This window comes from Cryptomeria japonica, chromosome 2 (assembly GCF_030272615.1).
Source record: "Cryptomeria japonica chromosome 2, Sugi_1.0, whole genome shotgun sequence".
NCBI lineage: Eukaryota > Viridiplantae > Streptophyta > Pinopsida > Cupressales > Cupressaceae > Cryptomeria > Cryptomeria japonica.
Genome location: NC_081406.1, coordinates 10,463,070 through 10,535,158, shown reverse-complemented (window position 1 = coordinate 10,535,158; position 72,089 = coordinate 10,463,070). Strand labels below are relative to the sequence as shown.

At 36.1% G+C, this 72,089-nt stretch overlaps 1 protein-coding gene across 1 annotated transcript; it reads left to right on the top strand.

Annotated features, from left to right (window-relative positions):
• Window positions 1-37,306: 37,306 nt before the first annotated feature.
• Window positions 37,307-42,126, top strand: LOC131053551 (linoleate 9S-lipoxygenase A-like). The gene is made up of 9 exons (XM_057988173.2): window positions 37,307-37,554; window positions 37,644-37,804; window positions 37,941-38,181; window positions 38,396-38,752; window positions 38,882-38,967; window positions 40,337-40,444; window positions 40,505-40,809; window positions 40,894-41,157; window positions 41,240-42,126. Exons 2-9 carry the CDS (start codon window positions 37,751-37,753, stop codon window positions 42,003-42,005), a joined length of 2,181 nt encoding a protein of 726 aa, XP_057844156.2. The 5' UTR covers window positions 37,307-37,554; window positions 37,644-37,750; the 3' UTR covers window positions 42,006-42,126.
• The last annotated feature ends 29,963 nt before the right edge of the window (window positions 42,127-72,089 follow it).

Sequence of the window (72,089 nt, the reverse complement as noted above, 5' to 3'; positions counted from 1 at the left end):
TGTGGCGAGATTCTATGAGGGAACAATATGCAGTTGGCTTGTCCTATAAGGAGATCAAGGATATCAAGATATCCAAAGCTTCTGTCACTGCATTGTTTGTGAATCCCTGCACTAGTCAACCCGTAGACCCCCAAAAAACAAATCTTTCTAGGATTGTTGGTGGTGCTTTTTGATAAAACACCCAACAATAATCTTGATGTCCCCTTCTACTTCATCAAAAAATTGTATGATAAGTTTGTTTTAGGAAAACATGTGAACTACTTTGACATCCAACCTTTCCAAGGTGTGGGTTTAGGTATGCCCCAAAATAGATTTGGGGTAGTCAGAGTAGTCTAGGGCCCATATGTCCCCCCTACTCTTGTTGATCTCCCACCTCCAGTGTAGCATCCAGATATTATCTGTGAGGCGGCATCACAAACCATATTAGCTATTCACTCTTTGAGTAGCCTTTTAGTTTATCAGGCTGGGGTAGTAGCTCAGCCTACTTTTGATGGTAGCGGTGCATCCAGTGGCACTGACACGTCCTCCTTAGCTCCACACATTTGTGTGCCCCATAGTTGTGTCATGTGTAGGCATGTATGCTTGGGTCCAGTTGAATAGCCTATTGATCCTCTTGTGCACACCGTAGATTATGAGGTGCATGAGATGCACGATGCACCAAATGTCATGACATAGACTAGAGGATACCCTAGAGAGTCCTCGCATGCAGAGGCAAGGAGGCACCTTCATCATACATTGATGATGTAGTGGTAAGATTTGTATTTTCACAATTTATTCTATATTTTAAATTAATATTTATAATCTAGATAATATTAAATATTGATTTTTATTTACATGGTCTATTTAACAGTTGATGATAGAGGACGAGTTGACACAGATCCAAGAGGGCACCTTGATGGCCATTTCATTTGGCCTTGATAGCTTTACGATACATATATTATGGTACCTATTCATTTGTATTTTATTGTACATACATGCTCATCATTTATATTGGTATTAATTAGATTATGTAGTAACTTGTATGTATATCTTATTTTACTCTTGTAGGGAACAAGTAGCACGAGTGCATGGTGTGTGATTCAGGATCTGGTAGTGTATTTGGAGACAAGGGAAAGGTAATTGAATGCAAATATGATTAAATGAATAGTTTAAATAACTTATAATAATTATACACATCTAGAAATAGATTGATAGATTCATATACTTGTTGTGTATATGTACAGAGAATTGTTGGCTTCACATCCTTGTTGGCTACACCCACTATACCTGAAGAAGAAGAAGAAGAAGAAGAAGAAGAAGAAGAGATTCCTCGATTAAATGTGTTTTTATTTTATTTTGTTTTTAGTAGATATAATTTGTTATTATCAGTGACAATTATATGATAACTTGTATCAATGTCATGTTTGTGAACATATGTAGGTTGTGTATGAAAATATTGAAAACATACCTCCTCTACCGAAGACATACATCAATAGTCCTACAAAACCAAAGAGGAATCGTGGAGATGAGGTAAACAAGAATAGTTTAATTATAGTTCATTTTTATGTTAACTTTTTGAATGTGAGTTATATAATATAACTAATCTTAATCGTGGTTTGTTTTTTCTTGTGCAGGATCCTTCAGAGGCAAGCAATGTGGTGAAGAGGATCAGTTTTGATGATCCATCAGTAGCTTAGGATGTTATAGATAGTTTTGGGATGCTTACATGTCTAGTTGGCATGTATATTTTGTATATGGACATACATTCATGTATATAGACATACATTTTGTTTGAGTTGGCATTTATGCCATATTTGTGTATGGACATACACTTGTAATCATTGGACATTTTCATATACAGAAGTTGATATTTGATCATATAAATTGTTTCTCATGTGTGCATGTTGTTATCATGGAAAACTTTAATATTTAATCCAATAATTAACAATGGTTAATAATGGTTATTTAATGAACAATACAATTAATTTAATGACCAATACAATACAATTCATTTAATGAACAATATAATACAAGTCATTTAATGAAAAATACAATTAATTATTACCTTATGCATGCTCCTATTTTTCTACCCCACTTGGTTGAATGCTTGAGGTCATACCCTACCGGCGTCATCCCTTGAGCACCCTAAGTGCTAAAAATCATCAAACTTTGATGGGCCTTAACTTAGAATCTGTGGCACCTACGAATGATCCATTTGAACCTACGAGACCATGAGAGGGGTCCCTACAAAACCCTATCTCAGTTTTTCAATTTTCCCTACATTTTTATTAGGGTAGCATTTTTTCAATTGGTGAAAAAATAGTCAATCTCATTCAATCGAATGTTGTCGTCTGGCTAATTTATTGTTCTGCTCATCATGATAACGAGCCATCAGTTCTAACATGTCCAGTTAGGCACTATTACATTATCCATGCTCCTATTCCCCCCCCCCCACTCGGTCGAACACTCGGGGTCATACCCTACCAGCATTGTCCCTTGAGCACCCTAAGTGCTAAAAAATTTCAAAATTTGATGAGCCCTAACTCAAAATCCGTGGCACCTGTGAATGATCCATTTGGACCTACGGGGCCATGAGAGGGATCCCTACAAAATCCTATCTCATTTTTTCAGTTTTCTGTGTGGTTTTATTAAGGAAACAATTTTTCAGTTGGCAAAAAAATCATCAGTCTCATTCAATTGAATGTTGTCGCATGGCCAATTTCTCATTCTTCTTGTCATGATAATGAATTGTCAGTTCTGACATGTCCAGCTAGGCATTATTACCCTATGCATACTCCTATTTCCCCCGCCCACCACTCCGTCAAACGCTCGGGGTCATACGCTACCAGCTTTGTCCCTTTAGCACCCTAAGTGCTAAAAAGTGTCAAACTTTGACAGGCCCTAACTCAAAATCTGTGGCACCCATGAATAATCCTTTTGAACCTACAGGCCACGAGAGGAGTGCCTAAAAAATCCTATCTCAGTTTTTCAATTTTCCCTATGGTTTTATTAGGGAATCATTTTTTCAGTTGGCAAAAAATTCGTCACTCATTCAATCGAATGTTGTCACGTGGCCAATTTCTCATTCTGATCGTCATGATAATGAACCATTGGTTCCAACATATCCATTTAAGAATTATTACCCTATGCATTCTCCTTCCCTCCCCCACTCCGTCGAACACTCGAGGTCATACCCTAACGGCATCATCCCTTGAGCACCCTAAGTGCTAAAAATTGTCAAACTTTGGTAGGCCCTAACTCAGAATCTATGGCACCTGTGAATGATCTATTTGAACCTATGGGGCCATAAGATGGGTACCTACAAAATTATATCTCATTTTTTCAATTTTCCCTATAGTTTTATTAGGGCGACATTTTTTCAATTGGCAAAAAATTCGTCAATCTCATTCAATCGAATGTTGTCGCGTGGCCAATTTCTCGTTCTACTCATCGTGATAATGATTTGTCAGTTCTAACATGTCTAGTTAGGAATTATTACCCTATGCATGCTCCTATTCTCCCCCACTCGGTCGAACACTTAGGTTCATACCCTATCGGTGTCGTCCCTTTAGCACCTTAAGTGCTAAAAATTGTCAAACTTTGACGGGCCCTAACTTGGAATCTGTGCCACCTACAAACAATCCAGTTGAACATACGGGGTCATGAGAGGGATCCATACAAAATCCTATCTCCATTTTTCAATTTTCCCTATGGTTTTATTAGGGCAACATTTATTCAGTTCGCGAAAAATTCATCAGTCTCATTCAATTGAATGTTGTCGCATGGCCAATTTCTCATTCTGCTTGTCTTGATAATGAACTGTCAGTTCCGACATGTCCAGTTATGAATTATTACCCTATAAATGCTCCTATTTCCCCCTCCCCCCAATCGGTCGAACACTCGGGGTCATACCTTATTGGCATCGTCCCTTGAGCACCCTAAGTGCTAAAATTTGTCAAACTTTGACGAGCCCTAACTCAGAATCCGTGGCACCTATGAATGATCTGTTTGAACCTAGGAGGCCATGAGAGGGGTCCTTATAAAATCCTATCTTGATTTTCAAGTTTCCCTATGGTTTTATTAGGGCAGCATTTTTTCAGTTGACAAAAAATTCGTTAGTCTCATTCAATCGAATGTTGTCATGTGGCCAATTTCTCGTTCTACTCATCATGATAACAAACTGTCAGTTCCAACATGTCTAATTAGGAATTATTACTCTATGAATTCTCCTATTCCATCCCCCCTCTTGAATTGGTTGAACGCTCGGGGTCGTACCCTACTGGCGTCATCCCTTGAGCACCCCAAGTGCTAAAATTGTCAAACTTTGATGGGCCCTTACTCAGAATCTGTGGTACCTGCAAATGATCCGTTTGAACGTACAGGTTCATGAGAGGGATCCCTACAAAATCCTATCTTGGTTTTTCATGTTTCCCTACGGTTTTATTACGACAACATTTTTTCAATTGGCAAAAACTTCGTCAGTCTCATTCAATCGAATGTTGTCGCGTGGCCAATTTCTTGTTCTGCTCATCATGATAACGAATTGTCACCTCTAACATGTCAATTTAGGCATTATTACTCTATTCATTCTCTTATCCCCCCCCCCACTCAGTCGAAGGCTCGAGGTCATACCCTACTGGTGTTGTCCCTTGAGCACCCTAAGTGCTAAAAATTGTCAAACTTTGACGGGCCCTAACTCAAAATCCATGGCACTTGTGAACGATCATTTCAACCTACAGGGCCACGAGAGGGGTCCCTACAAAATCTTATCTCAGTTTTTCAATTTTCCCTACGGTTTTATTAGGGAAGCATTTTTTCAATTGACAAAAAATTCGTCAGTCTCATTCAATCAAATGTTGTCACATGGCCAATTTCTTGGTTTTCTCATCATGATAATGAACTGTTAGTTTTGACATGTCCATTTAGACATTATTACCTTATTCATGCTCTTATTTCTCACCCCCCCCACTCAGTCGAACGCTAGGGGTCATACCCTACCAACATCGTCCCTGGAGCACCCTAAGTGCTAAAAATTGTCTAACTTTGACGGGCCCTAACTCAAAATATTTGGCACCTATGAACAGTCTGATTGAACCTACGATTCCACAAGAGGGTTCCCTACAAAAGCCTATCTCGGTTTTTCAATTTTCCCTACGGTTTTATTAGTGTAGCATTTTTTCAGTTGGCAAAAATTTTGTCAGTCTCATTCAATTGAATGTTGTCGTGTGGCCAATTTCTCATTCTCCTTGTCATGATAATGAACTACCAGTTCTGACATGTCCAATTAGGCATTATTATCCTATGCATGCTCCTATTCCCCCCCCCCAACTCGGTCGAACGCTTGGGGTCATACCCTACCGGTGTCATCCCTTGAGCACCCTAAGTGCTAAAAATTGTCAAACTTTGATGGGCCCTAACTTGGATTCTATGGCACCTGCAAACAACCTGTTTGAACCTATGGGGCCATGAGAGGGGTCCCTACAAAATCCTATCTCAATTTTTCAAGTTTTCCTACGGTTTTATTAGGGCAACATTTTTTCAGTTGGCAAACAATTTGTCAGTCTCATTTAATCGAATGTTGTCACGTGGCCAATTTCTCGTTCTGCTCATCGTGATAATGAACCGTTAGTTCCAACATGTCCATTTAGGCATTATTACCCCATGCATGCTCCTATTCCTCCCCCCCCCACTCAGTTGAGCACTCAGGGTCATACCCTACCAGCATCGTCCCTTGAGCACCCTAAGTTCTAAAAATTGTCAAACTTTGGCATGCCCTAACTCGGAATCTGTGGCACCCGTGAACAATCCATTTGAACCTATAGAGCCATAAGAGGGGTCCCTACAAAAGCCTATTTTGGTTTTTTAAGTTTCCCTACTGTTTTATTAGGGCAACATTTTTTCAGTTGGCAAAAAATTCGTTAGTCTCATTCAATCGAATGTTGTCGTGTGGCCAATTTCTCATTCTGCTCGTTGTGATAATGAACCATCGGTTCTGACATGTCTAGTTAGGAATTATTACCCTATGCATGCTCCTATTTTTCACCCTCCATTTGGTCGAACGCTTGGGGTCATACCCTGCCGACATCATCCCTTGAGCACCCTAAGTGCTAAAAATTGTCAAACTTTGACAGACCCTAACTCAAAATCTATGGCACCTGCAAATGATCTGTTTGAACCTATGGGGCCACAAGAGGGGTCCCTACAAAATCCTATCTCAGTTTTTCAATTTTCCCTACGGTTTTAATAGGGTAACATTTTTTCAGTTGGCAAAAAATTCATCAGTCTCATTCAATGAAAAAATACAGATAAACAAGCATTACACTATAGACACATAATGATCATCAATATTTCTATGTATTGTATACACATAATTACCATTACACTTGCATGTGACATCCATGAAGAAATATGCAAACATGATTTTTCATCATTATCAATACAACTACACCAATGTACTCATGTACAGATACATTATATATCATCAATATAACTAAACCAATTTGCTCATGGACATTGTATATAATCATAAAAAAGTTACATCAATTCGCATCCATATACAAATACAACATCCCACTTCATCTGCATCAAACATCCTCATGTCCTAAGAGAAAAGCTTATGTACAACAATGCCTGCATATAAATGAAGACCAAAATAAGCAACATTTTTATGCGAAATGAATGTGCTACAAGAAATAAATTATAAAACTTAATACAAATTATTTTGTCAAATTATAAATAGATAATTTGAAACATTTTTAAGACATATAAGATTGTATAATTACAAAACTTACCAGTTTCTCTACAAAGTCTACAAGCATAACTTTGAAGAAAGATGCATGTTGATTAAAGCCCTTCTCACTGCATTTCTCTGCATGGTTGAACACGATGGTAGATATTGTCATTTCTAAATGGAAATACATTCACTTCACTTAGTGTTTATGCACAAAATTTAATCTCATTAATGCACAAAGGAATATGTACCATCACCAAGAGTAAACTAGTCAACGGCGAATGATCTAGCATGAACCTGTATTTTTAAGAATTGTTAGTCTACACATAAAATATATACATGAACATAAAGACTTTATGATGATCACTTCAACGGAAATGCATGATAATAAATGAAAAGGTGGGATTATATACCATAAAAGTACGTCCCTTCGAATTATATCAAGAGAACCCACTATATTGACTTAAAAATCATAATGCAATAGTGTTGTATATCATCAAAAAGACTTGCATGACCATAAAGTTTTTGCAATAATTATATCATCAAAAATTGTCAAATAGTGTTGTCTAATAAAAAAAATTGTAAAGCTCATCAAATGCATGATAATAAGTCATGTTGTAAAAATATGTCCCTTCGAATTTTATTGAGTGTACCCGCTATGCGCATGCAAAAATGTTGTTGCCAAAAAAGAATGTTCATCAATAGACCTGCATTTTGAACACATCCTTAATATACATGTAACAAAATTGAATATTAAGGTTTAATGATCATTGTTTGAAATGAAATGCATGATAAAAAAAACAAGGCACCATTAAAGACCTACTACTCAAGTATTCCTGAAGGGTCATCTCCTTGCTTAAGAGTATCTAGTATTGCTTCACGATCAACAGTAGTCACTGTCCATAGGTCTTTGGTCTTCGGTTTTGCTTGATGCTTCAACAACTTGACATTCGTAGCTATAATAAGGTGTGAATACATAAGAATGGTTTTGTGTCTCTCATAGTCTTCAAATGTAGGTATGTCATTCTTTCTAATCATGTATGATCACAACCAAGTTCCCACAACAACAACTAAACCTATAGGAGATGTGAACCCATCATCATCTATCACTAGTTGCGTTAGCTTCTGTTTTCCGTGTACACATCATGCCAACCACTATTTTGATCTCTCTTCATCCCCTTGCGGTGCAACAACTGCAAAAACATGTCCTGGTTGTACAAGATCTAATAGACGGTCATACTCAAGTGAACTTTCCATGTCATCATTTGACAAGGATATTGTTTGAGATAAAGGAATTAGATATTGGGGAATGTTGGTGTAAATAATTATTCATCATGGATATTATTACACCTTACTTAAGTTTACTTAGGAACTGCATTTCATAGTAGTTTGGGTATGAGACACTTGGGTGTTTGTGCCACATTGGGATAGTGTGTGTAGGAGAATTTCCACCTTTTATGGTGTGATCTTGTTTTTACACTCCACATTTAGTGGGTGATCCACCTCATGTGGAATATTATATTGTTTCTCCTACCAACCCACACCTATTTCCTAGCTACCCGTGTTTCTTATTGAGCCAATGTCATGTTTGTTTGCTCACATATCCATATAGCCTTGCCTATATAAGCAGGCTCATATTCATTGTATGTAACAATGATTGATGATCCAGTTGATCAGTATTTTCATCTTGATAGAATACAGTTTATTCCTATAATCTTTTTTTGTTTTCTCTCATTTGTGCTTTCCATTGCCTCTTGATCTTGGAAAAATCTCACATGGTATCAAAGCTGGTCCATGTCTCACATGGTATCGGATCCCTTAGAGTGTCATTGGTTTGCTAATTGAGATAAACTTGATGCTATTTGGGGTTGTGTATTTTGGAGTTTTCTATTGCAGGTTATTATTGAAGCTTGATGGGTCAAATCTGAGGTTACCATTGGATTGAGGAGGACCAAGAAATTCAGTTTTGCCTTTTGTTTCATCCAAATTGGACTTCGAAGGCCAAATCTAGAGTCATTTAAAGTTTGACGCTGTAGCGGAAATTTTCCACAAATTATAATTTTGCAGGCAATTTTCAAATAGCGATATCTCACTCATACGAACTTGTTTTTGCGAACAATTTTTTTTGTTTTGGGGTAGAATTTCATGATCTGTACAGTGGTGCAAAATTTTTCTGATTTTCAGATACAAGTTCTTAAGACATCATGAAATCCTAGTTTTTACAACTTTGGAGGCTTCATTTGGGTTCATATGGACTCCTTTTCAAGTGTCATTTTATTTGGAAATGCATATTTTTTCATCTACTTTTATAATCTACCATCTGTTTGTAGTGATTTTAAGTAGAAATTGTACTTTCAATATTTGACCATTTTTGGCATATTTGGTACTTGCATTTTGCTTGGATCTCAATTCAGATCACTAGCAGTATTTGTTGAAGTCTCTTAGATCTCATTTTTAGAAGTTGTAAATTGAAATCAGAAGTCCACTTTGCCTTGTTTTGCAAGTGGCCCATTGTATAGGCACTAAGTATAAAGTGCCAAAATCACCTTTTTGGGGGGTGTCTTGTGTGATTGTGCCTCTCTCTATCTTGTGTTTTTTCATTTTGGTGCTATGGGTTCTCCTAAATTTCCACTTTTAACTCCTCATAATTATGCATCATGGAAAATTAAGGCATGGAGTAAACTAATGGAAAAAGGACTCATTCATTATGTAAATGAAACTATTACAACACCACCTAATCCTAAGGTTGATCCTAATGCTCAAATTGAATGGATTACTAAGAATGCTATGGCACTTGGAACTCTTAGAAAGTATGTATCAGATGACCTCATTTTTCACATTGATAAGTGTACAACAATTAAAGAGGCTTGGGATATTTTTAAGAAATTGTATGGTCAAGTTGATGAGATTAAGGGCTACAAGCTTGATAGTGAACTCACAACTTTATATGCCAAGGATTTTGATACAATCTAAGATTATGTCACAAAAGAAACTAAGCTAAGAGCAAAGTTAAAGGATTGTGGAATTGACAATAAGGATGCTCAATTGGTTTATAACTTGTTGGACAAACTTCTTTCAGAGTATGCAGCCTTTGTATCTAGCTTTCACACCCATAGGTTAGCTCAAAGTTCCTCATACACTTCTCCCTCATTTGATTCATTCACGGAGATGTTGATACTTGAGCAATCTAAGTTGACCACGATGGGGATTCTCAAATCTTCAAAGTCACAAGCTTTGGTGGCCAACAAAGGGAATCAAAGTAATCAAGGAAAAGGCAAGAATCAAAAGCAGCCTAAGTCTAAACCACAACAAGATGGAGCACAATCTTCCTCTCTGCAACAAGGTGATTCACCATTCTCACCTAAGAGGAAATCATACAAGGACAATCTTTTTTGTGGATATTGCAAGAAGTCAGGACATGATGAACATCATTGTTATAAGGAGGATATTGATGAGTTGAAGAATCTTCTTGAGAAGAATAGAATCAACCTACCTTCTAGAACGTCTACATCGGCTTCTTCTTCCAAGGATAAAGGAAATGATCACTCTTTTGGGATAGATAAAGGAAAGGGACAAGCTCTTTGTACTACTACAAGTCATGATTCAGGGAGATGGCTTCTACATTCAGGGGCTTCTCATCATATGGCATCTTCACAGTCTATGTTTTCTACATTTGAGCCTTGCCACATACCGCAGATTTTGATGGGCAATCTTACATACATGTATGTGATTGGGAAAGGATCTATTTCCATTGGGGATAAATCCTTCAATGGTGTGTTGTGTGTATTCCACTTGACAAATAATCTTCTTTCCATTTATCAAATCACACATGGGGCAACTAAGAAAACTGTGGAGTTCACACCTGATTTAGTTATCATTAAAGACTTGGAGACTGGAGCTATCATTAAGACTGGGGTGGTTGATCATGCATCTCGGTTGTACTCTTTTTCAGATTTTTGTCCTATTGATAAGGTTGGTTCTTCCTATGTTGATGATTCAGATTTTGAGGAGAACTTTGGGCATTTGAACTTGGGGATTCTCACATGTGACCCCATCCTTGAGCCTTGCATTTCATCTCATTCTATTGATATCACACCACCTATTACACCTAATGATGCATCTAGTTCAATAGTTTTGCCTCCTTATGATTCAGTGTAGTAGGATATTTCATGTCTTCTAGCTTCAGTTGATTGGGATGCCTAATTTACAGACATTACAGGTTTGTTTGTGGACTCCTACATTATAGGTTTGGGAGACACCATTCATGACATTCATCTTCTCTTTGATGAAGATGATCCTTCTTTTATTGTTGGGAAGGATCAGTTTGACCCTCTTGTGCATTCTCTACATGATCAATCTTTAGAGGTTGACATGATTGTGGATACTTTTGTACAACACTTGGAGGAGGTCTCTTTATCTTTTGAGCAGACATATGAGTATTTGGATATTGTTCTACATTCATCTCCACTAGATCTTAGAGTTCCTTTTTCAGCAGTGTGGCGCAGTTTACCACCTTTGGAGGGGGTACTTTTCAGCATTGACATGGGGACATTTGAGCAGTTTTCAGAGATTCCTTTCATCATGAGTTTTTTTCATACATCTTCCCTTCATGGTTGGGGAGACTTCATGGATACACCTTTGGTTTTCTTTCTTCCTAAGGGGAGGAATGTTGTTCAACGTTCATGGAGCAGTTTCTTCATTCATCTTCGAGCTTCTATCATTGGTGCAGATTCCAAATTCAGGGGGGGCTTCCTATTCTTTCTTTTTCTTCTCTCATATAGGGGGGACTTTTTCCTCACATGTGGTTTTGTCCTTCACATACTTCTATGAGAGTTCTTTGTATCTAGTTTTCATCTCTCTTTTGGGAGAGGGATTTTTCCCATTGGGTTTTTCTCTCTTTCCCCACTTTGTGAGAGATTTCATTGCATTGGTTTCATGCATTTGCATTTGTACATGGGTACCTAACATGCCCTTGTAGCCGGGACCCATCTTGCATTGCTTAGTTACATTGTAGACTTAAGTGTATTCCCCTAAGTTACACTTAAGGAGGGGTGTTGGTGTAAATAATTATTCATCATGGATATTATTAAACCTTACTTAAGTTTACTTAGGAAATGCATTTCATAGTGGTTTGGGTATGAGACACTTGGGTGTTTGTGCCAAATTGGGATAGTATGTTGTGATCTTGTTGTTACACTCCACATTTAGTGGGTGATCCACCTCATGTGGAATATTATATTGTTTCTCCTACCTACCCACACCTATTTCCTAGCTACCCGTGTTTCTTATTGAGCCACATGTCATGTTTGTGTGCTCACATATCCATATAGCCTTGCCTAGATAAGCAGGCTCATATTCATTGTATGTAGCAATGATTGATGATCCAGTTGATCAATATTTTCATCTTGATAGAATACAGTTTATTCCTATCATCTATTTTTGTTTTCTCTCATTTGTGCTTTCCATTGCCTCTTCATCTTGGCAAAATCTCACATGGTATTAGAGCTGGTCCATGTCTCATAGGGAACCCACTCACTTGACTTGCACTGATCCCAATTCACATCGAACACAATTCTGACAAAAACAAGCCAATGCTCATGTCCAAATGGTCCATGTACTTGCATCTGAGATAAGAAATGAATGCATCTTTGAAGAATCTTTAATTGTTTGATAATCCAATCTGTATCTCAATGTAGCCTCCTCAACCAACCAAAACAATCTGGTTACTGTTGAATCAAGAGTACCTCCATGTGACAATGCTGAACTACACCAATCAATAATAGAATGTGCATCAGAGAAATTTGCACTTGAAATCCTCAATTGGTCCTTAACTAGAGCTCTCTTCAAACATGCACCTGCTCCATCATGCTCTCCCTTCCCATGCCCTACCTCAAAAAAACACCAAATATGAGGTATATACCTCTCTACATGCATTCTACTCAACCAATAAAACATACGAGCATTCTTGAATTGACCCGTACAGTTATATGACCATATTATATGTCGATCAATTGCAATATCTTTCTCATACAAGAACTTAAAAAAAATCTCGAAAGAATGTTGCACATACTCAGAGGAGTGTGATCTATCATCACTCATATAAAAATGATACTCTCTGATTATCTTCTTGTCCTCTTCTATACTATTAGGAGCATGTCTATATGTAATGTGAACAATAATAGCAATCTGGATTGAATTGTAGTACTGAAACTGTACCTCATTCTATGGTTGCAATGTATAGTTCTCTACAAAAACAACCACCAATACAATAGTGCCAATTGGGAAAGAGTTCTTACATATTTTGAACTGTTGATCCAATCACTGAGACCTATGGGTGTGCCTTGCATACTTGTAGAAAATATTTTCCTTAAAATCCAAAATAAAATCAGCAACACTGACTTCTCTTGAGACTAATTTGCATCTAGAACCTTCAACTCCACTCTTCAAAGTATATTTCACTGTCTCATATCTTTTTTCTCAACATAATTCTTTCCAAACTTCTGTTCACTACCCTCATGAAAACATGAAATACACTTTGACAAATCACCACATTGTGAGCACTTCTCATTCAAACAATCATTTCTATAGAAATAACAACCATCATCTCTAGGGCATAAAAATAGATCTTGCAAGTCTCTTGATGATCTCAGAAATAGCATTGCACCACACCCCTGCAACATCTCATTAGTATGCATCGTAGAATGAATGTGGCATAAAAGTTCATGGTACTCGCAACAAAAAGTATTACAAATCTTAAGAGGTACACAATAAAATGGCTTCAAAGATTCAAAGGCCCTTTGTGATATTTGCAAAGTTGGATGTACTTCACAAAAAAATTGTACAACATTATTTGGCTTGATTCCAAGAAATGTTTGGGATGCGGTGTGCAGTCTTGGTTACCAATTCTTAATTTCAAAATGTCCTTTACATTGGGCGATACTCTATAATTAGAGTGCCAAAATTGTTGAATCTCCTCCTTCACATTGTCAGTCAACTTTCTATCAACACGTGGAAGCCTCCCACCAAAAGCCCTTGTATCATGTTGAAGTCAATCATCAAGTCTTTGTCTTTGTGCAAGTGCTCTATCCAAAGTTTTACAGTTTATGTTCAAATCAACACAAGTTTGTCTCATTTGACGAGCCTTCCTCAATTGATGGCTTACTAAGGAGGTTGTAATCACTCTTTGAGCAACTCTCTTATCTATTTCCTTGGTATTCTTTCCAATAGAATTGAAAGCATCAAATAGATTTTTGGCAATAATAGAATTTCTCTCCATCTTCTTGTTCATACGAATCTTCAATTTGTTTAGCAATGGTCTCATCTTTATCATCTTTAGCAATTGAACAAAACTTTGGCATTGCTCGATCAATGTCTTATTGCTAAAAAATTTCTCAAAAAGTTGTGTAGCCCACAATTGAATGGTTCTTGTTGACCTCTTTCTTTCAAGATTCGCAATAATGTTCTCATCAATTTCAAGTAACCATTTTGGGGTTCTTGAAGGTGTTGGATTTAGAATTTGTCTTTCATCCATGAGAGGGTCTTCATTTCTGAAGTAATTAGGTGTTACATATTGTTCACTTGGTTGAGCAATTCCACCTTCAATGTCAAAGTTTTCCACATTTTCACTTCCAATGTCAAAATTTTCCACATGCTCACCTCCTATGTCAAGATTTTCTTCATCTTCACCTCCAATGTCAAAAAAAATCATATTTACACCAAAATTATGGACACCTTCATTGTCAACTCCCAAATTTCCACTCTCCATTCTCGCATCATGTTGAGCATTTTCATTATCACTTTCAACATTTTCAACATATTCAAAATTTTCACTTTCAAAATATACATTTATACTTTCAATAACTTGGTCAACATTTTCAAGTTCAATTTCCTCTTCACTTGAAGTAACATTAGCAATATTTAACATACCTTATCTTCTCCTCCTATGACCTTCTCTATCTCCCTCTCTCTCTATACACTTCAATTTGGTCATTTGAAAGATTTCCTTTGCATTTAGACTTCTAACAACTACTACTCCCCATTTACCTCCACCGAGATGCTCCTAAATGATTGACAATGTAATATTTGACTTTAATAATCGCTCAAAAGCACAAATTTGTCTTAACCTGTCTGAAAATTGATGATTGTCGACAAAAAATAGAATGTGAAGAATGTGGGCCATTGGAATCCACAAAATGGCCCACAAGGCTCTTTTGCATTTACAAAAATTGGATATTAGATTATATCGAATATCCAATTTTAATGTATAAATTTGTGGTCCCAAAAATTATTCCCATTGCTGCCTTTTTTTTACTGTTGCCACATTAATGGCAGTGGCAGAAATCGGATATCCGATAAAATCCAATATCCGATTTCAATAATCATATTTTAGAGAGAGAGAGAGAGAGAGAGAGAGAGAGAGAGAGAGAGAGAGATATTGGGAGAGGAGAGAGAGAGAGAGAGAGAGAGAGAGGGGCGGAGGGGGGGAGGGAGAGGGAGAGGGAGAGGGGAGAGCGAGAGAGAATAGGGGAGAGAGGGGGGAAGGGGGGAGAGGGAGAGAGGGGAGAGAGGGGAGAGAGAGAGAGAGAGATTAGGGGAGAGGGGGGAGGGGGTAGGAGAGAGAAATATTAGGGGAGAGGGGAGAGAGAGAGATTAGAATCGTATAGAGAGATATTGTGTCGTAAGGGGTCATATGGTGTCTTAAAGGGGTCATATGACACAATATGGCCCCTTACAACACAATATGACCCATAACGACACAATTTGGTGTCTTAAGGGGTTATATGGTGTCCTAAGGGGTCATGGGACACCATATGACCACTAAGGACAACATAGGACCCATAACGACTCAATATGGTGTCATAAGGGGTCATATGTTGTCCTTAGGGGTCATATGGTGTCCCGTGACCCTTAGGACACATATAACCCCTAACAACACCATATGGTGTCATAAGGGGTCATATGACCCATAACGACACCGTATAGAGTAGTAAAGGGTCATATTGTGTCCTAAGGGGTCATATGGTGTCTTAAAGGGGTGATATAACACAATATGGCCCCTTAAGATATAATATGACCCATAACAACATAATTTGGTGTCTTAAGGGGTTATACAATGTCCTAAGCTGTCATAGGACACAATATTACCACTTAGGACACTATAGGATCCATAACAACCCAATATGGTGTCATAAGGGGTCATATGTTGTCCTTAGGGGTCATATGGTGTCACATGACCCCTTAAGACATTATATGACCCCTAACGAGACCATATGGTGTCATAAGGGGTCATATGACCAATAACGACACCATATAAAGTCGTAAAGGGTGATATTGTGTCTTAAGGGGTCATATAGTGTCTTAAAGGGGTCATATGACACAATATGACCTCTTAGGACACAATATGACCCATAACGACATACATTGGTATCTTAAGGGGTTATATGGTGTCCTAAGGGATCCTAGGACACCATATGACCCCTAAGGACAATACAAGAACCATAACGATCCAATATGGTGTCATAAGGGGTCATATGTTGTCCTTAGGGGTCATATGGTGTCCCACGACTCCTTAGGAAACCATATGACCCCTAACGAAACCATATGATGTCATAAGAGGTCATATGACCCATAGCGACATCGTATAGTCGTAAAGGGTCATATTGTCTCCTAAGGGGTCATATGACATAATATGGCCCCTTAGGATACAATCTAACCCATAACGACACAATTTCATGTCTTAAGGGGTTATATGGTGTCCTAAGCAGTCATAGGATACAATATGACCCCTTAGGACACCATAGGACCCATAACGACCAAATATGGTGTCATAAGGGGTCATATGTTGTTCTTAGGGGTCATATGGTGTCCCATGACACCTTAGGACACCATATGACCCCTAATGACACCATATGGTGTCATAAGGGGTCATATGACCTATAACGACACAGTATAGAGTTGTAAAGGATCATATTATGTCTTAAGGGGTCATATGGTGTCTTAAAGGGGTCATATGACACAATATGGCCCCTTAAGAAATAATATGACCCATAACGACACAATTTGGTGTCTTAAGGGGTCATATGGTGTTCTAAAGGGTCGTAAGACACAATATGATCCCTTAGGACACCATAGGACTCATAACGACCTAATATGGTGTCATAAGGGGTCATATGTTTTCCTTAGGGGTCTTATGGTGTCCTATGATGCCTTAGGACACCATATGGTGTCATAAGGGGTCATATGACCCATAACAAAACAATATAGAGTCGTAAAGGGTCATATTGTGTCCTAAGGTGTCATATGGTGTCCCTTAGGAAACAATTTGGTGTCGTAAGGGGTTATATGGTGTCCTAGGGTGTCATGGGACACCATATGACCCCTAAGGACAACATAGGACCCATAATGACCCAATATGGTATCATAAGGGGTCATATGTTGTCCTTAGGGTTCATATGGTGTCCCATGACCCTTTAGGACACCATATGACCCCTAATGACACCATATGGGACTCATAAGGGGCCATATGACCCATAAGAACACCGTATACAGTCGTAAAAGGACATATTGTGTTGTAAGGGGTCATATGGTATCTTAAAGGGATCATATGACACAATATGGCCCCTTAGGACACAATATGACACATAATGACATAGTTTGGTGTCTTAAACGGTTATATGGTGTCCTAAGGGGTTGTAAGACACAATATGATCCTTTAGGACACCATAGGACCCATAATGACCTAATATGGTGTCATAAGGGGTCATATGTTGTCCTTAGGGGTCATATGGTGTCCCATGACCCCTTAGGACACCATATGACCCTTAACAACACCATATGATGTTATAAGAGGTCATATGACTCCTAACGACACCATATAGAGTCATAAAGGGCCATATTGTGTCTTAAGGGGTCATATGGTGTCTTAAAGGGGTCATACGACACAATACGACCCATAATGACACAATTTGGTATTTTAATGGGTTATATGGTGTCCTAAGGGGTCGTAGGACACAATATGACCCCTTAGAAAACCATAGGACCCATAACGACACCATATGGTGTCATATGACCCATAACGACACCATATGGTGTCATATGACCCATAACGACACCATATAGAGTCGTAAAGGGTCATATTGTGTCCTAAGGGTTCATATGGTGTCTTAAAGGGGTCATATGACATAATAGGACCCATAATGACATAATTTTGTGTCATAAGGGGTCATATGGTGTCCTAAGGGGTCATAGGATAGAATATGACCCCTTAGGACACCATAGGACTCATAACAACTCAATATGATGTCATAAGGGGCCATATGTTGTCCTTAGGGATCATATGGTATCCCATGACCCCTTAGGACACTATATGACCTCTACCAACACCATATGGTGTCATAATGTGGCAAGATGAACCATTATTACAATATAAAAAGCAATACCAATATTGCTTACAAAAATTTGACACCTAAGGAGTCATATGGTGTCCTAATGGGTCATAGGACACAATATGACCCTTTTCCCCTCCCTCTCTCTATCTCTCTCTCTCTCTCCCTTCCCCCTCCCCCCTCTCCCTCTCTCTCTCTCTCCCTCCCTCTCCCCTAATCTCTCTATATCCCCCCCCCTCTCTCTCTCTCTCCCATATCTCTCCCCCTTACCTCCTCTCCCTCCCTCTCCCCTAATCTCTCCCCCTCCTCTCTCTCCCCCTCCCTCCCTCTCCCCTAATCTCTCTCTCTCTCTCTCTCTCTCTCTCTCTCTCTCTCTCTCTCTCTCTCTCTCTCTCTCTCCCCTAATCTCTCTCTCTCTCTCTCTCTCTCTCTCTCTCTCTCTCTCTCTCTCTCTCCTAATCTCTCTCTCTCTCTCTCCCTCCCCTAATCTCTCTCTCTCCCCCCAACTCCCCCCTCTCCCTCTCCCTAATATCATATACTAATTTATTTATAAATTAATATATTTTATATTAATATATTATAAATTAATATATTGTATATTAATATATTATATATTAATATATTAATAAACAATAGATTAATTGTGTGAAAATTTAGTTATTGAATTTACTTATTAAAATCCGATACTCGATATGATCGGATATCCAATTGTATCGGATATCTGATTCTATCAGATATCCGATTTTTGTTGTACAAATTTCAAATTTGAAATTTTGGCTCAAGAATGCTTTGGGATTTTGCTTGGAAGTTACAAGCCTAGAAAGTCAACTGAAAAAACATGTTTTTCAATATTCCTTGATTTTCCAGACTTTACACTGGTGGCTGATGGTTTTTTTAATAGCCAAAATTGATAAAATGAAAAGGGTTTTTTAAGGATGTTCTCAACATTCTAGCAATATAAGGCTTGTCTTATTTCAACTTTAATAAATAATTATTATTTATTTTCTAATTGAATTCTGACAAAAGTCCTGATTGATAGACTGATTGAAAAACACTCATAACTTTGAAATGGTATAACATTTTTTGAATCCAAACCATGCGTCACATCATATGCTTCATCTACTATAGGGAATTTTTTTTTAAAAAAAAATCATAAGGTTTTGACCAAGTTAAGGTGGTCAGATGTAGGAGTTTCTGAATTTCTAAAAATTTGTAGTAAAAAAATCATAAATAATTATTTACTTTATAAAAAATTATAAAAAAATATGTGTCACATCTGGACATGAGTCTAATACTTATATTATAAATATTATAAAAAAATATTATGATTTGATTGTGATTAGGGTGTCATACATACACCTACTTCTTATCTTTTTCCTGAAATTTTAGTACCACAATATTGAAATTTGAAATTAGAAATTTTCATCAAATAGGATTTAAAAAAAACAAAAAAAACTAGTAGCTTATAAAATACATTCAATTTTCTATTGATTCTCTTCTTACATATTTTAAAAATAATGTTCACAAGTTATTCAAATTTTCATGTCAAGTTGCATAACTCTGATTTTATGAAATTTCATTGTCACTTAAGGGCCTGTTTTGGCACACCATGATCCTTCACATACCCCCTAAAATCAAACCCAAATGGTGGAGGGAAAATGATTACTGTGAATATCACCAAAATAAGGGTCACACAACTAATAACTGCATGAAACTCAAACATGAGATATAAGACCTTATCAAAAATGGCAAAATTGTTGTTGGGAATCATGCAACTAACTCTGATCACAAAGCTTTCAAAGATCCCTTGCCTACTTATGAGCAAGGAGATTCCTCTAAATCCAAGGGAGGTGCCAATATAAATTACACCTATACCAACGATGATAATGTCATCAACATGCTTGAACCTTCTCAATCAAAGCATTGCAATGTAATCATAGTCAAAGAAGAGAAAAGCAAACTAAGAGTTGCAAACATTGTGACCTGTGCTCAAGGAAAAGTTACTCTCAAAGGAGTTGGTTCCTCATATTTTGATCAAATGTCATCATCAAATCCATTGACATCATCAAACAAACAACTAGCTACAATCACTGCTAAGCCTTCCCCATCTAAACATCTGGATTCACCATCTTCTTCCGATTACAACATTGTTGAACAAATAAAACAAACTACTTCTTAAATATGTATCCTTGAACTTCTTAAGATCTCTCATGCTCATAGAGAGATCTTGGATAAATATTTTCTCTCTACCAACATCCCTAAAGACTTAGAACTGGATCAGTTTCAATCTATGGTGGGTCACCTAACCTTCCCTCACTACTTGTCCTTCTTTGAAGAAGATGATAATTCCTTGACTCATCCACATAATCAGTCATTACACATTGAAGTCGTGATCCATAAACACCGAGTCGAATGTGTGTTGATAAATGGAGGCACTGGGCTGAACATTTGTACTTACAATCTACTCATACAATTGGGATTTTTTGAGAATGATATAGATCCAAGAAAGAAGATAACAATGAAATCTTATGATGAAGAAGAAAGAACCTCTAAGGATCTAGTGCTATTACCAATTACGGTAGGACCCATGGAAATAGTTGTTATCTGTTAGGTGTTTGGCCTTCCTCTATCTTACAATATTTTGCTGGGAAGACCATGGATTCATGATATGCAAGTGGTGCCATCTACATACCATCAGTGCTTGAAGTTTCCCTATAATGGAGTTGAGGTCAGTGTTCCTGCTGATACCAGCTATGCTTGAAACATATTAAAACAATGTATTGATACTCTTGTTCCTCACAACAAAATAGCCTCTATAGCTAAGAGTTTAGAAGCTATGATGAAGGACTTAGAAAAGAAACTAAAAATCATGGATGCCAACATGGGCAGATACAAGATGGAACCTCTACTTTCAGTGATGTCTCTTCCCCCATCACCTAGACAGTCTAGAAAACCATCTGAAGCTATGAAAATACAAACTTCACCTACAAACATTATCTATGATGGTACTTTTGTGCAATCCTTTGCTTCCTTTGTAAATGAAATAGAAGAGGCAGTTGTTCTTGAATGGCTTTACAAAGGGGAAAATGAATATAGAGAAGTCCAACATTTTAAAATTTCCCATGAACAATATGGTAAAGGCTATTAGATAATCCAACGCATGGGATATTCAAGTATAGGTCCTCTGGGAAAACATCAAGAAGGAATTACCAAACCCATCAAGCTTCAAATCAGGTCTACAAAGGACAAAACCGGACTTAGGTACCATCTAGATAAACCATCAAGTCAAAAGCGACAATCTTATTAGCCACATCAAACACCAGGGGAAGTAAACAAACAACAAACTCAGGAAGAACAAGAAGAAGCTTATAACCAGTTTCCAAAGGTACCACCAAGAAAAAGACCAAAAGTAGAAATTCCAGAAGAAATGAGAAAATAGGTGGAAAGAATCAAAGAAATATTTGCACCTTTAAACATTGAGAAACAATTAAGACAAGATAAAGCATAGGAAAATGACTCATCTATTGTATCTCCATCTAATGAGACAAAATAAATCAAGTATGGGAACACAAATAAAGAACTAGAGGCTAGTCGAGTATGACAGGTCATTAGTCCAGAAGAAGTTGAATGGGAAAGAAGACAAAAACTCGCAGAGTCATCAAGGCTATGTGAACAGGTATGTCAACTACAGGTTATCACTAAACTAGAAGAAGAAGGAACTTGCAGCATAAAACATGTTCATATTGATACCATACATTCTTTTACTAAGTCGCTTGAAGAGGAGTCATCAAGGCTATGTGAACAGGTATGTCAACTACAAGTTATCACTAAACCAGAACAAGAAGGAACTTACAGCATAAAACATGTTCATATTGATACCATACATTCTTTTACTAAGCCACTTGAAGAGGAGTCAGATGCTTCATCTTCTAATTTTGATCAGCCTGAAATGAGCTCCATCTATGATATTACCTATTCAACACCAAACTATGACTACTTTGTCATGAATGTTGAAACTCTATCTGAAGAAGCTATTGCTATTGAGCCATAATACGTAATCCAGTCTAAAGTAGGAGAAGAGTCTAGTGGTAGGTCTGTTGGTTTAGATTCTCTAAACACTAACATACGCTTCGATAATCACGTTATGACTCTTCCTGGTCTCAAGACGCTAATGCAAGGTAGTCTTCTAGAACTCAACTTGACGGTCCAAGGTTGTGATGACAATACTGTGAATTCCCTTGAACCTGTTGAATCTTTATCTCTTGTACACCATGAGCTTATTGACCGTACTCTACAAGACCAACCCATGGATATCCCTACTTTTTCCAATGTCTATGCCTTAGCATGTTATCTTAATGCAGTTGAGCCCATGAACTCTTCCATCAACACACAAAGTGTGAACATGACAAAAGAAGATATCAAGTATCTTAGTCTCAAATATCAAAAAAATAAAAACAAGTGTTCCGATGGTGAAAACCACACTATGGCGGTATCAGAACCCAAAAAGAAAGTAAAAATAGAAGACGTATTTGATGGTGAAAACCTCCCTCAGGCACCTGAAGGTGAGATGTTTGATATCCTGCCTAATCACTTTCAAAAGTGAGCATCAGTACTGATTGAACCTACACAATCAGTGAACATTGGAATAGAGGAAATTCAACATATAATACATGTGGCTCAATCCCTATCAACGGAAGAATCGAAGGAGTTTACTGATTTCTTCATAGAGAAAAAGATCAACTTTGCATGGATATATTCTGATATGTCGGGTCTGGATCCTGACCTTATAATGCACCATCTTTCTATTTCTCCTAGAGTCAAACCTATCAAAAAAAAAATTGAAAAATGCATCCTCATGTTGCATTGCTTGTTAAAGATGAGCTAGAGAAATTATTTAAAGCGGGATTCATCCGAGAAATTGATTATGCTGAGTGGATATCCAACATTGTCTCTATTTCGAAACTTGATAAATCAATGTACATCTGCACTTTAGAGACTTAAACAAGGCATGTCCAAAAGATGATTTTCCACTGCCTAACATTGACATGATAGTAGACATGACTATTGGTTATGAAATGTACTCTCTAATGGATGGCTTTTCCGGCTACAACCAAATCAAAATCGCACCTGAAGATCAAGAGAAAACAACATTCACATGTGCCAGGGGAAATTTTTGCTAGAATGTCATGCCCTTTGTCTTAAACAATGCATGTGCTACCTATCAAAGAGTTGCAACTATAATATCTCATGACATGATGTACACAAACATGGAAGACTATGTCGATGATACCCTGGTCATATCTATAAAAAGATCGACACATCTCTTAGAATTGGGTCTAATCTTATACATAATGGAAAAGTTTAAACTCAGACTAAATCCTAAGAAATGTGCATTCAGAGTCACATCTGGCAAACTGCTAGGATACATTGTTTCAGCAAAAGGGATTGAAGTTGATCCAAAAAAAGTTAAAGCTATAATGGAAATTCCACCTCCAAAGAATGTAAGTCAAATGAGAACTCTACAAGGGAAGGTCCAATCAATAAGATGCTTCATTTCTCAACTAGCAAATAAGGATCAACCATTCATGAAAGTATTACAAAAAGGAGTTACATACAACTGGGATGAAGAATGTGAACAACACCTGAAATAGATCAAGGAATATCTTTCCAATCCACCCATTTTGATGCCACTGATTCAAGGAAAACCTTTTATTCTCTATATATCAGCTATTGACACATCACTAGGGGTACCTTTGGCTCAATAGGATGAGAACAACAAGGAATGAGCTATATACTATATCACCAGGATGTTGGTGTCATATGAGATGAATTACACTATCATTGAGAAAGCTTGTTTGGCAGTGGTCTTCACTTCACAGAAATTGAGACATTACATGCTGGTACATTTTATGAAACTAGTTGCTAAGATTGATTCTTTGAAATATCTTCTAAGCAAAGCAACACTCACAAGGAGATTGGCTAAATGGGTTATGATACTCACAAAATTTGACATTGAGTATGTAGAACGCAAAGCTATAAAAGGACAAGTCATTGCAGATCAACTTGTTGGCACACCGCTTGAAGATAATAAACCTCTAAACATAGAGTTTCCAAATGAATCCTTAATGCATCTTACTCAGCGATCCTAGAAAATGTTCTTTGATGGATCTTTTACTCAACAAGGTTCTATTGTTGGTATTCTTTTTATTACTCCTCAAATATACTCAATTCCAAAGTCGTACAAGATCCTCTTTCCTTGTACCAATAATATTGCAGAATATGAAGCCTTGGTGAATGGAATCAAACTATCTATTAAATGGAAAGTTGTTGAGCTATACATCTATGATGATTCTGAGTTGATAATCAACTAGATCAATGATATGTATCAAAGTCGGGATAAAAAACTAACGCCCTATAAAAGAATGTTTGATGACTTTAAGAAATACTTTGTCTTTGTTTCATTTCAGCAGATTCCTAGATTAATGAACAGAGTAGCAGATGCTATGGATACATTGGCATCTATACCACAACTACAAGAAACATAGTTCCGCTATGAGTTCCTGGTGGAAGAGCTTTGCTATCTAGCTTATGATTCCCCTGATTTGAATATGGTTTGTTCTATCATTGGGCATGACTCATCTCTCTATACCCATATATATTCCTACTTACATGACCAATTCATCCCTTATAACCTTACTTGCAATGGGAAAAGAAACCTAATCTATAATGCTTCATGGTATGTCATCATCGCTAACGATATATATAGGCAAGGTTTAGATGGTACTTTTCTTAGGTTTCTATAACTTGAAGAGTTTCAACATGCGCTATCTAAATTCTATGAAGGTATTTGTGGATCTCACTCAAATGGTCTAACTCTAGCTTGGAAATTGCTAAGGGTTGGCTACTATTGGCCAGATATGGAAAAAGATGCTGTAAAATTTGCTAAAACTTGTTAGAAATGCCAACTGCATGGCAATCTCATACATGCTCAAGCAAGGGAGTTCATACCTTTTATCACACATTGGCCTTTTCAACAATGGTCATTTGACCTCATTGGCCAAATTTATCCTTCATCATCCAATGGACATAAGTTTATCATAACTACCACTGAATACTTCACTAAGTGGGTTGAAGCAGTTTTGCTAATCAAAGAAACTAACAAACAAGTGGCTATGTTCATTCTTAACTACATCATCTGTAGGTATGGAATCCCCTCCTCAATTGTACCTGACAATGGGGTGAAATTTGAAAACAAGGACATAGATGAGCTCTATGACAAGTTCAAAATCAAACAACATTGGTCTTCCATATACTACCCTCAAGGTGATGGATAGGCTGAAGCATCTAACAAAACTCAGTTGACCATCCTGCATAGAACAATCAACAAATCTAGAAAGGATTAGCATCTACAACTCAATCTAGTGCTATGCGCTTATAGAACAAGCATCATAACACCTACTGGGGCTACACCTTTTTCTTTGGTCTATGGGACCGAACCAGTCTTTGAGGTTGAAATTCCTTCTTTGAGAATTTCTTCGCAAGGTCTTATCACTGATGAAGATCACAGAATATCTAGATTGCAAGAACTCGAGTTGTTGGATTAACGTGGACAAGTGGCATTCGATCATCTGAGAGCTTACCAGAAGAGAATGTCTAGAGGTTATAACAAGAAAGTTTGACATAGAGAATTCCAGGTTGGTGACCTTGTTTTGAGAGAGAATCCTAAAAATCAACAGTATCGAGAACAAAAAGGGAAGTTTGAACCTAGCTGGCTAGGTCCCTACATTGTTATCGTAGTCTTTGGCTCTAGAGCTTACCAACTCTCAACACTTGAAGGAGAATAGCTCTGTGAACCGATCATTTCCATCCACCTGAAGAAATTCTATAGCTAAAAAGTCCTAAAAAAAATAAAAATAAAAATAAAAAATAAAAAAAAGAAATCTTTGCCAAGAAGGTGAAAACTTGGTAAGCAGGTGCCTCTTGTACTAAAGTGCTCCATCTATCAATGCAAATCTGGCATTTCCTTCTTTATTTCCCGCTTTCCTATATTTTTGCTTTAGCTTGTACATATCCTTTAGTCACTTTTGTGACACCTTGGTTCTTCTTGGAACCCTCATGGCTTGAAACCGATCAAATGTCATAGTCTTAGGGCAATCGATCGATCAATATAAATGTCCTAAGAAGTTTAACCAAGTCAGCTTTATGTTAGTAGTATCGATTCATCCAATCCAAGTCAGTTACCTATCTCCTAACCACTGTAGGTTTTTTCCACTGACATCTCATCAAACACACAAAGCAACAACAACGAAAACAATCACTAAAATTGTTTGAGCTATGACTGAAATTTTCTGTGTTGTCTTTTAAATTGGTTTTCTCTTATTATTCCCTCTGAGTAACTCAAGGAAGTCTATCTTGACTAAGAGGAGAAAGGACTTGGGGCATAATACTTTTCTTTGTTTTCTACTTGAAGGAATGATTTCGATGATTTGGAAACATCTCATAAATTGGGTGTCTATGATAAGTTCCTTCACATCAAGGTGAAATTGTCACACATACCTCGACTCTATTTATTTGCATGCTATAGGGAGGTTGAAACTATTTCCTTGTCTCTTTTGAGTAACTTTCTTTATTATGCAATCTGAATTCATGTTTAATCTGTCCTAGGATATGAATGATAAAAGGGTAATTGTGGACAAGATAATCACTATTTCATAGTAAGATACAAAAGGAACTCTTCTTTGTCTTGTGTGTTTGCACGTAAGAAACATTCAGATCATCCTGGCTCTTTATGCCTTGGTGCTTATGTTCACTTACTAAATCCAAAAGGACATGACATTTAGGTCATCCTGACACTTTATGCCTCAGTGCTTATGTCTATCTAAATAGAATAACAAATCCAGTGACTAAAGTCTTAGGTTGCATTCATACTAAGCTTTGTGCATTTCAAGAAATTCTAGCATGATAACTTTACTTTTTCTTTCCTTTCAGTAAAGATTGAATCTGAAATGATCATCATTTCTCTGCCAAGTGGTCAACTGCATATCATTATCTTTAACATGATTGAGTACCTGTGTATTGACATCACAATTCTTACATGCGATGTTAGTCGCATACATGGTCATATCATATAGATCCACGAATCCATTGCATATTCATTTGCATCCATATTATCATATTAAAAGAAAAAAATAAGTTACATGGCATTCACATTTGCATCAGAATCGTCATATCTATCCATTAAGTCATTCATTTTCATATGAAAACAAAAAAACATTCATGATCATTAGTGTTAAATTGACCATCCTGAGTCCAATTTCGGGATCAAAATCGAAATCTAACATCACTTTTCTAGTCAAATTCTCACAAAGTTGACCACTTGGCACATTCATCTTCAAGTCAATATTTGCATCACTCTATGCTCAAATCTTTTCCAATGAACTCAGAAGTCCTTTAATTTATCTCAAATCAATTCTTAAATCATTTTCTATGCTCAAATTATCATCGTTAAATATTTTTATCACTCGAATTGCCTCAAATCACTGTGGTATCTCGCCATGTTTTGATTTTACTTCTGAGGGGGCATACTTATTACATCATCATTATCAGTGATTACATCATCAAAAGTCAAGATTTTTTTTTCAAACATCAAAAGTCAAGCAGCAAATCTTTTCAATCAAAGATTAATCGAACATCAATCAAATCTCATCAACTAAGACCTCATTGCTAGGGGCATCTCAACTTCATCGTATCATATCAAGTTGATGTTCTTCAAATCAAATCAATCTCTAGGGGCATATCAGTTTCATCACACCAAATCAAGAAAATATTGTCTTAATCTAAATCAGTCTCTTATTGGTAATCAATTTCATTGCACCTCATCAAGATGATTATTCATTTAAACCTAATCAAGGGTTTAAAGAGTCTTTTTGATAGTGATCACACACTCAATCCAAATAGGCATTCAGTTTCCTCGCATCAAACCAAGTTGGACATTATGTTTCGCTAATCGGTTCTTGTTCAATCAAGTTCAAAATCGGTATTATCTCTTCACTCAACCGATTGTAGTTTAATCAAGTTCTAGATCGGTACCCGCTTCTTGATCCATCAAGTTCAAGATCAGTATCTTCGCTCTTCATCGGTCCAAGTTCAATCAAGTTTGGGATTGGTGTCTCTTTGATCAAATTGTTCAGTTTCATTGCTTTAAATCAAGTTGAATATCTTTCTCTTCATCCATTCGTGATCCATCAAGTTCAAAACCAGTATCTCTTTGACATCAACTATTCTTTGAATCAATGCGTTGCCCGCACATCAATTCAAGAGGGGAAAATGTAATACCCTAAAAATGGTCATCTAAACTATGTACCCCTAATCTCGACTACATCACCAAGGTCCTAACCAAAGGCAATTAAGTCAATTTTGAGCACCTAATTAATTAATTCCTAAATCATCAATGTCACATGGCAAATTAATCTTTTCAATTAAATAAATCATCAAAATCTCTTTAATCAATTATCCTATTTATTGAATTAAATTTCCTAGCATATTTAATTAATAAATAGATTTTCCATTTAAATTTTTGAAAAAAGGAATTATTTTGAAAAAAAAATTTCAAAAAAGGAGCAAAATTGAATAAAAGGGAATAAATAAAAGAAAGCAAAATGGAATAAATCAGTTTTTCTGATTTTATCTCAATTTTAGCTCAATCTTATCTCCTTCAAATCTAAAGAAAGCAACAAATCATATCAAATCACCTGGATTGTGCTACTTCTGGGAGAATCTTGATCATCAACAATCAATCTTGACCATCGCTTTCTCTCTGGATTTTCTATAAATTCGGGCTCTCGTCTCTCAATAAAAAAGAGGCTAGATATTTTATTGTTATCATGTTAGTTTTTCTCTAGAGTGATTGAGAATATTACATTTTAGCTTATTGCATATTAGCTTAATCATATTAGCTTAATTATGTTAGCTTGATAAAATCATATAACTTGATAATTATTGCTTGCATCTAGATTTCACATAGCTTAATCTTGCATTTGTATAGATCAAATCCTTTGTCTTGGTGTAGTCTATTCACTAGTATTGCTTAGATAAATCTAAGAGAAAATTTATACTCACATCTTTTAGGAGGCAATAGGTCGATTTGTTATGCTTTTACATTCATTTATTTTGATCAACTAACCATGCATGCAATGATTTATTGAGTGTTTGTGTTTCAGACATAGTTTCCAAATTTCACACACACAGGTAGAAGGGCCATTATCATCATTGACCTGCTCATCCTTATCAACTTTATCAAAATTAATAACAATATTATCTCTAGATTTGAAGCCTGCATTTTCTGCCATTGATCCATAATTATTTTAGTCCCTTCAATGTTGCTATGAATACTTTTGTATCTCATATTCACCCCATTTGTGAGGTTCATGTATTCTCTTCATTTTAGCTTCCAAAACCCCCAACCTTCCTTTATAATTTTTTTCTTCAAATGAGCTACTTCTTTAGCAACATTCTCAAGAATGGATAAAAATCTTTTCTTTTCTTTATCTGTAATTAAATTTCCATCTCCACCCTAGAACAATATGGAGCACCACCCTTATCCAATGCAACCATTTTTCTTTTTGAGGACTGGATATTGATATTCACTCGATTCATTTCCAAGAACAAACACTTTGAATTTATCTAAAAGTGGTCAACTACAACATCTCTGGCAATGCCCAAAAGGTCTAGAGGGTTCTCAGGATTGCCACCAAGAAAAGGGGAGTCTTTCTAGAAATCCCCTGGGAAGGGAGGGCCACTAGTTTTTTCCTCATCAACCCATTTAGAAGAGGGAGGGGAAGAGGCCACTCCCATGTAGCCTTCCCCCACACCAACCTCATTCTATGTTATATCTACCTTTTTCATCCCTAAGGGGGGAATTGCCTTTTTTCTACTCTAAATGAATACTATCATTTGTTTCCCAATCTTCATCTGAGGACTCTTCATCCCCATCCTGTGTTTTCGTGTCCATATCATCCTCAAACCTCATGTTGTCAATCTATGTAGGGGTTTTCTCATGGCCTTTACCCTTAGGGGAAGATGATAGTTCTTTGAAGTGTTTCGATATACGAAGTATTAAACCCTCATGAAGAATAGGGTTTTTGTCATTTTTGTTATGCTATTTAATACTAGCTTCTAGAGAGCACACATGGTAAAATGGAAAGGAGAAATTATTTTAATGCTGAAAATGATCTAGAAATGAAAATGGTATCCATAAATAGTGGTAAACTGCCCTTCCATTGTAAAGTATTGAATGAAGACTTCAATCACACCCACCCATAGAGGTTTCAAGGACATTACTTAACCACCATTCAATTTTTAAACCAGCTTCTTGCCCTCCTTTCCCTTAAGAAAGATATTCACTATGGTCTTAGAAGATTTTTGATCCCTAAAAATATTTATACCTTCCATAGAAAGCCCAATGATCTTCACAATTAGCTCCTCTGAAATATCCATGCTCTTGTTTCCCATAGAAAGTTTGTTGTTCTTCCATCATTTGTAGAATATTTTAGTCACCTTTGGGTCATCGCCATGGAGACGCTCTAAATAAGAAGTAACTTTGCCCCTTTCTAGAATCTACCAAATTTCTTTTTTTCTTTGAACATTATCACAGGAAATTGGTTTTTTTATTCCTACCACTACTCATGTTCAAAACCGCCCATAAAAAGAGTAGGAAAAGGTGTACCCCACAACCTACCCCACTCGACCTGCACCATCAATACCCAAGCTACCAAAATCTCTCTACAACAAACCACTATCTGATACCTAGGCAAGAAAAACTGAGAACCAAAATCACCCACAATCCATGTGGCAATGATCAAATAGATGGTCAAAAGAAAAAAATCTCTTTGAATGTCATCATAAAATGATCAGATAATAATTCATGAGAACTCTAATGATGTTGGCACAAGTGATAAAGGAACATATCAAAAATCTATATTTTATTATATTTTCTAGGTTCGAGTAAATTTTATTTTTGGAGGCCTTTGGAGTGGAATTTGAGGTTGGAAGTGTCATCTAGATGTTTCCAATAGTGTAAGAGGTTCCATATTTCGAGCTCTGAGTGAAAACTTATGGACCTATGAAGTTGGACTAATAAAAATATATAGTTCTTCTAATAATTTTTTGGTTTTGTTGAAAAAAAAATCATCTCGATTGTTCATTTCAAATTCGAAGGGGTCTAGTGACTTTTGGGATTTATTGCAAACTGTATAAACTGAATTTGAAATTGAATATGATACCTTTTTGAGTTTTATACATCTCTTTACGGATTTGTTGTTCTAAATTTTGTTGTAAAAGGGTCTACAATACAACAGGTCATAGACTAGGTGTTGTAATCTAAATCCATAATTTGGATCATAAAAACACCTCAATCTATCAAGAATAAAGAGGCCAGTGGTAATGGCCAACCACAATGTCCATAACAAGTTATCCATCGTGGAGCATATCAATTTTAATAATATCTTCTACATTAAAGGGAGGAGGACCTGTCCTCTTCAAAGAATCGACAAGGGAATTACCTTCCCTAACCCCTTCAAACAATTTATAATGTTGAAAATAATAATAAAATAACCTATATTAAATATATAAATAGATATCATTGTAGAATTTTTTTTATTTAAATATACTTTTACAAAAATATCTTTCAACACATTTTATATAAATTATTTTAAAGATAATATAAGTACTAATATATTTATACCAAGAAAATAATATAAAAATAAAGTTTGAAACTAGAACTAAAAAGTAGTCTTTTCTTTAATCAACAAAACCAAAAAAACAAGAGGATATGCTTTGCATAAGATAATGTTAAAAAGAGAGAGTGTTGTCCTTTCAACAAGAGATTTTTAAAGTTTCCATTATAAATACAAAGGAATGAATAATCCTTAATTTTTTCCTTAAGTCTCTTCCTTCAAAAGGAGGAGAAAAACCATTTTTCCTATAGGATTAAATGAGCTAAGTCCAAACAAATGAATGATCCATTATAAATTTATTGTGGAAGAACATTTATCCTTTATGCGAGAAAAGTGGTGTGATGAAATGAATATTATGAATTCAAGACTAGTCCACACACCAATGGGACTCTTGGTGCAAGTTATGGAGCTATATGGAATAGCTCAACTTCCCAAGGGATGTTCCATTGTTCTCTATCTCACAAAACCCCTCAAGCCAATGCCTTTGCTCTCAGATCACTGAGCAAAGTGACTTAGGGATGACAATCATGAGAATGAGGGATGTTTGATCAATCTAACATGAATGCAATCCTAAATGATGCATGATATTAACAAAAGATGTACTAAACTGGCATGTATATGATGATAAGATGAAAGGATTAGTAAAAGAACTATCCTAACATGATACGCTAGCTTAATATGATTATTATGATAAAGAGAAATACTTCTAAAATGCTTATTAGATTATTTCTATTCAAAGAGGGATTAAAATGCTTGATAAAAATGAGTATAGATTAGATGCATAAAACTTGGATATGAAAATGGAGGTTTGAGAGCTCTATTTATAGGAAAATAGGGCAATGAAGGGCCAGGATTGGATGATCTTATCAAGGGTCAGGATTGAAAGTTATCAATTCATGTTTACAATTCTCACCAATGAAATGGTGACAATTGTCAACATAAGACTGCTTGAGAGGAGATGTAAGAAGCATTAAATGCTTGAGAAGATCTTATGGTTACCTTAGGAGGTAAGGGTTAAGGTTAGGTTAAGATTATCCATTGGATAAAGCTTTTACCCAAAGGATAAACTCTTGTGCAAGGGTTAAAGGAATAACAATGGTCAAACCAATGAATGCTTGATGAGACCCTCGGGTTAGATGAGGGTTGAGTTAAGAGAGAAAGTCTCTAATCATGCAAGAGGGTTGAGTTAATCATTAATGATTTGGAAGACTTTCAAGGTTAACTTGTTGAAGACATAAAGCCTTTAATGGTTTCCAAAGACTTTGAGGGTTTGAGAAGTGACTTTCCTTTGTTTGAGGATGTGACAATATTTAGGAAATGGACTAGGCTAAATTAGAAGTGTTTAGAAGAATCTAGAAGGGGTTTAGGAGACAAGTGGGAGATGTAGGAGAATGCAAGTGGATGGAGGGTAATTTTAATTAAAATAAATTGCTTTATTTCAACAAAAATAGATGCAAGTGGGGGGATTTAAATAAATTAGATTTATTTATTTGAAGTGAGCAATTTAATTAAAAAGAGTAGAAGGGGGATTTAATTAAATAAAGTGATTTATTCAATTAAATGATATGAAAGGCCTAGGTGAATTTAATTAAATAAATTGAATAACTTATTTAATCAAATAGATGAATGTGGATGATTTAATTAAATTAATTTTAATTAAATAGAGGAATGAGAATAAAATGAATATTAACTATTCACTTAGGAAAGTGGTCATTTTTATACGTCTATGCATTGCTTTAAGATAATGTTATAGAATCTTATCATCAAAGTAATTTCTTATATATCTATCTTATTGTAAATTCCAAATTGCACTTATATTGTTTTACTTACTGGCTTTATGGTCAAATAATCCTCATTTAAAGCTTTGTTACAGATGTAGTCAAACTTAAATTGTTCTTTCAAGATGCATGTCTATTGTACATTCTTTCTTTTAATAATAAATCATTTTTACAATTTAAAAAAAAAATCTTTCTTTTTCTTTTAAAAAAACTAAAACATTCTATTTTTTAAAATTTTAAATTAGTTAAAACAATCTATTCTTTTTCTTTTCCAAAAAGCAGCTAAAACATTCCATTCTTTTTCTATTATTAGAAAAAAGGCAGCTAAAACATTCTATTCCTTATCTTTAAAAAAAACAGCTAAAACATTCTATTCCTTTTCTTTTTAGCAGATAAAACATTCGATTCTTAAATTGCCGTCCTTTCCAGAAAAGATTTTTAAAGTTTCCATCATAGGCAGAAAGAGATAAATGATTCTGAAGTTGTGGCCTTCCTCTTCCTTCAAAAGCCAAAGTGAAAACATTCTATTCTAAATTTATTCTTCACTCATCTTCCAGGAAAATGAAATGTCCTTCAATTTTTAATTAGGGTTTGTAAGACTTTTTCCTGAATGAAAAATTATTATAAAAGTATAATTTATGATTTGAAGATTCCGTTAGAATGGAGAACGTCAGTAATTCTTCTCGTGACGTTATATGAATACGTCAGTTATTCTTCTCGTCGTTGTTGTTCTTGACATGGATAAGGGCGTGGAATGGTCGACTGTAACGCCTTTAGCGAGTGGGGTCGGGGAATACAGAAGTGTCAATCACCATGGGTAAAAGTAGAATGGGAGTACTAGAATAATGTAATCATTTTCATCGTGTAGGGCAATTTCAAGAGTATAGATTTGTAGTTAACGAATAGTAAGGGATTTTATTCATATTTAGGGATCACTGAGTCCTTGACCCCCTAATGACTCAATCAACTTTCTTACGTTCTTGATTACTATGACCTCTATTCGGTGTTACTATTCGTTCCCATCCTCAATCTATCAATCTATTGTTTTATTCGTCTTTTACAATGACCCACTTCATCACAATAGCAAACCTTTCCAACTGACTCCCATAACTTTGCCATTATTTCTATCTAGATATTTCATCTTAATTCATCTTTCTACAAATACGTCGTTATAGAAGATGGTTTTAGTCTTTAGTCTTTAATTTGATGAACCTAGGACCAAAAGAATGTCTTTCTCCCCTGCATGAGTCATCATTCACCTTTTCTAAAGCATAAAGGATTCAAATCAAGGTCTTTTATAAAGATTTTTTCAAGAGATATAATTCATCATTCTTTTCAAATAGTCTATCTTCTTTGAGAATCAATTATAGGTGTTTGAGTTAAAGGTGGTGGATACCATCTCCATCTTTTCGTATATTAAATTTCTTATCATAAAATGTAATGGGTTTGTCAGTCCCTTCTATAAATTAACAATCTAGGAACATTTTTAAATCCATCAAGCAAATATTCTTTTTCTACAAGAAATTAAAATTACTAGATTACATCTTCAACTCACTCTTCAAACCATTTAGAAGGAATATCTCTTTCTCCACTTGACCACTCAAAGGGTAATGTAGGTATTGTCTTGGGGATTAATCCCTGGCTTGTGAGTTTTTTGATTGATTTTGGAGGGTAAAATTGCAAAATTATGTCACAATTTTATAAATATTAAAAAGGGCAATGAATAGGGCAATGAATTTTAGCTTTTAAAATTGATATATATGTTTCAAACTTTCAAATTATGCAATCTAATGAAATTTATATATTTTAGTGTCATTTAGAAGTTCTACCTTTGTAGATTAAAAATTAGTTTAGTATAATTATTTGAAAAATTGTGAAGTATTTATTTTTTTGGAAAAAGGGTCATAAAATTTTATGAGGCATCAAGAAATTTATAGAAATTTTATTTTTATTTTATTCCATTTATTTCCTTATTGTGAAAAAAAATCATCAATTTTATAATAAATGTTGAAAGGTGCATATCTAAAAAATAAAGCACTTTTATTGGACATCAAACATTTTGAAGTTTTATTATCATAAAAAAAAACTTAGCTAGAGTAAGACTCTCTCCTTCAATGCAATGATTTTTTCCAAAACAAAATTAAAATAAGTTTTACTTTTTTGTAAATGAAATCAACCTTAACTTTCAAGGTAATGGGCCACTTATTGTCAAATTTTAAAAATTAATAGTAAATTAAATAATGTTTTACAAAATTAAAAAAATAGAATTTGGGCAATTAGATCTACAAAATGCTATTTTTTTATTTTCTAATCTAACAAAATGTACTTGTAAAAACTATTAGAAGTGATGCAAAAAAAGTTAGTTTCACCGTCAATTTAAAATTAAAGAAATGGAGGGTCAAAACCTTGTTACCTAAGTTGTCGATGAACATATTAGGCTAAAGTGAGCTTAATTGAAACTAATTGGGCTAACCCACTTTGTCTTAACCCCTTGACACACACACAAGGAGACATTAGTGTTTTTATGAAAGAGATCAAACCAACCCGATTCAAATAAACTAGGTTGGGCCAAAATCACTCATGGCAAATGACCACCATATTTGTGTCACATGAGGTTTGTACTAATTACTTATTCAAAAAAAAATCACTTTCCAAAAAAAGGTGACCCCTGTTTATGCTTTCACCCTACTACAAACACATTTAAGTATAGTTTATATAGCCTACTAGTTACACATGGTCATTCAATAGTGTTTTTCTTTGTCTACACTCCTAATAATATAGAGAAAGAGTGACTGTGGGGAATGGGGAATGTATGTGAAATAATATCCCTCCATTTGAATGAATCATAGGAGGATATTTTTAAATGGTTGAGCACGAACACTATAAAATCTGTCCTAGTGACATGAAACACTCTAAATTTAAATTTGTTTCTTCACTTCTTAATTGTGACTCTCTTGATAACATTATTGATCTCTTGTATGATTTTAAATTCATCCACATTCCTCCTTGCTTCATTTGGAAGAATTATAGATAACAACCCATCTACAATTTGATAAGTAGGATATATTTTCCACAAAAAATCAAATTATGATATTGCTATTAGGATTCAACTATGTAGTTTTTGAGTCAAATTTAATAACCCATTGAGTCAAATTAAATGGTGTTACAAGATAAGTGGGTTTAACTTTGATCATTGAATCTTACTCAAAAAATACAGAATTGAATTTTGATAGCAATATCATAACCCATTTACAAGATAATATAACTAAATATCTATTAAAGATGTGATCCAAAAAGATTGGACTAAACAGTCCACAACATCATTCAATTCTTTAAAGATGTGATCCAAAAAGATTGGACTAAAATTTTTGAAAAAGTAAACAAAATACCATTTCACGAGGTTTAGTGTGAAATTCGTGGTGTTTAATAAACGAATCACAATTTATAGTTTCTGACCGTCTAATTGCAACCTGGGCCAATTTATTGCGAACATGTTGGATATTAGATAAGCGTGGGGCCAGTGTTCTATCACTGGGGATAACTCCTAAATCTGAAAGATTTTCAGATGTTCCCTTCCGTACTGCGAATTTCCACGAAAGATTAGTTGATTGACAGGATTGGTAAGTTTCTGTGTTGCGACTGCTGCGGACTCGTATTTATTCAACCCTCGTGGCCATTTGCAGCAACTGAAGCACCCGCTGTGCACAAGAGAATTATTGGGTCGGCATTTAGAAGTTGAAGAAGCACAATAAAACCAACAATGAGAAGGTTCTTCAATAATAGCAATCAGAGTAAGACTGAAACTATGAAGATTGAAGGCACTGTAGTTTTGAGAAAAGCATCGCTTATGGACATGAAAGATTACAGTGCTAGTTTTGGAGACAGGGCAGCCGAGCTCCTGCAGAGAAAGGTGTTTTTTCAACTGGTCAGTTGTGATCAAACAGACAATGGTAACGTATGCCTTACTTTTCTTTCATACAGACACGTATACATTGCAAAAAGATATGTAGTAACAAATTATGTTTTATTTATATTGCAGAAACTGGCAAGGGTAAAGCTAGCCCTCATAAGGCTGCCGGATACAACCCACAAAATCACTTTTGAATGGCCCACTGACTATGGGACTCTTGGGTTTATCCTACATGGATGGCTAAATTTTGTTCTAGTTTGAGTAGAGGACGGATCTTCTTTGCAAATAATGTATGCTGTATATTATCTACTTCACTCGTTTTATAATCTATGTTTGAGTAGAAAATCCTGAAATATTTAAAGACAGATTTAGAAGGAAGCATTATCATTATAATAACAATAATGTGGAAATGTGTAATGTCTGCAGAGCTATCTTCCTTCGAAAACACCAGTAGGGCTTGTGGGTTGGAGGGGTGAAGAGCTGGTAAAAATGAGAGGAAATGGTACTGGGAAGAGGGAGCCGTGGGATCGTATTTATGATTATGATGTTTACAATGATCTGGGTGACCTTAAGAACGGGAAGAATCTTGAGAGGACAATTCTCGGAGGATCCGCCGACTTCCCATATCCGCGGAGATGCAGAACTGGCCGTAATCGCCTAAGAATAAGTGAGTCACCCTATTTTATGATTTACACATAACCAAATCTTTTCAAATACTGTTTACACATAGCTCTCCATTCTTATCATTGGGGATTCAAAATCTTTTACCTCTATTTATAATGATTGTAGTCATACTCATCTCTCTTGGCTTCCTTCAATTGTCTTTAAAGGTTTAAATTGCTTTACACTTGAACAGACTTTTAAATTTCCTTTTCTTGCAGATCAAGCTTATGAGAGTCGAAAGCAGGAGTGGAAATTGTCAGCACTTATATCGCCAGGCTTCTATATCCCGGCAGATGAGAAGTTCCCTCAAGCCAGTCTTTCTGACTTTCGAGCCCATTTCTTCAAAGCTTTCTCTAAAAAGTTCATTTCTGATCTTGTCACAAATCTAAATGTAGTGAAGAAACACTTCGGTAATTTGAAGGAGGTTAAAAGTCTCTACAGTAAGGGACTTAACATGCCAGCTGATATTAAAATTAGTTTGGCCAAAGCAGTCGTTCCGTTTCAGATGATAAAAGGGATTTTGGATACAAACGACCAAGCGGTCCTAAAATTTCCAAAACCCAATATAATAAACAGTAAGTAAGGTTAAATTTTAAATGCATACTTAATATTAAGCCGTAACACTGGATTACATGTTGGGTTACAGAAATACAATTGAAGTTAGATTCTTCCTGATGGTGTTATGAATATGATTTGCGATTCAGGGGATGATAATGCATGGAGGACAGACGAAGAGTTTGCTCGTCAAACACTTGCAGGGATCAATCCTATGGTTATTAAACGTTTGGAGGTAAGTATGTCACGACCGATTCTATAAACTAGAATTATGTTCCAACTAAATAAATAAGTCGACTACTGCAAAGAACAGGACTGGCCAATACCCTTGTGGGGATTGGAAAGCTTTTAATATATATATTTTCACATTAATTGAGGGATATAAAAAAATTTAACATTTTAAGAATATGTAGATAGATGTGTTCTTATGTAACATACGTGTCTCCACATAATAGATGTTTCGAGGCTATGATGAATATAGATTACATTTTCAATTTTATCTTATAAATTTGTATAATCATATAAAATAAAAAGTTAATGTATCTCAATATTCTTTATTTAAAGATGAAACATTAAATTCTTAGATATCTTAAACACACTTTTATTATGTTTGTAGCTTTTATCTATTATTCTTGTTTTGTGTTTGTCGATTGAGTCATAAGATTTAACATTTGTTTTGAACACCTATTCACAATTAATGACTTCTTTGTCAATAGAAAAAGGAACCAAAAATAATATACGATTTTAATGGATGGAATCCATCTTCTAATCCATAACACATTGTCATTTTTATTATTTTATTGCTTTCTCAAAAGTTCTTGGTTCATAAGCACTTTGAATGTTTTTCATCCATGCATGATTGACATTATGATTTTACAATTTGATTGGTTTTCTACTCGATATTTGTGATCTCCTTAGAGAGGTATTAGACCATAAATTAGATAAATAGACTTGAATTTGGCCTATCAATACCATGTCTTTATTCAACATATTTAATAGTGACTTCTACTTCCTTTTTTATTCTAATGAAATATTACTGCTTTCTATTTTGACAAAAAATGGTGAACATTTGAAAGATGACACTCATTCTCAAAAATGACATCTCAAAAGATGTGAAGTTTGTTTCCCTTGAGATCATCCAATTGATAAGCTTGAATAAGATCATAATATTCAATAAAGATACAATTGATAAGCTTGAATAAGGTCATAATATTCAACAAAGATACAATTTTCTGTTTTTAATATATATTTTATTTACTTTCTCTTTAAAATGTGTCTAGAGGCAATGCTTCTGAAAATTCTCAAATGCCTAACTAAACTTGACCATGCTTCTTTTAAAGAGATAAGTTCTATTTTTTTAGTCAAGCTCTAATTGATCAAATAAACTATTGAATGAATTACTTCTCCCTTGAATTTATCTCTGAGATTACAAGCCTTGAGCATTAATTTACTTTTCCCCAAGGTTGTGCAACTCATCTTGTCCCCACGATGAGATAATTCCCATCTAGCAATCAACATTAGGCAATATTAATTAAGAACATGCTTGTACATTCATGATCGACTCATAATATTATTGACTCTGAGGGATGTTTTGGCCATGACAGCGCTTCCCGCCATATGGCAATCAGAACCCACAAATATACGGTCCACAGAAGAGTTCAATCACTGAGGAACATTTGCTTCCTTACATGGATAAAATGTCAGTGGAAAAGGTACATTTCTTGTAATACCACATCCATGTGGCTCATCGAGGATATGTTGGGGTGTGTCAGGCCATTGAAAATAAAAGACTGTTTATAATGGACTACTATGATGCGTACATGCCCTACGTGGAACGCATTAACAACCTTGAGACAAGCAAAGTCCATGCCAGCCGCACCATCTTCTTTCTTGGGGGTGATGGAACCCTAAGGCCTATTGCCATCGAGCTGTGTTTGCCTCCCACAGCTGTGGGACATGGTGACAACCGCGTCTTCACTCCCAACTATGCTCAAGAAGACAAGGGATGGTTGTGGGAGTTGGCCAAAGCTCATGTGCGATCCAACGATTCTGGTTATCACCAGATAGTCAATCATTGGTAAGTAATTATACATAGACTTGCATTGTAATTATATCTTGCATGCAAGATAATGTGGGGTTCGCTGATGCTAAAAAATTTCAGGCTTCGAACACATGCCGTGATAGAGCCGTTTATTATTTCTATTCAGAGAAATCTGAGCAAACTGCACCCACTTCACAAGTTACTTGTCCCTCACTTCCGCAATACCATGGACATCAACCGTGCAGCTCGTGAAAGGTTGATAAATGCGGAAGGCATTGTCGAGAAATGTTTCAGTCCAGGCAAGTTTGGAATGGAAATCTCTTCCAAAGCATACATCGATTGGAAATTCAATGAGCAAGGTCTACCAGCTGATCTGAAAAAGAGGTAACGCATGAATGTGAATGTTTTAGTCAATTGACATTGTAATTTAAGATATTGATGCCTTTCTTTGGGTGTGTAACTGCAGGGGTATGGCTACAGAAAATGGAGCAGGTGGGCTGGAACTTGTGATTAAAGATTATCCATATGCTGTTGACGGGCTTGAAATATGGGATGCCTTGAAATCCTGGGTGTCGGAATACTTATCACTTTATTACAGCGGTGATGATAGTGTAGAGAGTGATGAAGAAGTGAGAGCATGGTGGAAAGAGATCAGAGAGGTTGGGCATGGAGACAAGAAGCGTGAGAAGGCAGGATGGTACAAAATGAAGAGCCTGAAAGATCTGAAGGAAGCAATTACCACCATCATCTGGGTTACCTCTGCTCACCACGCTGCGGTGAACTTCGGCCAGTATGACTACGCTGGATTCATGCCCAATCTCCCCAGTACCACCCGTAAGCTTGTTCCACTCAAAGGATCGGATCAGTATTCCAAACTCCTCAAGGACCCAGAAGCATTTTTTCTCAAGACTCTTACAGGTCCTACCACAGCCACTACTACCATGGCTGTGCTGGAAATTTTGTCAAGGCATTCCACCGACGAGGTTTACTTAGGCCAGGGTTCAACCAAAGAATGGGATGATGACAATAGGGTTTACGAAGCCTTTCAAAAATTTCACCAGAACCTGTTGGGTATCGAGACAAAGATTACTGCTAGAAATGAAGACCCAAACCTGAAGAACCGATGTGGTGCCGCAAAGCTTCCCTACACACTGTTGTTTCCAAACACTTCAGATGTAACCAAGGCTGGTGGTCTCACCTTTAAGGGAATTCCTAACAGCATTAGCATATGACAGTGCTGAAAAGCCTATAACATTTGTGGTTTTGTGTGTGAGTGACCAGTGATCACAATTTAGTGTTTTGTGTGACTCCTATGGGAAGTGAAATGGACCCTTATGTTCCATCTCTTTTTCTGGAAACAAAACTATGCATTTAAGTATTACTAAATAAAATCATAGTTGAATATATCCTGCAATTCTCTCTTATGTACATATGGAGTAGTAGTTGGTTTTAGTTGATCAATATATATTCTAGGTTAGTGATGATAATATTGAATATTATTTTATATCTAGTTTTATTTTAATGAGTTTGTTTCATACAAGCAGTTAGGGATAAATTTATTTCTAAGAAGTTTGCTTCATTTTATTTTTATTTATAATGTAGACAATGTTTTTTGTTTTAAATAATATAATTGTATAAAAGACAACTAGATTCGGTATGAGAGAACTCTCAATGATGGACTTTGTTGCAATAAAAAGAGTGTTACAATATTAATTTTTCCAATATACAACAATTATTTTTCTTGGTAATTTTGTTGTTAGTAAAATATTTGTAAGCAAGAATCCTTGTTTCAAAATTTGTTAGTATTTTTATCCAATGGGCTATACTAGTCTCTAAACAAAAGAAGAATATTAACATTCTCTTAACTCTATGATTCCTTCTATAACCAAAGTAGATACTGAATATCCTATTGATAATGCTTTTTTAGGTGATCATTAGGATTCAGTAGACTTACATCCTCTTTTGTTGGAGAATACAACATCTCACAATTTACATTTGAAGCCTCAAAGCTCAACCTTGTGTTTCATTTGTCCAAGCTACTTCTAAATCTATCCCATCTTCTTCTTCTTTAGCACATGGCTCGATGATGATTGGAGCTTTTTAGATTTCACCCCACATGGACCAATTGAATCTAAGATTGACTCATCTCATTTTGACAACTCAACACTCAATAAATATCCACATTCTTGTGAAATCCTTTCTAAAGTTGGAAACAATAAAAATAATCTAGGGTGTATGTTAGCAACAAATTTGAAGGAGATGGGCTAGTGTTATGTTCCAAAAGAATTTTTGTAGTTGTAGTCTAGTAACCCCAGACTCAATCCTATTGGAGTAACAAATAGATTAATTTGGATCCTACTTTGGTATATAATTCAAAACAAATCACATACACCTATGAAAACCACAATCAGATGTATTTATATTCATATATCAATATATCATATACATTCCTTACATCTCAATTGTGTCTTTTATCCTCTTATCTTGTATCCTATCTCTCTATCTATCTATTTTAATGAAGAGATCTATGTCCTATACCTATATCTCTGGATAGATGTGCAACCCTTATGTCGAATCCCTATCTAACATCCTAACTTTCAACTTATGCATTTAGGAACTCTGAACTTTCAGATTACACCCTATATCTTTGAATTGTTGTGTGTATCATGTTTTCTAGTGAACATCATTCTTTAGTTAAACCTTGACTTGTCCTCAAGTCAACATTGTTTGGTATCATGATGAAAGTGTTTAAGTCATGCTCCATTTACATATCATTGTAGAATCGTTCTATCTAGGCTCTCTAGTAAAATTTCTCTAGATTTCAAAATGTCATTGACCTTGTAGGGGTTGAGCCACGAACTTTGAGTTTGCCTTACTTTTTAAATTTGTTGTCATATAAGAGTATTGTATCCTCAACCTTGAACTGATTTGCTCATAAGTTTTGGTCATGGCACTCTTTTTGTCTTCAACATTCTATTATGAGGTGTCCTTCAGCAAGTTGTTTGTCCTCCTCTAATTTATGTAGTTTCTCAAGTCGTTCTTTTACAGAGTCATCTTCCATAAGTGAAAGTTTAAGTGTCATTCTAAGGTTATTAATAGTAATGTTAATGAGTAGGGTGGCTTCAAGGCCATATACTAGCTCAAAAGGTGTGTCTAAAGTGGCCCATTTGTATGTCATTTGGTTGGCCCATTTGTATGTCATTTGGTAGGCCCAAACTACTGCAAGTATCTTAATGCTCCAATCAATTTTGTTTGCATTACACATCTTAGATAAGGTTGTTCCTAGGATTTTGTTCAATGCTTCAATAGCTTTGTTTTCTTGTGTATGATATGGAGTGCTCTGGTTATGTGTGATCACAAAATTATTTTGTAGTTCTTTGATAGTTTTGTTAACAAAATGCTTCCCATGGTCACTGGTGATGCTTATAGAAAATCCTAACCGATTGATGATGTTATTGGAGGGGAACTTGGTGATGGTATGATGAAAGAATAAGTATCCGGTCAACTACTAAGAGCGGGGGGGGGTTATTCAGTAGATAGAAAAACTGATAATAACTTCACCAATCTTAAAATCAATCTCTCAAAGTAAACTATCAATGTAATACCACTGTCAAGATAAAAACTCATAAGATAAACCAATTGAATGTTACAACAAATTAACAGTAAACAATTTCAAACTCATAAACATCCAAATATTTTTTTCATATGTCAACAAACTTCATTTCTCAATGCTTTCAGTTATCATGACATATCAAAGTAGTTAAGTAAATCAACCATGAGAACATAACCACAAAAAAATTCACCACTTGACACAAACATTTTTGATGTGGAAACCCAAATGGGAAAAACCACGGTGAGATGAGCCTCACGAGATAACTATCTAAACTCTTTTGAAGTTCGCCCTGTTAGGAGCCTAGCCTGTTAAAGCTTTACAAAAGTCCTGTTAAGAACAAATCCTGTTAGAGACCACTCGGTTAAGGGATTGAAGAAGAAATACCCTTTAAGGAGTAACCTCAGTAGAGGATTTGAAAATCCAAACTAATGGATCACCTTGTTAGAGGATTTGAATAGCACCAAGCTTGTTAGAGCTTACCCAATTAGGGGACTTCAATTCTACTGTAATTGTTAGAAAACAATAGGAGTTTGTTGATCTATCTAAATAGCACTACACTTGCTTGATCAGATCTTTTTCATGCTCCTATCTGCCTTTACTCAAACTGCAGATACATCATCTAGTTCGGCAACCACACACTCAACTGATCTTTGCCAACAATGAAACTAAACAACTTCATCGACCTTATAAACAAATCAATTAGGTCCGTAACACAACAAAAACCTAATTCTCATAGAGATTACAAACAAGTTGGTTCAAGTCTGACCATTGGATTACATAGCAATCTCTGCACATCAATCAAGAAAACCTCAATTGATCCTTGATCACCACTTCATTGAACTTAGCAACTCATCACGCGCTTTGCATTATATGCAATATACTTGTTCATTCCCTAGACAAAAACCATTACATCAACTAGCCAAAATCACTTGAAATTGTCTTCATACAATAATCATACATGTCATAATCACCGTCGTTCATCATCAGATTGTAAACCAATATAACCACTTCACCAAACTTAATCGGTTAGGGTTTATCAAAAACAACATGTAGGGTTTACTGGTTATCGATTGAACTCTCCAATATATAGCAATACCGGTTCACTTCACAAATTATTCCTACCGGTTATAGTTTCCTTCGCTAGCTCTTCCTACCGGTTACAAAACAATATTACAATAATATCAACAATATCATTACCAGTTAATTGACATCAATGACAACATAACATATCATTAATACAATCTTCATGCAAATTCCAACACTTGGTAGCTATGTATGTGGTGCAGTCTTTGGTCACTTCAGCTTCTACCCATTTTCTCAAGTAGGCAACTTCGTTAATGATGAAGCATGCTTTAGGAAACTTGGCTAGTAGGTCAATATGGCCAATGAAGTCAATTGCCCATTCCTCGGATTTATTGTGTGTAAGGACCATTTGGAGTGGCATTTCATCCCAAGTGGTAGGGCATCTAGTTCTTTGGCAGATGTCAAATTTGTTTATTTATTGCTTACAATCATTGTTTATGGTTGGCCACCATAGTCCGAACAATTAGACTTTTTGAGCAATAACATCCCCATTAAAGTGTCCACTTGCTATACCTTCATGTGCATCCATTAGGATCTATTCTATTTCATGTTCATAAACCACTCTTTGTAGTATGTCATCTCATTCGCTTTTATACAGGACTCCTTCAATCAAAGTGAATGGCAAAGACTTTGCAATAGGATTTATTTGTCATGGGTATTCATATCCAAGGTGTAAGTCCATGTTGAAAGTAGCTCAGTGACATTGTGAAGCTCCTACAAAACCATTGTGATATAGAATAGATGTGTTCCTAGTAGATCTTAATCATCAATGTCCTTGAGATCTTCTCTTATATCAATCCAAGACAAGTAGTCTAGGCCTCAATTGTTCCTTCTAGGTTTGACCATAATATTGAAGTTAAATTCTCAAAATAACAAGAGCCATTTGCATAGTCGTCCTTGTATCACTGGTTTATTTAGTAGGAACTTTAAAGGTTCATGGTCAGTGTAGAAGGTGAATGGAGTTGAGATAAAACAATGCTAGAATTTGTGTAATGTAGAAACCATACCTAAAGATTCTCTTTCAGTAGTAGTATAATTTTTTTATGCTTTGGAGAGTTTTAGCTTGCCAAAGGCATCTGAATGATCCTTATTTCCCCTAGGTTGGGCTACAACTATGCTAATGGTTATGCCAGATGCATCCACATAGACATAAAATGGGACATTCCAATCAGGAAAGATTAGAATACATGCCTATTCTATCTTTTGTTTGAGGATGTCAAATAATTGTCATCATGTTGGCATTTAACTGAACCAGTAAAGACTATTGGTGATATGCAATCGGTAAAGGATTGATTGGTGAATTTGATGAAGAGATTGAGATTCATGTTTGATGATGAATTTTTATGTTGTCATTGATGACAACAATGTTTTTGTAGTCATCTAAGTCTTGAAAGCCAACCGGTATGGTATAACCGGTACAAAAGATAGTTTAACAGAGAACCCGTAATTAGGACTTCAACCAATAAATAGAGACAAAGTTGCATTCCGACAATCGGTACAGGCGATTCATGAAGAGTTGGATGATGCAATTTTAAAGCAATGATGGAGATAGGTATTGGAGCTATGTTCATGACTGCATTGGCAGATTCAATAGGACAAGTGACTTTTGATGTACACAACAGACAAACCTGAAGAACACTTACCCGGTAGTGATAAAGTCACTTAGATCAATAAACTGGTATAGTTTTGTTTTATTTTTGGTTTCTTATGTTGGTGGCCGACATAAGTAAGGCATGTAATGTAAGAATGTCTAGATTAATTGAAGCTAGGAAATTGTTCCAAGGCTGTAGCCAACTAAGAAATATTTATAACAAGTGTGATGAGGTATCACTATCAAGTTGGTGTGTGTATATAAGAGTGTGAGATCATTAGTGAAGGATGGGAATTTGATTGTGCGGTGATTAGTGAAGCTCTATATTGATATGTTGTTGAAGTTTTGAGGATCTGAAGCAGATCTTATCAGACACATAGGTGTTACATGAAGATCATTTGATTGTTGTTTTCCTAACAATTTGTAGTAGTAAAATTCCCTAACCGGGTAGGTCCTAATAGGCCTTACATTGTAAATCCCCTAATAGGGTAGCTCAACATCTAAGATCTAAATCCTCTTGCAAAGTTGATCCTAATAGTTCAAATCTCCTAAAAGGGTTGATCATATTAAATCCCTTAACCAAGTGACTCCTAACCAGGTCTTCTCCTGACAGGGTGTATTTGTAAGACCTTAACTAGTCAAGATTTCTATTCTGCAGATAGTGAATCTTGTGGGTATTAACTCTCACCGTGGTTTTTCCCTTTTGGGTTTCCATGTATAAATATCTTGTGTTATGTGGAATTTGTTTTAGTGGGCATTTTCTTATGTGGTGATATTCCTCTTATGCTTGTTAAGTTTTAAGTTGTTTAAGTTGGTAATCAGATTCATATTATTTTTGCTTGCATTGATTCACCCCCCCCCCCCCTCTCAATGCCTTATAAGTTTATCAATTGGTATCAGAGCCTAACTTCCTTGAGGCTTAACTGCTTGGGAAGGATCCCTAAGGTAGACATGGGGGAAGGAATGAGCTATAGAGAGATGTCTAATAGAATTGCAAAAACTGAGGAAGCCCTAGAAACATTGAGAGGAAAGTATAAAGCTTCACTTGCTAAGAGAAAAGAGCTAACTAAACAATTGTTGGAGATTTTTGAAAGTAACTCTTCTGATGAAGCAAACATAGATGTATTGATTGATGAAGTGGAGAAACTGAATGATGAGAAAGCTTACTTGAGGAGAGAGCTAGAAGCCCTAACCATCAGAATGAGTCAAGAACTTGAAGCAAGGAGGATAGCATAAGATAAGATCAAAGAGAAAGAACATGAGATCTTCAACTTGAATCAGGAAGTTGGTACCCTGTATGCTCATTAGCATGAGGAAAAAGAAGAAAAAGAAGAAATAAAGATAGAACTTGATATGGCAATGTCTCTTAGAGAGAATCTTATGAAGAAGAATAAAGCTCTTACTAAAGAGCTTGCTGATGCTAATAAAAAACTTGCTAAGTTCAACAAAAGTTGAACCATGCTTGATGAACAGATTCAATCACAAAGGATGAAAGATGACACAACTGGATTAGGTTATACAACATTTGAGAAAGGTGAGTCTTCTGGTACTAAGGACAACATGGAAGAAGGTAAATTTGTACCTCAAATTTAGAAACCCACCGGTAAGAAATCCTATAAGCCTGTTTATTTCAATTGTCATAAACCAGGATATACTGCTAATGTTTGTAGAAGCAGATCTAATGTTGATAATGGTTATAGACCTAATACATATAAAGGTTATGTACCTAGAAACTTTAATGGATATTGTTACACATGCAATATGTATATGAATAGATCTATTGAATGCAGATATGGAGCTAATAATCTAGCACCTCATATAAATCAAAGACCTGGTGGTGATTGGAGAAGGAATTTTAATGACCGGAGAAACCCTACTTTGTAGAGACCCTATGCTAACCGGTCTAGCCCCTATGAGATGGAAAAGAGGATGAATGTGATTTGCACAATCTGTCATAACTATGGACATGTGGCTATGAACTCCATAAGAAGGACAAGTAGAGGCAATGTAGGACCTTGGAGAGCATTTGGTATGGCTTGTTATCATTGTCATCAACCGGGACACATTGCTAAGTTTTGTAAAGTAAAGAAGAATCAACCAGTAAATCAATCTATTGACTTGAAAGGGGAGAAGAAAGTTGATGTTGAGGAAACCAAAGCTGAGATGAATAGAATCTGGAAGAAGAAGAGCGATGATAAACCATCTGAGGAGTCAAATTCTTCACCTAGTGTGGAGAACCCTTCACCGGGTAAACTGAGTTGTTTATACAACTTGGGGAGAGATTATTGTCAGATCTTTAGAAGAACCCCTGGATGAAGTGTGGTAAGTCTAATCTATATATTTTGATACATTTTGATGTTATGAAGAGTTTTTGGATCATAACTGGTAGAAATGATGTATCTTTGGCAACCGCTAGTATGTATAAATGTGTTAAGTAAAGTTTTAGGGTTTTATTGGTAAAAGCATTCAATGCAGTAGATAATGGATAAATAAAAGGAACTTTTTGAATGTTATTTGTCACATTTCATACTTGTGAGCACATGGAGAGCGAATAGAGTAGATTAGAGCTTTTATATGCAACATCTGAATAGAATGGTAGTAGATTTGATGTGATTTGCAATTGGCAATCGGTGAGAAAGCTTTGACGGTGTTTCGAACCCTAGTGTGGAAACATTGAAAAGTATTTATCAGACATATCCCATTTTCTATTTCTGAAATTTGAATCCCTGAAGATGGACACACCACATTTGGTAGATGTTACCGATAGACCTCGACCTAAATTCAAAAGGCATCTGTTTAAGTCTGGGGAAATTGAACCCACTAGAGTTGTATCCGGAGTTCCTTATGGTGTTCCTTTTTGAAGATATTAGATATTTCTATCATTGCAAACTAGAGGATCTTGGTATGGCTGTTATTTTTATTAAGTTTAGAGCATTGTGTGATAAGAATGGTATTTTGAAGGAACAATTCAAAGGGGTTACCAAGAAAGGGTTTCACCATGCCCTAAACACCATTGATGATTTTGATGATGAACTTGTAAGATATGTTCTTAGCGTAATTCACGACCAGTTTATGGGGCTTGACAGACCACATAAAATTTCTAAAGAATCTATTCATGCAGCCACCAGATTTTATGCCATCGGTGAGGTTCCTATACTCAAATCCGTTCCTAAGAATGATGTATAAAATTTAGAAGGTTTTAAATGGGATGGCAGAGCAATGATGGTAAATAATATCAATGATTCGGCAGTAAAGTATGCTTCTATGGTGATCGGCTACTGGATCTATTTCTATAGCAAGATGAACAACATCCATGTTGCTTCTATTCACACCGCCCACTGATTGATAAAATAGGATGTTGATTATGACTTGTCGGAGTCATTGAGAAGTCAACTTGTGTTGAACCTGGAATCCATCAAGAAGGACAAGAGGTTAAGGTTTAAGTTTAGTCAATTAATTCTTGGTTTATTTTATACTTTCAAAATTATTCGTTGGTATTGGTGATATCCAATGGATAGATGGCACTCCAACATTGGTACAAATGAAGAACAACATAAGAATGCTTGGTAATGATTTTGGCAAGATTGCAAGGGGATATTTTAAGGACTTTCAAAAGAAAATGCATGCAAGGGAAAGGATACTAACAGAAGTTGTTAACCGGTATGAAAGAATAATTTGTTTTATGGTTGATATAGATACTTGCATGATGGAGGCAGTTGAGCCCTGAACTACATGGGTTATGACCATGGGATATGAAGTAGACAAACATCTTCTGATTGCCTATGCAAATCATTTGCTAGCCCAACCAATAGACACAACTACTGAATGGTTTGGCACCTACAATGAAAAATCCTTACAGGTGCATTTTGAACTTAACAAACCGGTTATTGATAAGAAGGGTAGAAAGAAAGTTGAAGCCTTTGCAAAGAAACAAGGATTTACAAAGGAGAAAATTGTTGAAGCAAGAGAAAAGAATGTTGCTCAATAGGTCAGAACATCAATTACTCCCACTGATATAAACGATGGTATGATCAAAGAATAAGTATCTAGTAGATTACTGAGAGGGGGGTGAATTAGTAAACTGAAAAACTGATACAAAATTCCTAATCTCAAACTCAAAAAGTAAACTTATCAATAGAATATTACAGTCAAGATCAATACTCAACATCAACCGATTAACTGTTATAACAACTTAGCAGTAAACAAATTCAATCTTGTAAACATCCAAATGCTTAATCATATATCAACACACTCCATCTCTCAATGCTTCTAGTTATCATGCCTTATCAGAAGTTAATCAAATCAACAAATAAGATCATAACCACAAAAACATTCACCACATGACACAAATGTTTATACGTGGAAAAAACAAATAGGTAAAAACCACAGTGAGATGAGACTCACAAGATAGCTATCTAAACTCTTTTGAAGTTCGCCCTATTAGGAGCCAAGCCTATTAAAGCTTTTACAATAAGTCATGTTAAGAACTGATCCTATTAGGAATCACCCAGTTAAGGGATTTACAAAATGCCTTGATAAATCAAATACCCTGGTAGGAGTAACCTCGGTAGAGGATTTGAGAATCCAAGCTAATGGATCACCTTGTTAGAGGATTTAAGAAGTAACCAAGCTTGTTAGAGCTTACCTGGTTAGGGGATTTCATTTATGCTATAATTGTTAGATGACAATAGGGTTTTCTTGATCTGTCTGAATGGCACTAGATTTGCTTGATCATATCCTTTTAAGCTTCAATCTTCCTTTACTCAAACTGTAGATCCATGCTCTGGTTAGGCAACCACACACTCAACTGATTTCAGCCAACACTAAACAAAACAAATTCGTTGACCTTAAATACAAATCAATTAGGTCGGTGACACAAAAAAACCCTAATTCTCTCATAGAGATTACAAAAAAATTGGTTCAAGTCAGACCGTTGGATTTACATAGCAATCTATACACATTCTTCAATAAAATTCCAACTACTCCATGATCACCGCTTCATCAAACTTGTAACTCATCACATACTTTGCATTAGATGCAATCCACTTTTCCCATTCCCTAGACAATCAAACAAACAAACTAAAACAATTTGAACTTATCTTCTTATAATGATCACACGTGTCTCCATCATTACCGCTCATCATCAGATAATAAACCAACATAACCATTTCAGCAAACTTAATCGGTTAGGGTTTAACAAAAACAACTAGTAGGGTTTACCGGTTACATAACATAGAAAGGGTTTAACCTTATACACTGGTTACCGGTTCAACTCACAAACTTACATACTGGCTTACAACATCTTCCTCAAAACTCTTCCTACCGGTTATGACAATATCAATCACAACAATATCATAAATGCCATTACCAGTTCATTTGACATCAATGACAACATAGCATATCATTAATGCAATCTTCATGCAAATTCCAACAATCTCCCCCTTTGGCATTGATGGCAATACAAATATCAACGCCTCTGATTGCTGTTGTGAATTGTGAATAGGAATCCTAGTTTACATTACCAAATATTCACCATGCTCTATTTGTCTTCAACCTGTCACTGGTTTCCCTTTGCCAATCACATAATTCTTCTCCTCAATCACATAATTCTTCTCCCCTTTGACAGCAATGCCAAATTGAAAGTAAAACATGTAATTGCAAATTTTCACTGTGCATCAACAACATGTTGCAACTTGATGCTCCCCCTTTGGAATACATCCACTTCTTCATCAATCCTTCTAATATTTTGCAAGTAATGCAGGAACTGATGCAATCGACATCACGCTCAACTAAATTCATGAAGAGGGACAACCCCCAACTGACTTCTAAGATACTCAAAAGTGCTCTTAGGCAGAGGTTTGGTAAAGATATCTACAAGATGTTCCTTGGTAGAAATATGCTCTAAGATAACATCTTTACTTTGAACTTTTTCCCTCAAAAAGTGATACTTCAATTCAATGTGCTTGGTTTGTACGTGCAAAATAGGATTCTTAGAAATATTTATGGCACTTTTATTATCACATAAAATCTTTATAGGTTCTGAGATCTTCATCTTAAAACCTTCCAAAATGTGTCTCATCCAAATAGCCCATGTACAATTTATATAAGCTGCAACATACTCAGCTTCAGCAGTAGATTGTGAAGTACAACTTTGCTTTTTACTACTCCATGAAACAAGCGTTCCTCCTAAAAATAATGCTCCACCGATAGTACTTTTTCGGTCATCAACATTTCCTGCCCAATCAGCATCGTGTATGCATTCAAATCAAAGTTTCCTACATAAGGATACCATAATCCATAGTCAATAGTACCTTTTAGATACCTAAAAATTCTCTTGGTTGCTATTAGGTGTGTCTCCTTTGGATTCTTCTGGAATCTTGCAACTATACCAACTGCATGGGCTATATTTGGTTTGCTGTGAACAACATAGTGTAATTTGTCAATCATTGACTTATACTCCTTTTCATCAATAGACTTAGATTCATCTTTCTTGGACAACTTACAACCTATAACCATTGGTGTTCCAACTGGTTTACAGTCACTCATGCCAAAAGTCTTCAAAACCTCTTTCACATACTTAGATTGTGTAATGAAAATACCATTCTTCATTTGATGTATCTACAAGCCTATGAAATTTTTTATTTCCCCTACTAAAGACATTTGTAACTCATTTTTCATTTCATCTGCAAAACTATTGCTCATGACATCATTACCTCCAAAAATAATCTCATCAACCAATACTTCACTGACCAGTATTTCATCTCCTTCAGACTTGAGATAAATACTACTATCATCACTAGTTCTTGCAAAGCCTATCTTCATCATATGTGTATGAAGTCGTTCATACCATTCTCTGGGTTCCTTCTTTAATCCATATAAAGCTTTATGCAATCTGCATACCATGTCCTTCTCATATGTCAAATTATAACCATCTGGCTGCTCTATGTATACCTCTTCTTCCAATATCCCATTCAAAAATACAGACTCAACATCCATCTGGTATACCTTGAACTTCTTATAGGCTGCAAATGCAAGTAAAGTTTTGACACCTTCCAGTCTCGCTACTGGTGCAAAAGTTTCTCCATAATCTTCTCCTTCTTCTTGAGCATAACCCTTGTAGACTAATCTTGCCTTGTTGCGAACTACAACACCATCTCCATTTAACTTGTTTCTGAATACCCATTTAGTACCTATAACATTCTTGTTTACCATTCGGGGTACCAGGGTCCAAGTGTTGTTCTTCTCAATTTGATCCAATTCCTCCTCCATAGCTTTAACCCAATAATCATCACCAAATTCCTCCTTAGCACTTTTAGGTTCAATGGTGGAGATCATGCAAGAGTTCTCTCTTATTCTTCTTCTAGTTAGTACTCCAACATCCTTATCCCCAATAATCTACTCAGGACAGTGATTCAGTCTTACATACCTAGGAATAACATGATCATTCTCTTCAGGTTCAACTTCTTCATTATCATCTTCTTCTAAATTTATTTGTTCCGGTTGAACAGGTACATCAGAATTTGCTTTACTAGTTTCTGATTTAATAGTTACAGGTTCCAAAAGAAAAATGCAATGATCTTCATCCTTTTTCTCTGAACTGGTTCCTTCTGAGACTTCAAGACATTCATCTAATCAAACATCAGTGCTCTCAACAATTCTCTGTGTCCAATTGTTGAAGCATTTATAGGCCTTACTCTTGGTGGAATAGCCAAGAAATATGCTTTTATCACTCTTAGCTTCAAACTTGATAATGTAATTACCTCTTTTAATAAATCATTTGCTTCCAAATATCTTAAAATAGCTAACATCAAGTGATCTTCCATACCAATATTCAGAAGGGGTCTTGTCCTTACCTCTTTTCATCATAACTCGGTTCATTGTGTAGATAGTTTTTACTTAAAGTTTCTTTCCAAAATGTTTTCGCTACACCTCCTTGTATCAACATTGTCCTAGCAGCTTCAACCACTGACCGGTTGTTCCTCTCTACGATACCATTCTGCTATGGTGTCCTTGGTGTAGAAAGCTTCCATTTGATACCATTCTCATCACAGTACGTAGTGAATTCCTCAGAAGTAAATTCACCACCTTGATCTATTCTCAAACATTTTATCTTTTTGCCACTCTCTTTCTTAGCTAAGGCCCTGAATGCCTTGAATTTACCAAAAGCTTGATTCTTATCCTTCAAGAATGTGACCCACATCATCCTTGAACAATCATCAGTGAAGATCATAAAATATCTGTCACCTTGAATGCTTCTTGTTCTTATTGATCCACAGATCTGTATGAACCAAATCTAACAAGTGCTCTGTGGAGAAGGACTTTCTCTTGAAAGTTGAAGAAGTCATCTTTCCTAACTAACATTCTTTGCAAAGAGCATTAATCGGTTTGTCTAGCTGAGGCAAACCTCTTACTGTCTTGGACTTGTTGACTTCGACAATTTTATCAAAGTTTATATGACAAAATCTCCTATGCTAAAGCCAGCTATCATCTATCTTTGCAATCAAATAGTTGCTAACTTTAGAATTATGATGAAATAGATTACCTCTAGTTTGTTTCCCGGTTGCAATCAATTCACCTTTTTTGTCAAAGATTTTGCACATACCATTTCTAAACTCCAGTGGGTATCCTTTGTCATTAAGTTGTGCCACACTTAGAAGATTGTGCTTTAGACCTTCAACCCAATAGATATCATCAGGACTGCTCTTCCAATTAAGAGAAATAACTCCCTTACCTCTAATCATAAGGGTGAGTCATTGCCAAATCTGACAACACCGCCATCAAATTCCTTCAAGGAAATAAATTTGCTCTGATTCCCGATTATATGATGTGAACAACCACTATCAATGATCCAATCATCAGAGTTATCCATCCTGGACACCAGTGCCTTCTCATCTGATATCTCTTCCTTAATAGCTACAAACACAATATCTTCACTAGCATCATCATCAAATTCTTCATCAGTGATACCACTATCAATAGAAATAAGACAATCTCTCTTGCCTTTACCCTTATACTTCTTGAATTTGTCTCTCTTGTATTTATTTTCACCATTAGGACAATTAGCTACTATATGACCAATCTTGTTGCATGCAAAACATTTTAAAGGTAGTTTACCTCTATATTTACTAGTGCCTCTAGGTAGTCATTTTGCCAACAATGCTTCAAGCTCCACTAAGTTGTCTTCATCATCAGCATCTCTGCTGGATCTAGATTCATAACCATGACAAGTATCTCTACTTTTTCTCACAGATGGGTTAGAGACAAAAGCTCTGAATGCAGATTCTAATTTCTGTACACTACCATCATAATCATTTAATTCAAAAGAAGTAAGTTTGCCAATGATAGAGTCAAGATTTACCTTAGTTTTTTCAATGGACTTCAGCTCCTAAATAGCTACAACTTAGATAGGATAGACTGGTAAAAGGGTTCCCAGTACCTTACTAATCACTATGCCATCTTCCACTTTCCCTCCTGCACTCTTTATTTCAGCAACTATCTCTTTTATCATTTGACCATACTGCTAAATATTATCACCTTCAGACATTCTCATGTCATCAAACTTTTCTCTTAGGCTTTCCTCTTTTGAAATCTTAAAATGTTCATCGCTGCTATAAATCTCTTCAATTTTTTTCCATACTTCATATGCGTTAATGCATGATAGCTTCGGTAAGATAAATGATTGAATGAGGGATAAATGAAGTCTCTCATTCAATCATTTATCCTATCAATTAAACCATTAAGAAAAACTTAAAGCTATTCTATTTGATGATTATTCCTCATCTATAACCATGGCATATTGGTAATCAATGATAGTTATCTAATTAATCATCTATCCCAATCTATATCGGATTTGTTCTCAACAAGTGATTATTATATAACTAACAGGTGGCATAGTAATACACTGATCAATGATTAATGAATATACCCATTAGTTAAGTGATCGGTGTCAGTTAACATAGACACCGATTCACTTTGGTTACTTTGCTATACCAAACACCATCATTAATACTGATTGGCATATCGGTTAAACATGTTAATATGTTACGTAAGTCCCAATTAATATTAGGTTGGAAAATATGTCATATGTTATGTGATCACCAATTAATATCAGGTTGGCAAATATGTCATATGTTATGTGATCACCAATTAATATCGGGTTGGCAAATATGTTATGTGTTATGTGATCACCGATTAATATCAGGCTGACAAATATGTTTAACACCGGTTGATATTATATACCAAAGGGTGTGATCAAGTAGTGTCTTGATCGGTCATGTCCATAAGACATGACCGGTCAAGGCATTGCTTGATCCTCCCCTCTCATTTATATATATATATATAGAACATAATCAGATTTATCATATAAGTAGACAATACATAGATCGGTAAAATATAACTAGAATATATCTTGCATATTGAATTGAGAATTGAACATCATTTAAATGGTATCAAATCCAGGTTAAATCGAACCTGAGGCTATTCAATTCTGTGGAAAATTCAAACAAGCATATATTCAAACATTAAAATTCTTCTAATGGGTAGCGTCATCAGATTTAAAGATCCTATCAGATTTTTTGAAGCAATCAGACAACTCCTAGTCTAGGTCGGAACTTCTTTGAGCGTGGTGATTTGGATATCTGGATTGCCTATTCTAATGCAATCTGTATATTAAGTGAGATCGACTTTACTCTCAGGGAGTCAACTGCAGTTTGCACATTAAAAAGCAAAGTTCTTTGTGGAATCACCAGGGAGCAATTCTATGTGAATCGAACAAGGCAATAAGGAAGGTTGCAAGTCAAAGTTTGATGATGGATATGTGTCTCTAATTGTCCATAAGATCATAGGAGTAACCAGTGCACTCTAGATGAATGCTTGTTTGCAGTGCCTTGTTATCATTAGACAACGACTGTATGATCAATTGTCGGGCATTCCTACCATGAGACAAGATTATCTTGTCAAGTTCCTTTCTGTACGAGGATGGTTTCGAACACGCCGCATGAAGAGGTCTATCACATTCATAGAGTAATGAAACATAAATTGATGGATATTATCACAAGCTATTTTTGTAGAGGCGCTGACATAGTACACACACCCCGTGAACACAGTTACAGATACAATTGTGCTACAAAGATAATAGAGTATGTAGCGTCAAAATGTGGGAGAGATGATCTTCCATGTTCCAAGCAGATATTGCAAAGCAATGCAAGGTGGAAGAGCAACAACCAGATCAGAAATTATGATCTTCTAAACAAGATTCTAATCATTGTAGTTGGTGGTCATGCTCCTAGTCAGTTGGAAAAGAAGGCAGGACATGCTATATTGGCAATAATGAGTTTATTAGATTGCAGAGCTTGGGTTAGATCATTCTATTTAATAGATAATGCATTGACAACTCTAGATGTATTAAGGCGTATTGAAGATAATGCTATTATTAAAGTTCTAGGATTTTTGTTGGAGGAAAACAGTTGATAAATACTCCAAACAAATATGAAGATGGAGAAACTTCTCTTCATCTTGTTTTCTCGGCAGGGTCAAGCAAAAATGTTTCATTTTCTTTTGAGAAGAGAGTTGAAGTAGACATTCTAGATGATGCAATTACATGTAGACAAGATGCAGTCACAAATTTCTTTATGAAACTAGAGCAAATGAACTGGTAGTTGCATCTATTGAACTGGGCATTAAGGCTTATCCTTAATGTTGTTTGGCACTAGTGCCACAACATTGGAAATAATACTCATATATTTGCCAGTCAGAGAGAGACACAAGAAGTGATGGTCTTACTATAGACAAAACTAATTCAATGCTCTCCTTCCATAGCATGTACAGATTTGCAGAGAAGGGTCTTCATTTGAATGAATGATTGGGAAGATTATTGAGGAAGATCTATGCCACATTGATACTGCTGAGTGTCTTGTGTGTAGCATATGGGCTCAACATCTCACAGATCCTGGTTATGTCAGATGAACACAACAACTTAAAGTACGTGTATCAAAGAGTAAACATCAAATGAGATCTAAATCTTCAAGTGCACAGAATCGGGAATGAACAATTGTTGGATTGCGAGGAAGACTAATAAACAAAGAGATAAGTAATCCATGTTTGATTAGTGGTCATGAATTTCATATGTAATTATTAATTCATGCAATTACATTATGTGTATTATTTGTGAATCAACATTGTCAGTAGGTGTTCACACACGACAAGCTACATTTGAATATCTTGTTTCCATTTCTTCAACGTACTATGAGAAACTTGCCCCTTACATGCAGGACATCTTTAGAATCACAACAAAAGCATTTAAAAGTGATGAAGAGCTTGTTTCTCTTTAGGCTATAGAGTTTTGAAGTACTATTTGTGATGAACAATTCAGGAAGAATATGGAGGGGACTTTAGTGGAGATTCTGAGATTCTGCATTTCCATTCTATAAACAAGTATTTACCTATAGAAGTGTAACATTCCATGAGGAAGCAATGTTGACCATAGGGGCCCTTGCTCATGCTACTGGCGGTGAATTTGCTAAGTACATGCCAAAGTTCTATAAGTTATGTTTTGTAGGTGATCTTTCAAGATAAAGAAAGGACAGACCAAGAAGCATAAGAGATTTCATTCAAGGGAGAAAGAACTCAATGCTTGTAGTCATAGGGATGGCGATGAGTATTTATCAAAGAAGAAGAACCCATACAGTTTGTTCTTGCGATCTGGTTCTTCAAAGAGGAGGTCAGATGGTTGATATCAGATTCAGAGGGAGTCTAACATTCCATCAGAAGCAACCTTAGACAAGGAGGTCAGATGGTTGAAATCAGATTCAGAGAAAGTCTAACATTTCATCAGAAGCAACCTTAGACAAGGAAGTCAGAAGGTTGATATTAGGTTCAGAGGGAGCCACACTATCATGAAGATATGCTTAATACATTCTTCTATGTAAGATAGAAGTTTGAGGAGCAAGCCCTTCTTAATACACTCCTCGCCATGAGCAGTTTGATCCTACAAGGTCGTGTTATGGAACTCTAAAAAATCCTCTCTCGGTTTCGGTAGACTCGGATCTAGTTGCTCGTGGCGACGCTTTCTCGATTGCGACAAAAAGCGTCAGATGAGTTCAATGAAAAGTTGCACAATGCCCCATCTTTCAATCCGCTCATCGCAGCACAGAACCATCACCTGGTATGCATCAAGGTGGTCGGGTTTACTCTAGGAATTCCTTCTTTTTGCTCTCCAACTCGCCCAATCATTGCGGGCCACACCCTAGCAATGAAATCGGCTAAGTCCTCAAGCTGCTCAAAGTTGTCAATATTTGGCATCGCGTTTCTCGATGCCCGTTAATCATAAGAATGAGCCATCTGATCCTATAGGGTCATGTTATGGCACTCTAAAAAATTCTCTCTCGGTTTCGGTAGACTCGGATCTAGTTTCTCGTGGCGACACTTTCTCGGTTGCGACAAAAAGTATTAGATGAGTTCAATGAAAAGTTGCACAATGCCCCATCTTTCAATCCGCTTGTCGCAGCACCAAACCGTCAGCTCATACGCATCAGGGTGGCTAGGTTTATGCTAGGAATTCCTTCATTTTTCTTTTCAACTCGCCCGATCGTTGTTGGCCACACCCTAGCAGCGAAATTGCCTAAGTGCTCAAGTTGCTCAAAGCTGTCAATATTCAGCATCATGTTTCTCAGTACCTGTTAATCATAAGAATGGGCCATCTAATCCTACGGGGTCATGTTATGGTACTCTAAAAATGCCTCTCTCAGTTTTGGTAGACTCAAATCCAGTTGCTCGTGGCGACGCTTTCTCAGTTGCAACAAAAAGCATCAGATGAGTTCAATGAAAAGTTGGACAATCCCTATCTTTCAATCCGCTCATCACGGCACAGAACCATCAGCTTGTACATGTTGGGATGGTCAGTTTTATGCTAGGAATTCCTTCTTTTTTCTCTCCAACTCGCCTGATCATTGCGGGCCACACCCTAGCAACGAAATTGTCTAAGTGCTCAAGTTGCTCAAAGTTGTCAATATTTGGCATTGCGTTTCTTGGCACAGGTTAATCATAAGAATGAGTTGTCTGATCCTATGGAGTCATGTTATGGCACTCTAAAAAAGCCTCTTTTAGTTTAGGTAGACTCGGATCCAGTTGCTCGTGGTGACGCTTTCTTGGTTGCGACAAAAAGCGTCAGATGAGTTCAATGAAAAGTTGCACAATGCCCCATCTTTCAATTCGCTCATCGTGGCACCAAACCATCAGCTCATACGCATCAGGGTGGTCAGGTTTACGCTAGGAATGCCTTCATTTTTCTCTCCAACTTGCTCAATCATTGCGGGCCACACCCTAGTAGCAAAATCGCCTAAGTGCTCAAGTTGTTCAAAGTTGTCAATATTTGGCATCGCGTTTCTCAGTGCCCGTTAATCATAAGAAAAAGCAGTCTAATCCTATGGGGTTGTGTTATGGCACTCAAAAAATCCTCTCTCAGTTTCAATATACTCGGATCCAGTTGCTCGTGGCGACATTTTCTCGGTTGCGACAAAAAGTGTCAAATGAGTTCAATGAAAAGTTGCACAATGCCCCATCCTTCAATCCGCTCATCACGACACTGAACCATCTGGTTGTATGCATTGGGGTGGGTAGGTTTATGCTAGGAATGCCTTCTTTTCTTTCTCCAACTTGCCCAATCATTGCGGGCCACACCCTAGCAGCGAAATCGCCTAAGTGCTCAAGTTGCTCAAAGTTGTCAATATTCGGCATTGTGTTTCTTGGCGCTTGTTAATCATAAGAATAACCTATCTGATCCTACGAGGTCATGTCATGGCACTCTAAAAAAGCCTCTCTCAGTTTTGATAGACTCAAATCCCGTTGCTCGTGGCGACGCTTTCTCGGTTGCAACAAAAAGCATCATATGAGTTCAATGAAAAGTTGCACAATGCCCCATCTTTGAATCCACTTGTCATGGCACCGAACTATCATCTTGTACATGTCAGGGTGGTTGGGTTTACACTAGGAATGCCTTATTTTCTCTCTCCAACTTGCTCGATCATTGTGGGCCACACCCTAGCAGCGAAATCGCCTAAGTGCTCAAGTTGCTCAAAGTTGTAAATATTCAGCATCGTGTTTCTTGGCACCTGTTAATCATAAGAATGAGCCGTATGATCCTATGGGGTCATTTTATGGCACTCTAAAAATCCTCTCTCGGTTCCGGTAGACTCGGATCCAGTTGCTCATGGCGATGCTTTCTCAGTTGCGACAAAAAGCGTCAGATGAGTTCAATGAAAAGTTGCACAATGCCCCATCTTTTAAACCACTCATCGCGGCATCGAACCGTCAGCTGGTACGTGTTGAGGTGGTCGGGTTTATGCTGGGAATGCCTTCTTTTTGCTCTCCAACTCGCCCGATCATTGCAGGCCACATCCTAGCAGCGAAATCACTTATGTGCATGCATTAGATGATTAGAAGTTTATGGGATATGCAATTGTTTTAGAATGGGTATTGGTACAATGGTGTCTTACATTGTCTAATTTTGGTTCTTTCCATGTTTCCTTTATATAGTCTTATTTCGACTATAACTATTGAATTTGTGTTGATCTCCATAAGCTTGTGTCTTGGATTACAAACACAAATTTAGGTTCAAAGCTTAAGTAACAATAATCTTTTTGCAATTATTCATTTAATCATTTGTACTGCAATTATGGATAACCATGATAAATGATTTTCATTAACCAAAAAGCTACAAATCCATGCAACATTGTATACCATTAAAACTATCAAATATATCCAATACAAACAAATAGGCTTGCCAAAAGCCATATGGACATAGAATTTCACGTATTCATAAAACAAAACATATGTTCAAAATTGCTATAAAGGCATACAACATGATATCCAATAAAGTCAAATAGGGGCCTGCCAAAAGCCATATGGACATAGAATGTCACATATTCTTAATACAAAACATATGTTCAAAATTGCCATATAGGAATACAACAAGGTATCCAATAAAGTCAAATAGGAGCTTGCCAAAAGCCATATGGACATAGAATGTCACATATTCGTAATACAAAACATACGTTCAAAATTGCCATATAGGCATACAACATAGGACCCTATTCTATTCATTTCCCTATAGGGGAAGGAAACAGATCATGAGATATCTTTGCCTATCGAGGGGATGGAGATGTATATGATGCAGGTGTCTTTTGAGTATGTCCACTTGACCTCCTCTCCAGACTTTTTTGTAACTCCACCTAATACAATGAAAAGAATGATGTTAGAATATACAAAAATCAAATTTTAGAATAACATATAATAGAATAGTCACTTACCGTATACAAATAATCATGATGTTCATCCACAACAGGTGCACGTTCATGATCTGGAGTGACAAGCCCCTCCTGTAAGCATCACAATATAAATTAAACTAAATACAAGTGTCGTTAAAATTTTCAATAACATATTATTAAGATAACAAATGCAATGCTAAATTTACTAAATTTACAAATATGTCTCATACTTCTGTTAAAGAAGTTAAACTTGCTACTATTGCAGCAACACCGCGCTCCATTGACACGCGGACAGCAGGAGGAGTCTCTAATGTCAACATCTGAAAATTAAACAAAGTATATTGATTAATCGCCAAAACTATCTATATTATTTAATAACAACATTAAAGATAAGTTGTTTACCTGGGTGAAAGATTGTCGATGAAATACACTGCGAGGTGTTGATGTTGAAGCTCTAGCATCAAACTATTTGACATCCAAAATGAGTAATTAGAAAATTATTCACATAAGGTTCAAATATCTACATATAATAATTATATTTCTTCACTCGTTGTATACCTGTGGAATCGACGAAGTCGTGAAAAAGGGTACTGTAGGAATGTTGCTAGTATTGTGAACACTTTGACCCTGATTTTTTATCATAATAATTTACTAATTTAGATATATTCTCAAATTTCCATATAAGATTTAATAAAAAGAATGAAATGAACTTGTAATGAAATTCACCTAGATATCAATGCCAAATGTTTCGTTCAGTAAGGATTCTATCATGACAATGTTCTCTGTAGCAAACTTCGCTCATGGACGTGCATTCTCAGAACTATTAGGATCATAATTGCAAAGAGAACCACAAGATTGACAAAAATGAGTTGGAACTTGATGCCTAGAAGAATCACCATCATCACTCGTATCACCCTCTACTAGAGGCCTAGTATACTGTATAAGGGTTTGAGTGAGTGAGCTAATGGAGTCTAGAGTTTCAACCTTAATACTCTCCTTCACAATGGAAGGAATAATAACATGCTCCACCATAGGTCTGGCCAAGGGTCTTGGTCAGAGATTTGAGTCACGCTGTGCATCCTCTCTATCATGTGAGGAACCCCCACCTCTACCATGAAAATCTAGAAAATCAAAATAGTTTGGGATCTCATTAAAGACAAACTCACAATACAGTTTTCTCAAAAAGTATTGGGGTACCTCATGATTATTGCATGGGGGCTGATCAAATACCATCCACCACCTATCCCAAAAATTGTTCTTAATCCCTTCATGATGACACCAATGAATAGGGAATCTCCTACATCAAGGTGTAAAGGTTGATTCGTTTGGGGGTTCGTAAAAAGAGCACACAAGTCAAATTTATTATTTATTTTTTTCTTCACTGCCGCATATGATAATTTGTCAGCATAAAATTGCTTTTGTTCTTCCTTCTTACTAGACCAAAAATTTATTTTCCCACTCACAGATTGTATGTGAGATACAGTAGATTGCAAAGAACTGGCAAGGTTTGTCCTATGGGAGTTTGTTCCAGTGGGATCTTTTAGCATTGTGATTAAACCTTCAAGCTCTTTTTGGCTATTTTCTATTTGACCTAATAGGTTTTCTTGTGTACCTATGGGATGTCTAGGGATTGTAGGAGGTTCTTTATGTGCTTCTTCTTCAATATGGTCTTCATGAGGAGGTTGTTAGCATATGCACACTCCAATGAGACATTGTAGGTGATTGAAGGTTTTGTCATTGATGGCAACCTTACAATCCTATGGCACTGGCAAGACATTATACCGGCAAGGCATTACACTGGTAAGTTAGTGCACCGGCATCAGCAGATCACACCCTACACCGGCACTCAGGACACCGGCACCAACACAAAGAAAGGAAGTATACTGGCACAGAGGCCGACAAGATTTTGTTATATTATATTTTGTTTATTATTGTAAAAACTTTGTAAGCTGACTTGGCATGTTGTAAAATGACTCTTATATATAAAAGAGATCATTGTAGACATTTTGTAAGTAACTGAAGCAAGCGAAAAAGTAAGGAGAAAAGATTAAGTAGACCAATTATGCGAAATATAGGTTAAGGGGTATATGTAAAGAATAGAGCAGGAACCGGTACTGAATCTGGCATTGAAGATGCTATTGTAAAGTAGTACAAGATATTGGATTTGTATAATCCACATTGTAAGTCAGTGAAACTTCCCATTGAGCATTGAGCTCTAAGTAGTTGGCCTTCCTACATGTGCAGGCCCCTATTGTAAGTAATATTCTCTTATTGGCCAAGAAGTGGATATTGTGGGTCACAAATCCCACTGAGGTTTTTCCCACACTAGGTTTCCTCATTAAATCCTTGTGTCATGGTGTGCTTTTCATGTGGATGTTTTTAATTCTATTTATTGCCTTTTTTCTTGTATACCGATACACTGTTATAATATGTTCTGCATGTTTTAAGATAAGAAATTATGTACACCGGTTACATATTGAGTCACCCCCCCCTCTCAGTATCTGTGGGAATCCTAACAATTGGTATCAGAGCTTGGTCCTCTATTTTTCAGAAGCCTAATAGCTTGAGGAAGATCTTGACACCGGTAAAGATGGAAAATCTGATGAAGCAACTTGAAGGAGCTCTCTCAGACTATGATGCAAAAAAATTGAAAACTATCAAACTAGAAGATGATCTAAAGGCAGCTCAAGATATCATTCAGGCACTTCAAGAAAATCTTACTGTTGCAAGAAACAAGAGAAGAGAACTTTGTGAAAAGATGCAAAATGAGAATAATGAAAAGGAATCACTTAATGATCAGATAAGCAAGCTGAAACAAGAGAACATGACAAAAAAGAATGAGATGCAGGATATGACTATGAGATTTTGTAAAGAGATTGAGGATAGGAAGAAGAATGAAGAAGAATTGACCAGAAGACTAAGTAATGCAGCAAATGAGAACACAAGACTTAGCTATGAAAATGATATGTTGAAGACAGATCTGATGCACACTCAGAATGACTCCAACGAACTGATTAGACAGAAAGAAGTCTTAGAAAGAGAACTAGAAACTGCAAATCAACATAAAGAAAAATTCAAGAAAAGCTCAGAGGAACTTGGCACCTTGCTGAAGAATCAAAAACCTAAAGGTGACACTTATGGAATTGGCTTTGAAGTTGGTGAAAGCTCCAGTACTACAAATACTCAGGATCACAGCAAACCAGTAAGACAACCTAATGCTTATAAATTCAATGGAAAATGCTTTAACTGTAATAAGTATGGTCATAGAGAAAATGAATGTAGATCTAGAAATTATCAAAATATCAACACACCCACTAGTCAATGTTCAAAATGCAAGAAAGTTGGTCACAACGCTGAAAATTGCAGAATGAATGTGAGATGTTATGTTTGTAGAATATTTGGACATTTATCTAATCAATGCAGAACACAAACCGACATAGGTTATGGGAAAGCTATTCAAAAGAATAATGTAACTTGTTATGCATGTAACAAGATTGGGCATATTGCTAAATCCTGTAGAAGTAACGGATCACTGGTAGACAACAAAAGTTCTAGCTTGAAAGGTAAAGAAAAAGTTGAAGAGGTTAAGCAAGAATTCTCAAAACAATGGATTAGAAAAGCTGATCTAAATATTGGGAATACTCCTCCACCGGTAGAACCAGTCAATGCTTCACCAGTAGGACAAAGTGATGCTTCACCGGCAGGACAGAGCAGTGCTCCACTGGCAGGAAGTTCTTCATCTAATTGAAGAAAGTTTCCTTGAGGGTTTGGCAATCTAATGACACATGTGCTATTATTCCCTTGGTTAGAGATGAGAAGTTGGAAACTACTTATTACCGGTAGACAATGTTAAGTGAATACTTAACCAACATACATTTAATGTGGTAGATGGCGAAAAGACACTATAAATTTGAGGTTTTGGCTCCATTTCATTTTACCGAGATTTCAAACCTATGAAGAGCGCGAAGATTTCGAGCTAAGGCATTTTGAGCAAGAGGCAAGAACACTTCAAGCAATCATCCATCCTAAGGGTAGTAAAAGGTATTTTATCATGGCATCCACCTTTGAAATTGAATATATAGCAAACCCTACTGTTGTCGAAGTTATAAAAAGACCTAGGCCCGTATTTCAATTAGTTCCCAAAGTAGAAAAGAAAGATGATACCTTAGGTGCTTTTACTCAAATTCCTAAGGGAGTTGTTTATGCTGAAGATCCTAGAATTTACATTCACTGTAACATTGAGGAACTAGGAGATGAAGAGATTAAAACCATGTTTAAAACTGTCATATGTGATGAATCCAGTAATATGAAAGATGAACACAAGATCATTGAAACCCTAGGATTTACAGAAATCCTTAGCATTCCTGAATTCCCCAAGGATGTGATTAGGATAGTCTTAAGCAGGGTACATGGTGAATTTTTCTGGTTAGATGCAATTCACAAAATCACCAAGGAAGTTGTGAAAGCTATCACAGGGTTACCGACCACCGGTAAAAGGCCATACAAGACTAAGAAGGTATCCAATGACCTAGTTATAAACCTAACTGGTGCAACATTCGATAGAAGGTCCTTAAGAGTAAATGATGTAATAGATATTAATGTGAGATTTATCAACATGATATTAGGATATAAAGCTACTCATGCAAATAGACTTAATTCAGTTTCAAGTTTATTCATTAAGAGTACTTATGATATGGTCACGGATAGTACAAAGATTGATGTATGTGAGTGGTTGAAGGATGAATTAATTGACAACTTAGGCAAGATTAAGAAGGACAAGAAAGGAACTTTTACATTTGGAAATCTGCTAGTATGTCTGATGCTACATATAACCAAACAGGTTCCCGGTATAGGCTACAAAGAACTTGGATATGATATACCGGTAGGTAAACAACTAACAGAACTATTCAATAATATGGGAGAAGATAAGGAAAACAATATCCATGATTTCTTTCAAGCACTAAAGGCCAAAATGAAGAAAAGAATTAGATTATCACAAAAGATTGTTGACAAATATAAGGATGAAATATGCTTTGTAATCAAGAAGGATGAGATCTGGATGGAAGCAGTCATACCTAGGACAGTTTGGGTAATAGAGATGGGCTATGAGACATATGATCATATAATTGAAACTTATGCTAAAGCACTTCTGGAAGCCCCCAAAGAACCTAAGGAAGAAAAATTTCGTAGTGCAAAAACTATTGAAAGCCAAATACAATCTAAGAAAAGAGTGAAAAAGGTTGAGGCAGTTGTAAGAAAAGGTTCTAGGCAAGCAAAGGAGATCAAGGATAAAGTAATGGAACAAACCAGTATAACAGGGGATGAGTTAGCAACTCCACAACCTGAAACTCACCTATCCCCAGTAGGCACATCTTCAAAGAATGACATGCCTGCAACTTTCAAGAGAGTTGTAAGGAAAAGAGATCCCTCACCGGCAACCACACCCTCACCTAGGAGGACAAGACAAAAACAACAAGCAGTGAGATCTTCGGTAAGAAAGGCTACACCAAAGAAGAAGAAACTAACACCTAAGAAGAAGAAGAGGATAAATAAGGACTTGGCCCCTCTTGACATACTATTGAATGAAATTATAGAGGAAGGGAAACTGAAGAATATAGAGAAACTATATGACACTCTGACAACTGATAAAAAAGAACAAGTAGAAAATAGTGTTATATTGTATATGGATATGTATAAGAAATTTTTGATGGAAGTAGTAGATGAAGTTCCAGATGAACTGTTTAAAAGACTGGAAGCAAGAAGACAAGCAGTAGTAGAACTTGACAAGAAAATAAAGATAGAAAAGCTACTTGTTGTATATCCAGTGAATTCACCCAAAGAAATTGATTACTTAATTGTTGAAGCCAACCGGTCAATATTTTCTACTGCACACCGGCATATTGCTTTAATGGTTGGAAGAGTTAATGAGGTGACTGAGGAGACAAAAAATGCATGGGACATTTTCCTAGTGGAAAAAGAAAAACAAGAAGAATACATGAGTCACAAACCTATAAAGGTATATCAGAAAGAAAGAGACAAGGGTAAAGGTAAAGTTGGTGGACCACCCTGTATCAAGGTTAAAGACAACTTACCCCCACCTCCTTTTATTACTCCACTAGTAAAAACAACAGCTACAAAAGATCAACTGACAGTTGAAAGTATGGATGTAGAGGATGTTAATCCTAATCCTGAAGTCTTATATACAGTGGATGTTGATACTCAAAAGATCAACATTGTGGTAGACAAAGATACAACTGATAAGACTGACATGGCTAGTGAGCCTTTGGTAGCTGAGCAAACTGATAACACATGGGAGAAACCGGCAGATGACAAAGAGAAAAAGGTAGAGACTCAGACTCAGACTGAAAAAGTGCAACAAACAGAGCAAAAGGCTCCGAAATAGGAACAGCAACAGAAACAGGAAAAGGTTCATAAGGAAATAGTGCCACTGACAACTGGAGAAGTAGAAAAACCATTGCTTAAGGAAATGCAAACACAAATAGACCTACCAGAGGTCAATACAAGCTTGGTTACTTCCACCGGTGGTATTCAGAATGCAGGTTCATCATTAGGCTACAAATCAACTAATGTGACTGAAGTACTATTCGATTCAATTAAAAAGATAACAGATTACAGCTCACAAGCTTATAAGGCAATAGATGACACAATACCAATTTTGAAGGCAATTGCTCCTAACTGTAATATAGACAATAAAGATTCTTTAGAACAACTTGATACCTTGTGTAAATATATCACAGAAAACATTGAGAAAATAAAGAAAGAGACACTGAAGGACAAAGTAGAAATTGAAAAGCAGAGATTCTTTGATGAGCAGATAAAGAAGTGTACTAGAGATTTTGACACACTTCTACCAGAACTGTGTAATTTATTGAAAGAGTACAAAACTCTGTACAAAGACACCTGTAAGATAAAATTTTTGACTATAGATATAGATAAGAAGATGAGCAAGGTACAGGATGAAATCAATAAACTTGTAGATAATTTTGTTAACTCACCTGATACACCATCAGTTTTTTAACAGAAGATAACAAATTTTGAGGAAGAATTACTTAAATTGGAAAGAGAAAAGGAGAGAATAGTAAATAAGGCAAAGCATCTGAGATTAAAACTGAGTCCAAGATTGGACTATCTAGCATCATTGTGGAAGGAAGTATCTGAGGCACTAATACAGGGACAGAAAACACCGGCAGAGCATTCGCAGCATCTCACCGATACAGTTAAGAGAACAGAGACAACAATAAGAGATAGTAAAAAGTTTATGGAGAGTATAAACTTGATTTTGGTGGATCTATTTCAAATTGTAACTACTTAGTTACAAGGTTGAAACTACAAACTCTACTGACATCTTGACAACCTTTGTCATTGATGCCAAAGGGGGAGTAGTGGGATGAGCAAATTCAACATCACAAGAATCATATGCTCAGGGGGAGCACACACATTTTTGGTAACATATACACTTTTGAAATTTCTCATGAGTGTTGCCATCAATGCCAAAGGGGGAGATTGTTGGCATATGCACACTCCAATGAGACATTGTAGGTGATTGAAGGTTTTGTCATTGATGGCAACCTTACAATCCTATGGCACCGGCAAGACATTATACCGGCAAGGCATTACACCGGCAAGTTAGTGCACCGGCATCAGCAGATCACACCCTACACTAGCACTCAGGACACCGGCATCGGCACAAAGAAAGGAAGTATACCAGCACAGAGGCTAAAGGTGATTGAGTGTTTTCAACATTTTCTTGTCTAATCTCATTTCCTGATAATGAAAATAAATTTCAATCAATAAACCTAGTTTAATCTTCAAATTAATAAAAAAATGACAATAAGAAAACAAAAATACATACCTCTTTGAGCTCTTCGATGGCGTGGCAGCATTTTGATGAGAGATGGACAACTTAGTGCCCAATATCAAGCTTCTACAAAGGGCGAGCGTAAGAAAATGGCACCCCAAATTGCTAAAACGCGGGTTTGGGAATGCAGAATGCTTCCAAAATGTGGACATGGGTTTTGTTAAAGTTTGAAATGCTCATAAGGCACACGCCTTATGAGCATTTTTCATTTTTTTTGAAGTGTGGCACCTTTTTGGTACAACAACTTTGTGCATATACCCTATGTCTCATATTCAAATCTCTTCCATATAACTAGTGCATGAATATCAATATTCTCAGTTTGCAACACAAACTTACTCAAAAATCCACAATCATTGCATTCACCTTTTATACATTGTATTTTGAACTCATCGGAATCTTCTAATTTATCACATAAAATAGACTTCACAAATTGTGTTGTACTTATCGGAATGACTAGATTTGGATTAATTGTTGCCATGAACTTCTTATATGATTGCAAGTGTATATGAAATTCAACATGATTTCGACAACAAGAAGTTTCACGTACCTTATTTATGTGTACAAAAAAAGGACGAAATCTCTCAAACATCCTTTGGCAAATCTTTAGATCTGAAAAATTCTTGATTGAATGCTTCAAACAATTCACTTTGTGTTGTGTCTAAGAAATGTTTTGGATGTGTAATCTTTTTACCATCTTCATCTATCATCTGTATAGTATCCCTTCTATTGGAAGAAACATGAGATTCATTGGTCCAATAATCAATGACCTATCTTTTTACATCTTCAAAAATTTTATCTTTTCTAGGAACCCTACAGATATTTACCCAATTATTTTCGGTGTTTTCATCCAACATATTTCTCTTCCTAATGTATCTTTGAACAGTTCTT

Excerpts from the sequence above, each read along its gene's own strand:
- LOC131053551 (XM_057988173.2), top strand. The coding sequence starts at position 37,751 with ATGGCTAAATTTTGTTCTAGTTTGAGTAGAGGACGGATCTTCTTTGCA. Across the intron at positions 38,182-38,395 it reads CCGTAATCGCCTAAGAATAA|ATCAAGCTTATGAGAGTCGA; the intron begins GTGAGTCACCCT and ends CTTTTCTTGCAG. Across the intron at positions 38,753-38,881 it reads AAAACCCAATATAATAAACA|GGGATGATAATGCATGGAGG; the intron begins GTAAGTAAGGTT and ends TTTGCGATTCAG.